Genomic DNA, 72089 nt, shown 5'->3' with positions numbered 1-72089 from the left:
ATATATAGAAAGAATCATACTTTTGAAGTGGACATCTTGTAATATATAGAAAGAACCACTTAGCCTGTCTCATACTACATCAATGTCTCATACTAGGTCAATGATATAACATAAAAATGACAATAAAACTCATCACCACATAAAAAAATAAAAAATAAAAATGCTATATTAATATTTTAACATTTTAATTATTACCTTTTTTTAATTATAAAATTTAGTCAAATCTATATATTTTAATTTAAATCAATCTCCCTTTTACATTATTGAGATTCCATAAAAATAACAATAAACCTCATCACCAAATAAAAATAAATAAATAAATACTAACATAATTATTGATATATATTAGTATTTTAAAATTTTAATTATTACTTTTTTTTAATTATAGATTATATTCAAATCTATATATTTTAATTTAAATCAATCCGCCTTTTACAGTTTCTATTCATTTTTATTATTTTATTTATTTTTTATTTGTACTAAGTTATTTATTCTCTTTTCTATATTAAGTTTTATACAATTCAATAATAAACATTTAAAAATAGTATTGCAATGGCCTCCCATACCTCTTTGCAACCATTGTGCCTCCCTCAAAGCTAAGCTTGATTAAGTCAAGGAGCTACAAAAGAAGTGGAACAAAGAGTGGTCAAACTAAGATAGGTTATTTGCATGCAGATGAGAGAGACAATTAATAAAACAAATCAACGTTGTCTTCACATTAAAAAGGCGTTACTCGATCTGCATGAAGTCATTGATGAGCATCACAATTCTGGAGCAACGCATATCTATTCAGGAAAGGAAGCATCTAAAAACTCGAGTTCAGATAATGGAAACTACAATCAACCCTTGACAGAAGAGCGCTCCATCAACCAGGCTTAGCAAGGTTGAGCAAAGTGCCATTTTCAAAATGCGCCAACAAGTCACTAGTTTTGAAGTATTGACCAATGAAGTGCATATATAGTATTCTCTGTGGATAGGAAATATGCACAAGGAGCTCTTGCAATAGAGTTTCTCCTCTATGTAACTCTATATCAAGGCATTCAAGCCATTGCTATTTTTAATAAATATTTCTACAAATGTATATAATTGTTATTATTTTAATAGAATTTTTAACACAAAATTTTGGTTTCTGGAATCAATTTGCATAGTTCTACTAGTGTTGTTTCTCTCTCTCTTATATATATATATATATATATATCTATATATATATATATATATATATATATCTATATATATATATATATATATATATATATATATACCAAAAAATGTATATATATTTATATGCAAATGGACAAGCAAAAGATAAAAAATAATTAATTTAGGGTGTAGTCGAATGTATAGACGAAATGGTTTTCTCTCAAAGTATTTTTCCTAGTTAATTTTAATCGAAATCCAGTACAACTTTTTAAAAACTTGAATTTAAGTTGTTTATCTGTAGAATTGGAGTTTCCTAGGGGTTTTTCAGGGTGTTGAATCCATAGATGTATTCAAAAATGTATTTTAAATAACAAATAATCACAATCTTGTTGAGAGTGTATCACTAGATTTTGATGAAAAAACCATTTCATATTAAACTATACCTTAATTACATCGTAAAACGTTCTCCTTTGAAAACAACTCTCTTAGCTGCCACGGTGTACATGTCTGTACCGTTAAATTGAATGTTAGACGATTGAAATGTTTTAAGCCATTCGATTCACAAACTCTTTAATTTAAACTAACTTTCTCTAACCCCGGCTCTTCCACCTCACTATGATATACAGCCGGATTCATCCTTGAGTTTTTGCAGGTCTCTGTTGCGACCCAGAGACTAAGATTGAGCCAGAGCAAAAGGCCGTGTGATCCTCCTTGTGATTGATTTGATCTACATCTTGAAACAACTTACGAGAAAATGGTTGCCCTTGGACCGTCTAGATGGCTTGTCCGCCGCTCAACCTAGTTATTTGCACCAAGCAATAACATTTTTCGAGTCTATTCTTGAAGAGTTTTTCCAGTCTATTCTTGAATATTTTTTCTAATCTATTCTTAAAGATTTGCCAATAATTTTCCATTAACTACCACTTTCTCAAATCTTCTTGCAAGTTGGTTGAGGAGCATTGGATTAACCCCACGAGTCTAAAGTGCTTCCATGTCAGCATACATTTTCCTGGTTTAAATGGGTATTTTATGTGAGTTTTGATTTATTAATAATAATCCCTAATTGCTTTCCTTTTAAGGTTGGGGTTTTTCTGCAACTACCCTAATTGTCCTTTGCTTCGTCAATTCATCTCCAACCGAGATGACAATCATATTGAATGTAAGAAGGAAAGTCATCATGCCATAGCTTCCTATTTCTTTATATATGTTTACATGTTCACTACTGCTTTACGACGTTTCCTTTACAACATTTGGTGCAATTGCTAGTTTAATATATTTTTTCCATAGCCAATTTGTACACCAGTGTTATTACACCATCCTATTTGTAGAATGTAAAGTGCAACAAATTCTCCATTTATGGCAACTTTCCTTGTTATTACTCCATCCTATTTTGTAGGATGTAAAGTGCAACAAATCCTCCATTTATGTCAACTTTCCTAGGTGAGATATTAACTATAAAAAGGTAAAAATGGGAAGATATTTTTATCTACAAATGATAAATGAGTATTATATATTTTAAAAATTATAAAACTATAAATTGTTTACAATTTATCATTAAATAGTTTACATATTATTTTGATAGTTTATGTGTTTCTTATGTTTATACCAGTCTAGATCCATCATAATATTGGATCTATCAAGCATATAGAAGAATAAAATCTCCAGAGGTGAAAATATTTCTTTAAATTTTACACTAAAAGAGATTTGAACCTCAAGAAATTTGAGTCCTCTTAGGGCTTGAAATGAATCTATACTCATTTAATTATTAATTATAATTAATTATAATAATAATAATAAAAAAATTGAGTATAAAAAAAATTCAAAAAATCACATGTAAAATCATCATATATATATATTGTGAATTCAGCATTGGTGAAGTTACATCATGGTCATGTCCAAGAATAACACTTAAATAAGGCAGGGAGTTGAACTGGTGACTTAACATCTAAGAGTGCCTTAACAGTGCAACCACTCGCCATCTATCCAAGACCCGGTTGACATCACATTAAAGTATTTAAAACTATAATAAAAAATTATAAATTAAAATTTATAAAAATTATTTGAAATAAAAATTTCGATCTTAATAAAAAATAAATAAATCAAAACTCTATTCTTCTCCATGTTGTTTCTTCCAATATGCAATGTACTTTGTAAATATTATAAAATAATTTGTTATTATTTTGTCACATTTCTAGACAAAAGTATTTGAGACATTAATGTTTTGCTTTGTTTCTTTCTTTTTTCTTCTTTTTAAGGTGAAATATATTATTATCAAATCAAAGTATTACATCATATACAGAACAATCTGGCCAAGGAAATCTAGACCACAACAGAAATAAACCCTTCAACCCTTCTTGCCAACCTTTCCTAGGAAAGGCATACCAAACCTAGAAATAAACAAACGAAGGTGAACCAAACCCATAAATAAACCCTTTTGTAGAATTAAAACGGACAAGGAGTAACTTCTATATCCTATCTAGTATCATGTCCATCAAAATATCAAAACTATTTCCTTAGCCTATCAACATTTTGAAAATCGTTCATTCTGATAAGACCAAGCATCAAAGCTTCATGGAGTTGGAACAAAATCTGATACATCCACATGGATGGGATCCAAAAGTGTAGCTAGGGTTTTAGTGTTACCAACAGAATCCCAAGGTGTTTATCGATCTGTGCCAACCTTCTATCTATAACATTCGACCTTCGCTCCATCACATCCATTTTGCAATCCTAATGCCTGAGGTGACCATTATTTCATACATTAATGTTATTCATACATACATTTATTTTTCACTTTGATAATGAAACTACAATCCATCGCATCCATTCTGCAATCATAATGCTTGAGGTGACCATTTTAGACATTAATGTTATTCCTACATACATTTGGTTTTCACTTTGATAATGAAGCTAATTGCAGTTTGTTTACTTGATGCAATTTTTGTGGAAAAAAATCTTACATACACAGCCTAGTATTGGACATGTTTTTGTTTCTTTGAAGGGCGGAATATTTTTAATCTATCATCTAATCTAGCCTAAGGATCCATCTTAAGGGTTAAGATGGGATCTAAGGTGACAATGTAACCCATCCTTAATTTGTAACCATAGATCTAGGATGGATGGATCTAGGTAATTGCCAAAGTGAATTCGTACTTTTGCGAACCATGATTTATCGTAGATGGATCATCAGGAAAGTCAGAGAAGTATATTACTATAACCCTAAATTGAGTTAAATTCTACTTGCATGAAAATTTATTACTATACACCCTAAACTCTACTCTACCCGCAGGAAGATTTATTACTATACACCCTAAACCCTACTCGCAGAAAAGTTCATGACTGCATGGAATCAGTGGTTCCACATATGTTCATGATTGCATAGAATTAGTGGTTCTACATTTTTATCTGGGGTAGATGGTGAGGGAATCACACAGGCTGCAATTAGAGAGCTCAATATGCAGACTAAAGGATGTTACATCTTGAAATAATAATAACAAAATATTGGTCTTTTCTTTTCATTGATTTCCTTTGTTCCAAAAAGTTCAATCTCACCTTCTATTGCACAATGTAGAGATCTTTACCATCAATTCCTCCTTACGCTTGTTTAAACCCTAGCCACCCAACAATAGATATGAGAGATCCATTATTACCCATCCATCAGAGATAGATTACCATCCAACCGCAGAGATTTGTAAACCCAATGAATTCAACGGTAAAGATGGGGGATCTACTACCACTACACTACATATAAGAGATCCATTCTCTAGCATTAATGCTCCTCTCATCTTATCAAACCCAAGAAAGGATCATATCTATTCAAACAAACAACGGTATAGATTACGATCTCCATGAGTGAGTGAGTGATTGTGTGATTGATCGATAGATTGCATGTTGTATATTTATTTATATATTTATTTTTTATTTGTTGAAGCCGAGGTTTAACTGCGTTTAGCTATTTTCTTTTATTTTTGTTTTTATCTCTACCATATGTAATGTGCAATAGAGCTGACATTTAAAAATTGTTGACAGACTTATATTACGTCTAATGCCTACACATCTCCCCTATAATGGGCTGTAGAGTGCTTCTCGGCCCAATAAATTTTTAATAATATGAATTTTGATGTTTTTATTTAAGAAAATGAGAAGTTTAGTGTTCATGTTCATATTGCATTAATAGATCAAATTAAATATAACACTATTTTATAACTTTTCATAGTATGAATGTGATCTTTTTACTTAGAAAAAGAGAGAGACAAAACAAAGAAGTTAAGCATTCATGTTTATGTTGCATTACATTAGTGGATCTGATCCGGATTTAAACAGGAACGCAACAAATTACAAAGATAACCATAAACACAGAGATGCAGCAAAAATAATACTTCATTTCATTAATGTCAAATACTGAAATATGCTTACAAACAGAAATGGAAATAAACCAGCTAGGGCGATGGTAGCTTATCTCTCAAAAGAGATGTGGCGGCTACATGCCTCTGAACTGCCTTACAATGAGGCTCAAGGGCCTTTTTTATTATTGAACAATAAGAGAAAACCCTAAACAACCAAAACCCTAACCCGAGGAGATGTAACACCAAGAGTTTATTGGCCCCGTTGGGGTGAGTTGGACAACCAACTTCCCGGGGTCGTGACTTAGTCATATTATCTCTGTTAACCGTGCATGATAACCCGTTGGAAAGATCTCTCCGAGGACTACGACGAAAAAGATGATTTTTGATGGCGGTAGATTTCCAAAAAAACGTCGTTTAGGGCCTCAAAACGGCTCTGGAAGTTTAGGACCCAAAAATCTGCTAAAAATAGTAAACCATGCTACAATTAAGGAAACTGAAAAACTGAAAGAAGCAATGCTGGGGGTCCAAGCGGAATTGGCGAGTGGCCACCAATATCCACCTGATCATTTCTCCCCCCTTTAGAAGCAATGGTCCCCATTGCGTTGAGTTCCTCCATGAGATGAGGAAACTTCTGCTGAACTTGGTCCCTCATGAGCCACTTGCCCTGGTGAAGGAGTTGGCCTGCTTTGACAACTCGATAGAGTTGGATATTCTGCTGGCGAGTGTGCTTGATCTGTGTGTCCATGATCCGATCAGTTGCAGCTTGTTCCATGCAATATAGATTTAACTCTAAGGGTGTGAGCTGTTCTGCAATGTCGGATGTCTCTACTATTGGTGGAAAGTATGGCCAAAGGCGGTCCACATTGAACACTGGGTGCAGGCCAAGGAATGGGGGAATGCTAAGCTCAAATGTATTGTCTCCCATAGCCTTGATAATGGTGTAAGGACCATATCGGAGTGGTCTGAGTTTCCGATAGGCTTCGATAACGCGTTCCTTTTGCAAATGCAACCAAACTTTGTCGCCCACCTGAAACTTGTGTGGCACCCGATGTTGATCATGTCGCTGCTTGTACTTGGCATTTGATTTCTCCAGAATGTCATGGACATGCTGGCGAATATGTTGGATGTGCTCAATGAAGCTATTTGCGTGATCTGTTTCGGACTGGACATGAGCCGAATCTGCGTGAGTAGCTGCAAATGGCATGGCCACATCAATGGGACATAGTGGCTGGAATCCCAAGCCCACCTGAAAAGGGTTGTGGCCAGTCGAGTTGTGGAGAGCCCGGTTGTAGTTGTGTTGAACATAGGGGAGGCTCTCGTCCCATGCGTGTGGATGCTTTGAGTTGTACATGCGCAGAATGTGTATGATCATCCTGTTGATAACCTTTGTCTTGCCATCAGTTTGAGGATGGAAGGCTGTGGACTTAGTGAGTTTTGTGTCCAACATCAACTAGAGACTGGACCAAAATGTACTAAGGAACTTGCTGTCCCGATCTGAGATGATAGACTGTGGGATCCCAAAGTGTACCCACACTCGTTCAAAGAAGAGTTTAGCAGTGACTTCGGCTGTGATATTCTTCTTGCAGGCTGCCATAATGGCCATCTTTGAGAACCTATCGACGACCACAAAAACACAGTCGTTTCCATTCTTAGTGGAAGAAAGGCCTAACATGTAATCCATGGAGATGGATTCCCAAGGTCAACTAGGCATAGGCAGTGGGGTATAGAGGCCTTGCTTCTTGATGGTCAATTTGGGAATGGCACAGGCAGTGCACGATCTGAAGTACTTCCCGACATCCTGTCGAAGATTCGGCCAATAGAAATACTTTTGCAGTACCGCCGCCGTTTTCACGACCCCAAAATGCCCAGTAGCCCGACTATAGTGTGCTTCCCAAATCATCTTGGCACACTCGCTTGAAGGAACACAAAGATGACCCAGGTGGCATAACAAGGCATCCTGGAGGTGAAAATCGGGAACATGCCGACCCTCCAAGAGTATCTGGTATATGTGGCCGAATTTTGGGTCACTTTTGTAGAGAAGTGGCCAATCAGAAGTTTCGTGCCCACAAGAGTTGAGCACGGTGGTTAACGTCATGATCGGTGGTCGACTGAGGCAATCTGCAACATTATTCGTGCTGCCCTTCTTATACTTGATATTCAAATGGAACTGTTGCAAGTATGTGGACCACTTCTGATGGTGATCATTCTGCAATTTCCCTTGGGTCTGTATGAACTGTAGGGGTCGGTGGTCTGTGTGGATGAACATTTCCTTCCCTAAAATGTAATGCTTCCATTGTCAGCAGGCCTGCACATTGGAATACATCTCTTTGTCATAAGTGGGATACTTCCGGACTCTGTCTGAAAGTGTCTCACTGTGATATGCCACTGGATGCCCATGTTGAGTAAGGACTGCCCCAATAGGATAGTCAGAGGCATCTGTCTCAACCTCAAATGGTTGTTGCAAGTCTGGTAATGTGAGCATTGGTGCTGAGCAGAGGTGATCTTTCAACTTTGTGAATGCCTTCTGTTGAGATTCAGACCAAAAGAATTTTTCTTTCGCTCCTCCCTTGGTGACTTGACTCAAGGGCCAAGTGATATGAGAAAGTCCAACACGAGCATACGGTAGAAGTTGGCAAGACCTAGAAAGCTGTGGAGCTCTGTTAGAGTGGTTGGAGATGGCTAATCCCGAACGACTTAGATCTTGGCTGGATCCACATGCACCCCCTGTTCATCAATAATGTATCCCAGATACTGAACCTGGGTCATGCCAAAAGTGCATTTCCCCAAATTGGCACATAACTTGTGTTGCTGCAGTGTTTGTAGAACCTGTCAGATGTGTTGGAGATGCTCTTCCCAACTTTAGCTGAAGATCAGGATGTCATCCAAGTATACCACTACAAATGAGTTGGTGAGTGGCCGCAAGATGTCATCCATTAGCCTCATGAAGGTTGCAGGAGCATTCGTCAATCCGAAAGGCATAACCAACCATTCGAAAAGGCCCTTCTTGGCTTTGAAGGCAGTCTTCCACACATCGGAGGGTTTGATTGGTACCTGGTGATATCCTGACTTCAAATCAATCTTGCTGAAATATTTCCCCCCCTTCAGTTGGTCCAGGATGTCATTAATCCGTGGGATCGGGTACCTATTACGGACAGTGATCTTGTTTAGTGCCTGATAGTCAATACAGAGTCTCCAAGTCCCATCCTTCTTCTGTACCAACACGATCAGGCTCCCATAGGGCGATGAACTCGAATGGATGTGACCTTTCTGCAACAACTCTTGAATCTGCCTCTTGATGTCATCGTTCTCCAGAATGGAGCGACGATAGATTGGTCCATTAGGTAGTGGCGCACCTCGGGTCATATCAACGGAGTGCTTGACCTGACAGTGCAGAGGAACCCCTGCGGGGGAGGTGAAGATGTCCTCATACTCCTCCATGACCTTGTCCATCTGTAGTTGTCGTGCAGAGGGGCCCTGTCTGGAGGTCGTGGCCACCATCTTCTTCTTTCCTTGAGGGCGTATCATCATGAAAACAAATTTCCCGGTTTTGGAAATGAGCTTACTGCATTGTTTTGTAGTAACCAAAGAGATGGCGGTAGGTGGTGCTACCTCCAGTATCTTGTACAACTAATTTCCCAAAGTAACAATAACAACACGGGGGCTTGATTCATACACAGCATGGCGGTTCCACAAGTATGGTTGTCCTAATAATACATCACAAACTTCAAGGGGAGCAATGTCACATAATACCTCATCCGTGAAGGGCTTGATGTTGTATGGAAGGCGACACTGCCGCCTCACGCGAAGATCCCATCCTTGGTGAAGCCACTCAATGGTGTACGGTTGTGGATGTGCTGTGGTCGGTAAGCCCAACCGCTTCACGATCTTTGCCGAAATGAGGTTCTTTTGGCTCCTGCTGTCGATAATGAACTGTAGCAGGGAGCCCTTTACCCACATCTAGGAGTGGAAGAGACACTCCTCCTTCTCTGGATCTTCGGGTTCCTCCTTCTGGATCTTCGTGGTGGCAACGGTGGTGTTGGGCTTCACATCGATATTCTACTTCCCTTTGTCATTCCCCTTGTTGGGTCTTGACTCAGAGTAGGAACATGCATCTGATTCTGAAACCTTTAGCTTGGCCACCAGTGACTGCTTGGCCCGACACTCACTTGTGTTGTGAGTGGAGCTCTTATGGAACTCACACCACTTTCTCGTGTCCTTTTTTAGCTTCGCGACGCTGTTATTTGCTTGGAGCTTTGGCAGGTTGTCTTGGATCGCCCTGCCTTGGCTTTGTCCTTTGTTTTGTGGTTTGGGGGCACCTTTCCCTTACTTCAGATTCGTAGATCCAAAGTCTTGATTCTTATGTTTAAACTTTTTCTTGACCTTGACGGCATATCGGTATGCCGTCTCGATCGAGGAGATGTTCAGGAATTCTATTTCTTCCTGGATGTACTTGTGCAGACAGCCGCGATATTTGAGTACCAAATGCTGCTCCAAATCCTTGATACCCAACTTTGTGCGAAGGGTATGGAAAATATTGGTAAACTCTGGCACATCTTGGTCCATTCCCTGCCGCAGCGTGGTCCACTTTATGTATTGATCCTCATAGCTACCGACATGGTAGTACTACTCCTTGATGGCATCCCGAAATGAATTCCAAGTGGGTGCGACTGAAAATAGTGAGCCTGTACTTTCATCCTTCTGCTCGCAATAGGTTTCCCACCAGTCCTTGATGTGGGGGGCTGCTTTGAGAAGAGCGAAAATAATCTTTTCCCGACTGGAAAAATCACAAACAGAAAAATAACCCTCTAGCAGATTTAACCATTTATTGACGGCATCTGCGTCTATCTGACCCTCGAATATGAGTATTTCAAAATTAACTTGTACCTTAAACGGTGTGGCATTTCCAGAGTAGCTGCTGAAAGCCGATGCGTTGCCCCTCGGGAGCCGCTGAAGGATCTGGGAAAAGTTGTCCATCATCGAGTTCCTCTGTCGCTCGAGGGCTTCTTAAGCAAGATTTTGATAGGATCTCCTACCCCCTCGTCTTTCTTTTCATCCGCCATGGGAGGGTGTTGGGATTTGCGAGGCTGGTCTTGCAAAGGTTCGATCAGTTCAAGCCCCAACTCCTTAGATCTTGACCTCATTGGGGACATGCAAAGAAAAACAGAGAAAAAAAGCAGACTGCTCTGATACCACTGATTCGGATTTAGACAAGAACGCAACAAATTACAGAGATAAACATAAACACAGAGATGTAGTGGAAATAATACTTCATTTCGTTAATATCAAATGCTGAAATATGCTTACAAACAGAAATGGAAATAAACCAGCTAGGGCGATGGTAGCTTATCTCTCAGAAGAGATGTGGCTGCTACATGCCTCTTAACCGCCTTACAATGAGGCTTAAGGGCCTTTTTATTATTGAATAATAAGAGAAAACTCTAAACAACCAAAACCCTAACTCGAGAAGATGTAACACCAAAAGTTTATGGGCCCTGTTGGGGTGAGTTGGACAGCCAACTTCCCAGGGTCGTATTTTGGTCATATTATCTCGGTTTAACGCGCTTGATAACCCATTGGAAATATCTCTCTGAGGACTACGACGGAAAAGATGATTTTAGAGAGCAAACCATTGGCGGTAGATTTCCAAAAAAATGTCGTTTAGGGCCTCAAAACGGCTCCGGAAGTTTAGGACCCATAAAACTGCTAAAAATAGTAAACTATGCTACAAATAAGGAAATTGAAAAACTGAAAGAAGCAATGGTGGGGGTCCAAGTGGAATTGGTGGGTGGCCACCAATGTCCACCTGGATCAGGATCAAATTAAAAATAATACTCTTCTATGAATTAGTGAAATCATTTCTCTTGCATAGTAAAGAAGCAAAGTTGAAATTTATCCCATCATATCAAAGTGGGTTTGTATTGGATTGATGTGGAGTTGGATGACATTCTTATTATCACCATTGCTTAATTATTACTATGGTTTATTCATTGCAACACCCAATCCATGGCAGTACTGGTTACTAAAAATCTTCATCACAGAGTTAGCAGGTTGTGTCTTTCACTTATTAACTTTGTGTTCATCATCTTTATAAATTTCATTACTTAGTAGCAGTGGAGATGGTTGAATATTTATGTGCCATTGAATTTTTTCACTGATCTAGGTAGTCTTCCTCTTGCCATGTCAATTGCAAAGTAGTGTATATTATTTAGAGGTTAAATGGATTAAGTGCACTCTATAACACGAGGGAAAAGACGTGTTGTAATAATATTAATGTTTACAATGCTTAAAATTAAAATGTAAACGTATTGGCATTCAAATCTAATGTGGAAAAAAGGCCAAAAAAAAAATGAACTATGACATAAATCCATTTCCCTAGTTCTTTTAAGAAATTATAGGCTTGGTTGAGTGAGTGAATCTACTTTGGCCTTACTTCAAGAAACAAGAAGAGAAGGCTTGTTATTATTGAAAAGCAATTCAAAACCACCAACATTGATGTAACCAATACGTTTGTACAAACACGTGTCCCTGCAAAGTTATGCCACACAAAGCTACATAATCGAAGGAGTTAACTTTGAAATATCATTGGTTTAATGTAACAAGGTTTGTTAGTTGAACTAATTGACTAACTATGACTATAAGATTTCCCTATGGACAAAATAGGTGGTATTTAAAAGTGAGTTAGAAATTGTGTGTAAAGGGGATAACATTTCTCTAGTATAGTATGGTCGGTTTGGATTTGTTAACAAGGGTTGCTTTGTCCAATGGCAGACAAACATGGAATGGACACTAACAAACTTCATCCATGTCAATTATGCATAGAAAATATGTTATGAACACCAAATTCTTCACATGGAATCTCTAATTTAGTAGAACAAATTCCTCACATGAGATAATATAAATGCCACCCAATCAATGATTATGAAATAAAAAACATGTTATTTCATTACGCCAACGTAAGTGAGGTGCATTCGATAATCATTATTTCATTACGTGAACAGAAGTGAGGTGCATTCTATAATCGTGATATAGGACATGCAATGTCCATGCTTAACATTGATGTGAAATGAAACATAAGTTGCTTAGTATAAACACGAGGAGATTTGGGAATCATAGCTGCTTGAAACCCTAGACACCCATTGCTTGTTCTTCAATTCTTCCAGCCATGGATTTGACTTCAGGAGGAGGATGTCCCCCACTCCTGATCACCCATTGCTTGTTCTTCAATTCTTCCAGCCATGGATTTGACTTCAGGAGGAGGATGTCCCCCACTCCTGATCCTGATGCAATTTTCTTTCGAGTTTTGATAGCAACATTGGGGAAAGCTACTCCTATCTAAAACTTTTAAGGAAATTGATCTAATTCCTAAAGTTAAGCTCCCAATTGCTACTTCTAGGCATAAGGCTTTGGCTCTGGCTAACCAGTGTCCCATTGGCCAATTTACTAAGATTTGGACAATCTTATAAATAGTTCAATTGATATCAGTGATTGCAAATACTCCCTTTTAACTAGTATGGGAATTTTCCAAAACCAAAAATTGGAAGCTATGAGGCTTTGTGGCATTGCTAACCTCCCATCACTTTCTTGGACCATCTGCTAAAAAAGCCATCTGATTAGATCACCCATTACCGTTGGATATTTCAAGCGCCCACTTTTAGTCATCCCATGAGCATCTTTAATTCCGAAGTGAATCTGAGTCATTGATTACAACTCATGTTGATCGTTGGATCTTTCATGTGCAAATTATCTACTATCGAGCGAGCAACTTTAGATCCAAATCCCTATCTCTACCTTTTATCTGAAACTCAAGAACGTCCTCAGCTACCTAATTTCCAATCTACAGATTGAATTCTGGCAGCTTTCTCCTCAAAACATGTTTCATTAGCACAACAACTTCTCATGTAAGAATAACCCATCGACCATTCAGTAGTAAGGTAGTTTGGGTTTGCAATTGCTGTAGCAGCAAGTGTCCCTACAGTTTCTCTTGGAGATGAATGATCCAAGTTACTCCCAGACTCCCTCTAGTTAGACGAATTACATGTTACTAAAGAGTTTTCTGTTCCCATACTCAAACTGAACCAAAAATTTGCCACAAGCATTTCTGACTGTCCATCATAACAAATTGTCGGGTCACATAGAAAGGTTATTAGATTCTTAACAAATTGTTCTCGGTTCTTTCCTTCCCATCTTTTAACAGAAAAGTCCTTCTCTAGATGACACAAAATGAATAAATGCCTCACAGGGATTTAATCCAAAGACAAAGGATGATTTGACAAATCCACAGCTTCAGCTGAATCACCTTTCTTGTGTGGATCAAAAGAAAGAGACCCATTGAATGGAAGCTGTGAAGGAAACTTTTTAAGCCAATCTTTGGAAAAATCTTCCTCCTTTAAGACATTTGAAGCCCGAAGAAACGAAGCTGTTGAACCACTTTCTTAGCAGATCTTGCAATTTCATTGTCAACCATCAAAGAGGAACTTGAAGAAGAAACAACCATGGTAACATTTCCTGCAGTCAAGTAGATGCTTCTCCACTTGGAAGCCGATGGCATTCTCATATCCTCCTCCCCCCATATGCTTCATAAGCCTCGAATTTTCAGTAACCTCATTTCCTGGCTCTTCCATAAATATTTTTCTGTAAGAAACACAGTGAGAGATAACCAAATCATCCAAACCTGCACTAAAGCCATTGAAAGATAAAAATTCAATCAGAAATGTTCAACTGGATTCAAGCACTTCACTGCTACTCTTTGGATCTTTGCACTTAACAACTGCATTGAAAATTTCAGTCAAAGAACTTAGCAATTTCATATTACCATTGAATAATAGTATTTCGCTATTGCTTATGAAAAGCCCATTCGTCTCACAACCCAAGTCCAGAGGTGGAGTCAAATGTAAAAGCTAGCTAGCCGTCTAAAATTGCTCTCCATCAACATCAACATGACAACGTATTCAAGGGATTAAAACCCAACGTTGAGCATTAAAAGTGCTTTGATTTAACCATCTATTATTGTTATGAAAGTCTACAATCAAATATAAAAGTAAGGAATGCTCCCTTGCAAGTGTAGAAAATGCAGCTCCAACTGAACCACTCATCAACTATAAATTCCTTTGAGGCGGGTTCTCATGGAGTGAAGATGAAGAGGTAATATTGCCATATTTTCTTCCCTGCTTCACCATAAAGGCTTTCATAGTTTCATACAAAAACATTTTGCCATGACTGCGACTAGATTGGTCCTCAGATATTGTTATGATTAATTTATGCCTTAATTGTAGTTGAAGATACGTCTCTAATTCCAAAATTCCCTCCTTGCTTAAAAGCCAGCATTCTCTTAGATCCTGTACTTGCAGCAGTGGGGGTGGTACAAATGAACATAGACCAGTTGTCACAACAGCACCTTGGACGCTAAGATATTTTAGCGTTGGAAGGGAAGACACTGTGTGAAGAGTAATGTCTGAGAGAAAGTCATTCTGAGAGGAAGATGATTCAATCCCTTTGAGAAAGTAAGGGGATGGCAGGCCAGATCAGAAATGCGAGTATTTACTAAGTCTAAGATTCCCAAGTGTTCAAGTCGTTGAATAGAAGACAGTGAAAATTGTGGATTTGATTCACTTTTTCCTACAGGAATGAAACCTTTGATATTAATGAAGCTCAAGCTGATGCTACGTAATGCAGGAATGAGTCCCAAATATGCAAAAGCGTTATCATCCATCATGGTGTGAGATAATGCAATGAATTCAAGTTTGGGTACATTTCCATATAAAATAGATAAAGCATCAGAAGTGACTCTTGTATTACTTAGGTTAAGATGTTTTAAATTTGCTCCAATTTCAACCACTGAGTTCATGGATGAGTCTGTCACTCTAGTGCAGCTGAGATCTAGGCACTCAAGCCTATTCATACCATCAAGGAAGGACACATTGTCCATGGATGATCGAGACATATCCAGAAAAGTCAAATTTTGAGCATGAAGGCAAGAAAGCACACGGTAGGCATCTATGAAACTTGCCCCAGAGAAATGTAGCGTCACTAATGATGTTTCAGGTTCTTCCAATCCATCAAGAATAGATTCAATGGTACAATTGCTCATGTTTAAAGATGTAAGAGAAACCAATGCTGGAAATTGACTGACATTTTTCCATGCGAATTCAATTTAGGGAAAAAATTTGAGAAAAATAGCCCCTTCATTAGGAGTCTTGCTACCGAACATATCTGATTGATGTAACTGTGTCAAATTTGCAATGAAGAATCCACCAAGTCTATGATCAGTAAGCCACCTAGGTCTGAGGTGAGAGATGTGAGAACAGAAAGTTGAGCTACTCCATCTGCCTTTATTCCAGTCTCTGAAATGTTAGGAAATTTGGGTAGCTATGGTCGGAAATTTTCATTGGCAAGTGATGGAGAAATTTCATATTTTTGGGTTTGACGAAGTCAGCCTCATGATCATCAAGTGGGCCCCACATGTGTGAAAATGTACCTCCTAAAACTCATATAAATATAGATTCGTTGAACCTCATTTGGACACACATCACATCTTATCTGAAATAGCAAGAGAGCAAGTTCACACATGCAAAAGAATCTGAAGGAGAATCTTATCTGTGTTGACGAACATTTCTTCTCTATTTCAATTTCGTTGACTTGGACTATTGTGGATCTGTTTGACTGAGATTTGTCCCTATTCTGGGTTGTTGATTGGAGTTGACCACGTGCTTTGACTGAGGCTTTGACCGCAGGTTTGACTGGTTCGTTGAATATCATTTTTGAGACATTTAAGGACCGAATATCAGCTCTTCTGATCAGCTACCTTAGGCTGAAATTCAGCCCTTTGTTGCAGATTGTAATCCTTGACCAGCGTTGATTTTCTCTCTCATTCACTAGTTTTGACTTGGATATTGTTGAGGTCAGATTTGAAATTTTTATTGGAATATTCTGATGTATTATGGATGAACAAAATTTCTCTCATAAGAAAAGATTGGTTGGGTTTTCCCCTTGTTGTGAGTCTAATTTTGGTGTCTCTTCTTCTGTGGTTTACAGTGATCTCTATACTACTTTATTGATGAAATGAATGGTTGAAGTGTTTCATGTATAGCTACTTAATGATTGGAATGCAAAAAGAACACTGAATATATCATTGAAAGTTGTTATAAATTTTGAAAAACTATACTAGTCTTGAATGCACTAGAAAATCAACATGGGATCAGAGCTTTAGTGAAGAGAAAGAGTTGTGAGATCACCTTGAAGAAGAATTGAGAGCACCTTGAAGAGTTTGGAAGTTTTCATCTTTTGATTTTTTGATTGGTCATCTTCATGTTCATCGTGAATTCCTTCACGAAGACAGAGAACAACTTTGAAGGAGACACTAATTATAGGGCATGGAAGGCCAGGATTGATCTAGTTCCTGCAAGACAGAGTTCTGGGCATTGTTGTAAGTATAGTCACTGAACCAACTAATCAAGCAAGGAAAGAAAATTTTCAAGAAGATGACATCTTGACAATAAGCATCCTTATAGAATCTATTAGGGATAATCTAATTCCCTATATTGAGTAATTTTCCTTACTTTTCATGGACACTTTTGGGCGTGGATTGATGTGGGGATTCAATGGAAAGAGTGGGCTAGGTATATACTCTTGTCTTCTCCAATTGTATCCTAGTCCCGTGGGATCTCCTTTACTGGCTATCAGCTTTAGTATTGGCACTACATGGGAAATCCCAATTTTGGTTGCGTGGTCCCGCTTCCTAACACCATATACATCACTCCCTTCCATTCATTTTAGCCCCATTCATCTCTTTTCCCATCCAAGTCCACATGTGTTCACTAGGTCCACATAGGGTTAGCCTCCCCCTCCTCGTGTGTTGAAGAATGTAACCAGGTTCAATCATCATAAATTGTATTTGAGTCATAATGAAATGTATTTATCAAAAGAAAGAAAAATATTTTTTTATTATTTTTGTTATAACTTATTAAAGCATAGGATTCATGCATGGTTCATCATGTTTTAGGTCAAAGTCCCCATTGAGGATTTCTAGGTTTTGCCTTGAGTCATTAGAGTCATTATCCATTTAATGAGACCCTTCTTCAACTTTTGAATCATGTAAAGAGAATTATTATTGAGTAAAATAAGTCATTTGTCACCTCCACACCAAGACGACCCTTACTTATTGAAGTCAGCCTACATGAGGACAATTCGAACTCCAGAAAAGGGTATATATGTAGTGAAGTTCGATTCATTTGGGAGACGCACTCACACAAGTTCGATATCCAAGAAGAGGTAGTAGAAAAGTGCGAAGTTGCAAAAGAAGGAGGAGATTTGTTGTAGAAGGAAAATCAAAATTTTTGGGTTGTCTCTCTCTCACACGTGTGGATTCACTGGGCTATTTTCTAGAAGATTGAAATTATTGTCGGGTCGAAGTTACTGTCGGGTCGAAGTTACTATTGGATTGAAGTTTTGTTGTTGGGGAAGTCAAAAGTATGTTGCTGCTAGATCGAAGTGACTAGGTCAAAATTGTTGTTGGAAGGTTATCATTTGCAGAAGAAAGGAAGGGATGACTTAGTGATTGGAGGAAGTATGTGTCTAGGTCAAGGAGTCTTGGATCATCTCATGAAACTATTAAAGGAAGAGTTATTGACTGAGTTTTCCCCTAGATAGGGGTTTTTCCCTGGTTGTTTGCCTACATATGGTGTCTTTGATCTTTGTGTTATGGTTTTGGTAATTGCTTGATGAACTAAGATAAAAGAACATAAGAAAGTTAATAAGAACATAAGAATATCACAAGTAATTATCAACATAAAGAAAATCTTTCTACTTTTCTGATTTTCCAACATGGTATTAGAGCTAAGGTGAAGAAGAAGGAAAAAGGCAGCCTGAAGATCTATTGAAAGAAGAATAAGGAGCTTTAAGAAGTTTGAATAAGGGTCATCAAGGGAAAGGATTATATAAGAATTCAAGGCTATTATCTTCAAGAACAATGTCTAACTCAATGAAGGGAGAAAACAAATTAGAAGGAGCATCCAATTACAGGGCATGGAAAAAGAGGATAGATCTCATCTTCGAGAAGAATAAAGTCTTGGATTTAGTCAAAGGAAAAGTAAAGAAGCCTACAAATGAATTAAGTGATGCAGAAAAAGCAAAGTTCAAAGAAACAAAGATATTGGCCATGACCCTAATGTTGGATGGAATTAAGGGTAACCTCATCCCATATATATCCAACATAAATTCTCCTCAAGAGATGTATGAGGCCTTATCCAAATTATTCACAGTCAAGAATCTTGGTCAAATTGTAAGTCTTAATAATGAACTAAAAACTATAAAGATGACAAAGGAAGACATTATGTCATCCTTCTTTGTAAGGATATCTAGAATCATAGATGAACTCCAGGCAATAGATGAGATAGTACCTAAAAATGAGCTTGTAATCAATGCACTTGTAGGATTACCAACATCTTGGAGTGCCTTTTCATCAGGTCTCAATAGTTTGAAGGAAACTCCTATGTTCCAACCATTATGGAATGCATGTAGTCAAGAAGAAGTATAAATCTCATTAGTAAGAAACAAAGAGAGTGAAGAGGAGAAATTTTCAAATGCCTATTCTGATCATCACAAGAACAAAGGGACCTTCAAGAAGTCTAAATGGCCTAGAAGAAAGGTAGACCTATCCAAGATTGAATGCTACAATTGTCACAAGATGGGTCACTATAGAAGCGATTGTCCCGAGAATTCGAGAAATAGAAAGATAAATAGGTATCAAGAAAATGTTGCTGAAGAAGGATCTCCAAAGAAGAAAAAAACTGAATAATTGGAAATAAAGGACTTATACTACTAAGTTCCTCTACTCTAAGTTTTTGAATTATTTTCCTTTTCGCTTTGATTTCTAGTACTTGTAGGTTTAACATGCTTTGGAAAAACATTTTTGAATTGTTTTGTTAAAGATATAGGTATCCCTCGAAATTGGATTAAGAGGGAGCCCTCACCATTTTTCCAAAGGGAAGTATCTTACTCCTTGTATTATCCTTTTTATATTTGGTTTCCTTCTCTTATCTAAATGTGGTTGTACTAGATGCTAAGAACATTTATTTTCATATTTTCCTTGTTTAGGAAAAGCTCGTTGATATGCTCAAGGGATATGGAGAAGATATATTGGAATTGATGTCCTGTAAGGCTTGTCTAGAAAGCAACTCAAAGGTATGTCTTAGACCATAAGTTGTGATTCTCTTCAAGATAAAGGTACTTTCATTCAAATCTGCTTTACATTACTAACAAGTATTATGTCTAGGACCTTTGAATCATAGAGATTCTTGTTTGGGTGATTAATCATTAGATTGAATCTACCCTCATTAAAACCATCATGTTTTTGGAACCCTAAAAGGCTCCCTACAAAACCATAACCTAAGGGTATTTCAATGATAATGTGAAAACCCTAGTCTACTTAGGGTTACTGATGAAATCTAGAAAATATTATTCTTTTGATGTTTGGGGTTTTCATGGTAATGTCATATTTGGAATCTTAATATTGTTATGGAAAACCTAGTCCTTTAGGGTTGTGTATTCCTAAAACTCGAGGTTTTGGTAAATTAGGTTTTATGAGCAAAACCCTTATAATATCTAGAGAGGGCTCCTAGGAATGAAACCCTAGGTGTATGTTTGTTTGTCTGATCAGAACCCTAGCCTAATCAAGATAGTTATATGTCTCACTTTAAATGTATTGTTATTTGTCTTGGTCTTACCTAATGAATATTGATATGCTTGTGCATGATTATGAAATCCTAGATATGTATATGTGCTAAACTAATTGTTGATAGTGTGCAAATTCTAGGGTTTGTAACTAAGCCCTAGTAGAAGTTTGATATTCTAGGGTATGGTGATATCGTTTCCATTATGATGATAAAATCTAGGGTTTACAACAAACCCTAGTAGAAGTTGGTCATTTAGTTGATGTTGAAAATGGCAACAAGAAATGCTAAAAATAGCATTGCTATAAATAGCAGTTCAGGTACCAATGTTGGACATAGAAAAAGTGAATGAAAAAATGGAAGTGCTAAAAATAGCATTTCTATAAATAGCATTTCGGGATGGATTCCTATTTTAGTTAGTCCCTGAACTAAAATGGAGAAGTAAAATTCGAATGTGATCTTATCAGCTATTTGTAAAATAATTAATTAATTCATCTTGAGTTAATTAGTTGTAGAAAATCAAACATAAAGTCTATGTGGGGACATGCAACAGTTATCCCATTAATTGAGGAATTTATCCCTTAGTTAAAGAGATAAGGATGAGTTGTAATTAGTTAGCTCAGTTAACTGAGTTAAGTCCAGTTAGATTAGTTCAAATAGTTTGTTGAATTAATTGTGAGTTCAGTTAGTTAATGCTTGCATGCATGTAGTTGTTGCTCTCCAGATAATTGAATGTTCTCTCATAAATAACTCATGCATGTCAGTTCAGTCAGAGACCTAGTTGAGATCAGAGGAAGGGACAGTGTACTATCAGTTGGAGGATTTTTCCTTTAAAGGAAACTAATCCATGCAGAAGGAATCATCTCCTTCAGGTTTGTGTAGTTATTTCTGAGCCAAGTGAGCAGTGTGAGGTGGGAATTCACACAAGTGGAAGCACTGGACCCCAAGAAAAACTGCGCAAGGAAATAGGAGGCTTGGAGGGCAGAGGAGAAGGTTTGTGAGAAGCCTTTAATTGTCTATGAGCAACAGTTGGACTGTAGAGAGAGCATGATAGCTTGTGAGCTGATTCTTTTTGTAAATCTGAACATATTTCCACTTGTATGATAATATAGAGATTGGGGTTTTAGGCTGAGGCTTTCCCCGGGTTATTCTTCTGTGTTCATGTGTGATTGATTTCTCATTCTCAGTTATGTGTGTTCTATTTGATCTTGCTCAATTTGATTAAGCTTCTGCAAAGTTTGTTGTAGAAGTAGATCTTGTATTTTGCTTTAGTATATTGCATAGTTTGTTGATCTACAGTGGGAATTTCTACATGGTATTAGAGCAAAGGTGATTAAAGGAGAGAACTGTATACAAGAAGGGAGAAGTTCGAAGGTTGAGGTTCCTGAATATAGAAATCGAGTTCTTATCACATCTCAATTTCACCAATGGAGTTCAGTGGTTTAAGACTCGAGTATGCCCTTGGTGGCAGCTCAAATTATATAGCTTGGAAGGATCGCATGGAAGCAGTATTAGAGGATAACGGTCTAAAGGATTTCATTGATCAAGAAGTCCCCAAGCCGACTGATGCTACTCAATTGGCGGAATGGAAGAAATGTGTGGCTAGAGCAAGGAGAATCCTTCTAGAAGGAGTTCGAGACAACATAGTCTCGAGTCTCCATGGGAAGGAGACACTGTTTTCAATGTGGAAAACATTGAAGGATCTGTATTAGAACAACAGCGATCAAAGCAAGTTGGCGCTGAAAGACAAGCTTTGGAAAATCAAGTGTGAAAAGGGCGACACGATATCTACATATCTGAACAAGCTCACCACCTACAAGGATGAGCTTGGAAGTGTAGGGATCATGACAGCCGATAATGACATGGTGAGTCTTGCACTCCTCGGTCTTCCTAAGAGTTGGCATAGCTACCAAGGCTCGGTAAATGGAAGAGAGAAACTGCCAGATTGGGAACAACTTTGGTCGGATCTGATGCAGGAGGAGATAAGAAGAAGCACCAGAGATGGTTCTTCATCCAAGGAGGATGAAGAAAACTGCGCATTAGCGAGTAAGGCAAAGAAAGGGAAGGAGAAGGATTCTCATCCCAAATTGATTTCTTCCCATGGTGGGAAGAAGTTTGACAAATCAAAAGTGCGATGCTTTCATTGTCATGAGGTGGGCCATTTTGCTACAAATTGTCCACTGAAGAAATTAAAGATGGGATCCAAGGAAGGATCTGAAGGTGACGCATTGGCCTCACAGTTTGAGTTGGATTTCACCCTCTTCGCATGCATGGTTCATCTATGGTGGGATGTGGTTGGTTTCTTGACAGTGGAGCTTTTTTTCACATGACCAGCGACAAGAGTTTGTTCAGTACCTTGGAGGAGAAAGATCTCCAGATACTCATAGCGATGGGTAATGATGAAAAGTATAGTGTCTTAGGTGTAGGCACTGTTATTTTTTAGAGGGAGAATGGAGCGCACAGTACCTTGACCGATGTCAAGTATGTACCAAGACTGAGGAAAAATTTGGTGTTGATCATGAAGCTGGAAGACAAAGGCTATGATGTAGTCTTTAGTAAGGGAAAGGTTTTCCTTAGACACATCACCACGAGACAGGTGAAGCAGATCAGTTCACGAGTCAAGAACATGTATGCTCTTGAGGTTCAAGATGCATGCAAAGCCTTGAGGAGCAAGGCAACTGTTGGAGACCTGGTGGTTGAGAGGGAGAATACATTACCTCTCAACATGTAGTGCCAGGAGAAGTCTCAGACAATTTTGGAGGAGCCACAATTGGTGAAGCAACTTCAGGAGGTTGTGGGGCAGCCACAACTAGAGAAGCCGAGAGGAGATCGAGTGGAGACATCTACTCATGTAGAGATCTCCAGTAGGGGGAAATTTCAAGCTAAGTGGGCAAAGGGATCACATGCATCCACACCTCCAGGTAGGAGGTGGGGTGATGTGGAGTGACAGTCCTAAGAAGGCTGGAATAGGGGCAGGATCATTGAGGTACCCAACTTCTTTGATTAGACCTTGCTACAGGAGCCCCGACGAGGAGTAGCAGGACTGGCTGAGTGGGTAGTGACAGATGCGGATGGAGCGGCAGAGAGAGCTATAGTGCAGGAATCCCAAGGCAGTGTAGAGCTATAAGGTTGTAGCAATGCGAGAGGCACAGGAGTGTTGCACCAATGCAGGATGGTACAGAGAGGTGTGCAACGGTGCGAGATGCATGGAGTGTTGCAGCAGCTCAGAGGTCAGAGAGGGAGCACTTGTCAGCGACAGATGGAGCTTCAACATCAGAGGATGTTTCTAGCTCAACATGGAGGTCAGTTGGGAGATTTTTTTTGTTTCTAGAGTTGTTGGAGTAACAACACTTGGGAGAAGTGTTGCATGCAAAAAATTCCAAAGGTTCAGGATTGGATTCGAGTTGAATGCCTTTCTTGTTGAGAGGGAGTGTTGAAAATGGCAACAAGAAATGCTAAAAATATCATTGCTACAAATAGCAGTTCGGGTACCAATGTTGGACATAGCAACAAGGAATGAAAAATGGAAGTGCTAAAAATAGCATTGCTATAAATAGACTTTTGGGATGGATTCCTATTTTAGTTAGTCCTTGAACTAAAATAGAGAAGTAAAATTCGAATTTGATCTTAGCAGCTGTTTGTAAAATAATTAATTAATTCATCTTGAGTTAATTAGCTGTAGAAAATCAAACAGGAAGTCTATGTGGGGACATGCAACAGTTATCCCATTAATTGAGGAATTTGTCCCTTAGTTAAAGAGATAAGGATGAGTTATAATTTGAGTTGTAATTAGTTAGCTCAGTTAACTGAGTTAGGTCCAGTTAGATTAGTTCAAATAATTTGTTGAATTAATTGTGAGTTCAGTTAGTTAATACTTGCATGCATGTTTGCTGCTTTCCAGATAACTGAATATTCTCTCATAAATAACTCATGCATGTCAGTTCAGTCAGAGGCCCAGTTGAGATCAAAGGAAGGGATAGTGTACTATCAATTGGTGGATTTTTCCTATAAAGGAAACTCATCCATGCAGAAGGAATCATCTCCTTCAGGTTTGTGCAATTATTTTTGAGCCAAGTGAGCAGTGTGACGTGGGAATTCACACAAGTGGAAGCACTCGACCCCAAGAAAAACTGCGCAAGGAAATAGGAGGCTTGGAGGGCAGAGGAGAAGGTTTGTGAGAAGCCTTTGACTGTCTATGAGTAGCAGTTGGATTGCTGAGAGAGTAGGATAGCTTGTGAGCTGATTCTTTTTGTAAATATGAACATATTTCCACTTGTATGATAATACAGAGATTAGGGTTTTAGGCTGAGGCTTTCCCTGGGTTATTCTTCTGTGTTCATGTGTGATTGGTTTCTCATTCTCAGTTATATGTGTTCTATTTGGTCTTGCTCAATTTGATTAAGCTTCTGCAAAGTTTGTTGTAGAAGTAGATCTTGTATTTTGCTTTAGTATATTGCATAATCTGTTGATCTACGGTGGGAACTTCTACAGTTGAAACGTTAGATTATGTTGTGATTGGTTTTGATTGTTGACATATAAGGCTTAGTATATCAAAATTGAAATCTAAGGTTTGCATTAAATCTTGGTAGAAGTCTAACATATGAAAGTTGGATGCACTATAGAACTATAATTTTTGAATTGCTTCTAGGGTTTGAAATATATTATACTAGAGTATGTCATATCTCTGGAAGAAATATTGAGGCCCTATATATAATGAGACTAATATCTTAATTGAGTTATCAATTTGATCTAGGGGTTATAACCTAACCTGAGCAAGAAGTTGAAGTTTAAAAGTATGTGTCTCTTGCTGATTATGAGCCTAACTAAGTTTAGGTATTTAATGTCTAAATTCTAATGCTTCCATTATTGTATGATTCTGATATAGTTAACTTCATGCTTCTATATATATATATATTTGGTTGTACTTGCCATCTAAGTTGTGAATGTACATAATCTTCAAGAGGTTGAATATATTCTCAAGTTAAGTTGATTTGATTGATAAGCATGATGAATGAAGTTATATGAATGATGATGATCAAGATAAGAAGGATGGAAGCCATGAAAGATTCTCTGATGTCATAAAAAGAATTTAATCTCCTTAAGAGGGAGCCTGAATAACAGAAATAGTATATCTCCCAAGTTGAGAGGGAGGGCATATTATAGTCATGATGGATACCTTGAAGAAGAAATTGGAGAATGTATATTGAGGTGTTGCTAAAAGAAGGAAAGAAGGATCTAGTTGTAGAATATGTTGCTACATGTGAAGTAGGAAGGAAGTTATATGATTGAGGAAACTTCTGTCAAGATTTGTTTGGAAGCCTCTAAGTCCTACTGTGATAAATTGTGAAGCAACATCAAGATGATTGAAAACCCTGGAGGTCTGTGTTTACTTATGTATATTTGAAAGTTTTTTACTAATTAGGGTTGTGATTGTTCAGGTAAATCTCTTGAAGTTTTGGAAGCATGCTTAATGCTACTGATCTGTTTGATCCGAAGAGATTTGATGTGTTGAGGCATTGTGTGTGTAAAATTTCTAGGAGGACATCTGGTCAACTTGTGTGTTGATGTCTAGTTCCCGAAGTAGGGAGGGTGGTGTTGGTCATAGAGATCTGACCTTGCATTATACACCTAGTTACCTAGGTTGATGTTTAGCAAGTAAACCTAATGGTACCTAGAGAGGTTGAAATCTTTAGTCCATCTTGGTCCCACCTGGATAGATTGCCCTGATCAGGAACCTAGTCTGTGGCATTGTGGGTGCCTAAACTTTTAGTGGTTCATGTGTTTTGAGATCTTCCATGTACTTGTATATATATGAATACCTCCATAGCTAAGAGGGAGTGTTGAAGAATGTAACTAGGTTTGGTCTTCATAAATTGTATTTGAGTCATAATGAAATGTATTTATCAAAAGAAAGAAAAATATTTTTATTATTATTATTGTTATGACTTATTAAAGCATGGGTTTCATGCTTGGGTCATCATGTTTTAGGTCAAAGTTCACATTGAGTACTTCTTAGTTTTGTCTTGAGTCATTAGAGTCCTTGTCCATTTAATGAGACCCTTGGGCTTTTGAATCATGTAAACATAATTGTTATTAATTAAAATAAATCATTTGTCACCTCCACACCAAGTCAACGCTTACTTGTTCAAGTCAGCCTACATGAGGACAATTCGAACTCCAAAAAATGGTATATATACAATGCAATTCAATTCATTTGGAAAACACACTCACACAAGTTCGATATTCAAGAAGAGGCAGTAGAAAAGTGCAATGTTGCAGAGGAAGGAGGAGATTTGTTGAAGAAGGAAAATCAAATTTTCTAGGTTCTCTCTCTCTCACATGTGTGGATTTACTAGGCTATTTGATGGAAGATCAAAGTTACTTTTGGATCAAAGTTATGTTGTTGGGGAAGTTGAAAGTCTATTGCTACTAGATCGAAGTGACTAGGTCGAAGTTGTTGTTGGAAGGTTATCGTCTACAGAAGAAAGGAGGGCCTAACTTGGTGATTGGAGGAATTTTCTGTCTAAGTCAAGGACTCTTGGATCATCTCGTGAAACTATTAAAGGAAGAGTTGTTGACTGGGTTTTCCCCTAAATAAGGGTTTTTCCCTGGCTATCTGCCTAATGGTGTCTTTGATCTTCGTGTTATGGTTTTGGTAATTTCCTGATGAACTAAGATAAAATAAGAACATAAGAAAGTTAATAAGAACATAAGAATATCACAAGTAATTGTCAACATAAAGAAAATCTTTCTACCTATCTGATTTTCCAACATGTGTCCGTCTCTTTTCCCATTCGGGTCCACATGTGCCCATTGGGTCCACATAGGGTTAGCCTCCCCCTCCCCATGTCCACACCTTGGGTCGGGCCTAAAACAATGCCCTGGAGGTTGATGTAGCTAAAAAGAAAAGAAAAATCATAATTTGGCCACTCTCAATAGGAAATGTAACACAAAATGCAAAAGATGGCTAGGACATACAAATTTAGCACGTGGGCAAAAGCTAAACATGAACTCTACCTCTTATCTATGGACATCACCCTAGTTCCTATGGGCCATAGATGAGTCCCATCCACATTAAGGAACCCATGATTGTCCCAACCCCTGGTGGGCAATGAAATGCCCCATCTTAAAAGGGGGTATTCACTTCTATATCCTGCACATCATGCTCTCATCCCCTGGAGCCTCGGGTAGTTATGGAGAAGAATCAATCAAAGGAAAAAGGTATATGAAGAAGGGTAGAAAAACAAAGGCTGAGGTAACTCATGTACCACAATTTCCTCCATCCTACACTCATATAACCACGTGTGGGCTTCCCTTATTGTAGCTACCCTTGTACCATGACATGTGGCTTGGAGCATTCCCTTGATCGCCACTAGGTTCCATCACTATATCATTTGCCACCTACCACCTAATGGATGTACCATGGACATGTCACCCCCTTTAAAGGTTGAAACCACCTAATAGGGTCCTTGATTAATCCCCCTTATTGAGCTTGGAGACACTTGTACATGCCAAAACCCACTATGGAAGGGCATGCCACCAAGAAGTGCCCCATTGATTCCATGAATTGTAAGCTCTTTTACTTGATTATTCTAATGATTTGTTGTGTTGGAGGTAAAGGGGACATATTGGATCTTATACAAGATTGTAGGTGGGTCTCCATTTGGGTCTTAGTCTCCCTATATAAGGTCCTAACCCTCGAGAGGGCCACATTGGCGCTTATAGGGTGAGTGTTGAGAGCCATGGACCTCCACCATAACAGAGAGTACTTTATGGATCCCCAGCACCACTTAATGATTCCTCATGTTCCATCTTTTGGATGAGGATGATGCACCCAGTTCACCATGACCAACCGGATCCACGCTTGCACCATACACTTGGTAGATGTTCCAGGGTCTAGATGAGGATGTGTCTCACTGCATGAGACAAAGGAGGGCTTATGTCATCATCCTAGCCCTTACAAATGGTTTATAGGCATTGCCGATCCACTTGGAGACCCATGAGGATGTCATATCGTCCCCACACCCACTTTGGAGCACCATAGGGATTTTCTTGGAAAACAAGGGGCTAACCCCTTGTCCACTATGTTTGAGGCCCATTTTCACATCATGGCACACTCTGAATTATTGCATATTGAAGTATAAAGACCTTAAGTAGCCGCTCTCATACCCTAATGCCATGCAAAATTACTTGAAGGCTTCCTTGATTGGGTAAATATTTTCCAAACACAAAATTCTCTTTGACTCCATCTCTCCCAAAGGATAAGGCATTAATCCTTCCATAGGTAATCACTTTCAAATAATATTTCTCTCACCTCTTATTCTCTTTCCAGGCCTAGCCTTGATCTAAAAATGGGGCACTAAAGGCTTCTTGTCAGCTTACAAGAACCTCTCCCACTTCCAGAGCTTAAATATTCCCAAGATATTATGATTAACCAATTACGGAATTAATAATGCTTGAAATAGGTGTGTGCTTGTGTTTATTTTTAACTATTAAGTGCTGTAAGTTCTTTTGCTTATGCTGATATGTCAATACGTGTAACAATAAATAATGCAGCAATATAACAAACACACAGAACAACAATATAATATGAAGTTCACCCAAAACTCTTGGGCTATATCTCCTTGAGCTCTAATAAACTTGACTAGGCTCTCTGGGATTATGGAAAAGTCCTTTTACAAGCTCCATGCTCAACTCCACTGGTTTACACAAAACACAATGGGCTTAGAACACCATCTTATCCCCAGCTCTGAAGCTCTCCGGCTTTCTGGCTCTGGCTCTGGCTCTTTAGCTCTAGCTTCTTTGAGCTCTCTCTCAGCCTCTGCGTGCCTCTGTAATTCTCTTGACCTCCAAGCGATTCTTCAGCAACCTTCCAGTGACCTCTTTCAGCAACTTTTAGCTCTCTGGTTTTTCCACTTGACCTCCAAGTGACTCCAAGGCTCCCTCAGCTACTTTGCGTGTTAGCTTTTCGCTAGCTTCTCTGCGCTCTACCTCCAATCGTGCTCTTTGGCTTCTTTGAGGCATTTTTCTGGCTCTGTGGCTTCCCCAACTGTTTCTCTGCATGTAATCATCCCTCTGCAGCTTTGCGGCTTCTCTACTCCTTGTCTATTCGACTGGCCATCTAGCTCTGTGACTCTATGGCTCTGCGCATTCCCAAATGCATCATTTTCTACAAAATGCCTGCTTGTAGCGTGGAAAAATGATCAGGAGCTGTTACAAAGGGATCAGGGCCTTTTTCCCAGTAAAAATTTGAAAATGGACAAAATTCCAATACACAGAGATTTCCCGAAAAATACACTATTGGGCATGAATTTCGGACTTCAAATTCCATGAAATCACCCCTATAAACCTTATCGGGTCTGCCTTTCATCGGCATATCACATCTCTTAGGTGGGAGGTCTAAAAACCTCAATACATGGGAATGCACAAAAAATCTGAATTCCCGAATCTCAAAATTTATGCAATCGGGCTTATAATTCCCATCAGGTCCGCGCTTTATCGCTTATTGCAATTGCTATTGCGTCAGCCCTGACATCGAAGATCGCTGATCACCAATCACCGATCAAATCCTAACCATTTCTCTGCTCCTTGATTAGACAACTGAGATCGCATCGCATGTTGCTATCGCATCGGCCCTTTGTATCGGGGATCACCGATTATCGATCACTGGTCATCGATCGCCAATCACCGATATCGGTGTATCACTATCAGTCCCATCGGCATCTTGCATATCGTTGTTGCAACGGCCCAGGGGCATGGTCCTCAACCTTCTCCGATCACCGATCCACTGACCGCCGATATCTCTGATCATCGATATCGGCTCCAATCGCAAATCACAATTAGCATACCGCATTCGCTATGGCCCATGGGTTCCAATATCGGGAGAAGGCCTACCTCCAATGCGATAAGTCGGAGGTCATAATCAGGGGTTCCTTCCACCCAGACTTAAGTCCTTCCCTTTATCCTTTTGCGATGCGATTTCCTTTATAAGGCCTTTTAAACCATTTTTAGAAGAAATGCCTCCTTTTCCAAAGGACAAATGCAATCTTCTTTCTGCAATAACTTCTGCATCCAAAGTCCGTTTTAGCCCATTCAAGTTGCAGTAGATTCATAATGAAAAGATCTATGCAATGGAGCTATTTCCAAGAGCATCCTTGGACTTTCATTTTCCTCTATGAGGAACACTTTAGACTTAGAAGTCTATCTTAGATCCATTTTGGATCACACCTTCCCACTAAAAGAACTTTTGGTCTCCAAAAGACTGACATACTGATCTGAACAGTAAATGAGAGTAACAACACCCTCTTCTTTCAGCCTCCATACTTCTGCCTTGCATAGTGCCTCTAAACCAAAGCCTTTGACCACTCTCCTTCCTGGATGTGCTGGTCCTCCTGGGAAGAACTGTCTTCCTTCTTGACTTCATGCAGAACTCCTGCTAAGATGGTCACAGAAGGTAGTTTGAACTTCTCTGCCTTGATCATTGATCCAAGGTGGCTCAAACCAATGTGAAGTCACATTTTCTCCACAAAATTTTCATTTGTACCTGTTTGAAAAGCTGTCAACAACAACTGTTAACAAAAATAGAAATACAGACAACAATTGGATGGACTAAACTCCTGCTTCAACAAAAGAAATAGATTTCACATCTTGTGAACACCTCCATGTCTTACATCTGCATACAAATGATGGACTAGATACCAAGCCCACAAAACATGCCTTTAAAACAAATGACCCTTCAAGTCAAGCATGTAGAAAAGATCTCAAGGATTCTTTTCAAAAGATGAAACACTCCATCATTATCTCCATTCTGGAGACCAAGTTAACTTTTCTCAAGTCAATATCAACATGCATGTTACAACAAAGCAATCAACCCTTCAAGTTAATTACACATACATGTTCAACTACAAGAACAACATCAACATCCCTGTGTCAATGCACATCATTCTCATGCATGCATTTCATCCTTCAACTTTCGCTTAAGCACACTGTACTTTCAAAGCTGAAATGAATATAATGTTGCAGCAATAAAGTGAGTCTCCTACTCAACTTTTCCATTCACCTTCTTGGTAAAATCTTGCAACTTGCATTCTCATTAACAAAGAAATGCAAATAGATGCAACAATGGACATGCAATCTTAATTGGATAAGAACTCTAACAATTTCTTACCAACCCACTTCAAAGGTGCTACGTTTGTCTGCACATCAACATCAACATGTGAATCATCCTGAAACACATCATCCATGGAAACTTCCTTTCCATTTTTGTCATTTTCTCTTTCCACCTTCTTCAAGTTTCATGGAAGCATTGTTGGATTCAGATTCCAACATTTTGCAGCAAGATGTCCAGTAAGTGCACTGCATGTGCATCCTCTTGACAACATCACTTGCCTTGTCCAATGGACCCTTGGCTTCTTGCTTCCTTTCCTTCAAAATTTTCCTGTATGTGGCCATTCTCTTCCAACATCTAGAAACATGATGGTTATCCAAACCATAAAAGGAGCATGCAATTCTTTTCCCATATCTATGTGGGAATTTACCATGCTAAACATAATCAAAAGGAATATGGTTAGAACCAGATTTATACCTTTCCCTTTCACCCTTATTGCCTTCATGAGGAGGTGAAGCAAATGAAGAAGTGGCTCCCTTTGGAACACCATCAATCTCTTCAAGGCTTTCAGAGTTTCCACAACTCTCTGGTTCAAGTGTGTGATTCTGAACACCTGCATCCTGCAAATGATGTTTCAAGCTATTGCATTCCTCCTGAATACAATCTTCACACTTCTGAGGTAGAGGACCTAAAATGAAACTCCTTCTTGGAACTGTTTCAATGGCCTTCATGGCAACTTTGGAACTCTTTCCATAAGACTGTCCATAGCCAAGACCCAAATACTTAGGCCTTTCCTCAACCATTATTGGCTCAACAATACCCTGTGCATGTTTACCCAAGACCTTTCCTTCATAGCCCATCTTGGACATTAACTTGGAACCTATGCCTCTGGTATGTTTTTCAAAAGAACCCATATAAGCATTCTTAGAAGAATTTGAAGACAAACAGGAACTATTTACCTCTTCTTAAAGCTGATACTTGACTAAGGCTTCTTTGGCAACAAAGAGATATGACTCCAACTCATGCATCCTTTTCATGTTCATATTTGCAATATGAAGTTGCCTCTCCACTTCCTGCAATTTGTCAGAAAGCAACTGCTTCTCTTCCTCCACGGAATTCAACTTGTCTCTAAGTATGCTGCTCTTCCTTCCATCCCCATACATTTCTCTCACCATATCCATAATGATGAACAAGTCTTGCTTCATGTCTTCATCAAAGAATCTTGTGATGAAGGAGGGATTTGAAGACTCACTTGTAGAAGTAGTCATTATGCCAATGAACAAAAGAACTTCAACAAGATTAACAAAGAGCTTATTCAAGCAACCTTTTGCAACAAACCTCTTGTGCTTCAAGGATTGCTTTGAGGTCCTTTGGGATAAGAAGAATGCCTTCAGCCCTTCTTCCTTCTTGTCCTTCCTAGACTAAGTTATCAATAGCTTTCCCTTCACCTCTACAAACTCAAACAATAGTCAGTCTGCAAACAAGCATATAATCAACCTCTGACTGTTTAAACACCTTTCAGACAAGCAATCTTTGCTCTGTCAATCAAGCATTCTGATCTAATACCACCTTCTCTGGTATAATCATCTTTGATATCACCTTCCTGAAGGTGGGGTTAATCAATCTCAAGCTATGATACCACCTGATCTGAAAATGGGGCACTAAAGGCTTCTTGTCAGCTTACAAGAACCTCTCCCACTTCCAGAGCTTAAATATTCCCAAGATATTATGATTAACCAATTGTGGAATTAATAATGCTTGAAATAGGTGTGTGCTTGTGTTTATTTTTAACTATTAAGTGCTGTAAGTTCTGTTTCTTATGCTGATATGTCAATACATGTAATAGTAAATAGTGGAGCATGATTATTTAGAGGTCTTTGTTTCAGCGAGATGTATACCCCAGGAAGTTTGTACACCCCTCCACGCGGGGGGGTGCGGGGGAGACTTGTCCTCCCCGCGGGGGTTCAGGGGGGCTGATCCCCCCTGGTTGGGGGGTCCAGGGGCTAGTGGTCCCCTGACGGGGGTTTCGGGGGTAGCACCCCCGAAGCTAAAAACAGATGTAAAATTGCCTTGTAAAAGTATAGTAATTTCTAGTCAATCTGGGCCATTCATTAGGCGGATGATCTGACGGTAGAACTTATGTTTAGTTTAGGGTTTTTTTCCCTAGAAAGCAACCCCTCTCTTTGTATGAGGGCATTGTATTGAGGCTGTGTATTCTCCGAGCGAGAAACAGAGAGGTGAGATTGTGAGAGAAAATAGAGGATATTACAGCGGATCTGCTGTAGGTTGTGTCTCTTCATTTTGTTGGATAATAGAAAGGAAGGACTGGCTGTTCGAGGTGGACGTAGCCCAAACTGGGTGAACCACGCATATTTGTGTCTCTCTGGTTTTATGTGTTTGTGTTTTTCCGCATATTATATGTCTTGCATTTCTCTGTCATATATAATATTTTTCTAACACATAATAGCAATATAATATGGAGTTCACCCAAAACTCTTGGGCTACATCTCCTTGAGCTCTAATCAACTCGACTAGGCTCTATGGGATTATGGAAAATTCCTTTTACAAGTTCCACGCTCAAATCCACTGGTTTACATAGAACACAATGGGCTTAGAACACCATCTTATCCCCGACTCTGAAGCTCTCCGACTTTCTGGCTCTGGCTCTTGGCTCTGGTTCGTGGCTCTGGCTTTGGTTCTAGCTCTAGCTCTGGCTCTGGCTCTTCAGCTCTGGCTTCTCTGAGCTCTCTCTCGGCCTCTGCGTGCCTCTGTAATTCGCTTGACCTCCAAGCGATTCTTCAACAACCTTCCAGTGACCTTTTTCAGCAACTTTCAACTCTCTGGTTTTTCCACTTGACCTCCAAGCAACTCCAAGGCTCCCTCAGCTGCTCTATGTGTTAGCTTTTCTCTAGCTGCTCTACACTCTACCTCCAATCGTGCTCTCTGGCTTCTTTGAGGAATTTTTTCGGCTCTGCGGCTTCCCTAGTCGTTTCTCTGCGTGTAATCATCCCTCTGCGGCTTCTCTACTCCTTGTCTGTTTGACTGGCCATCTGGCTCTATGACTCTGTGGCTCTGTGCATTCCCAAATGCATCATTGTCTACAAAATGCCTGCTTGCAGCATGGCACAATGATCAGGAGCTGCTAGAAAGGGATCAGGGCCTTTTTCCAGGCAAAAACCTGAAAATGGACAAAATTCCAATACACAGAGATTTCTCGAAAAATACACTATCAGGCATGAATTCCGGACTTCAAATTCCATGAAATCACCCCTATAAACTCTATCGGGTCTGCCTTTCATCGGCATATTTCATTGCTTAGGCGGGAGGTCTAAAAACCTCAATACATGGGAATACATAGAAAATCTGAATTCTCGGATCTCAAAATTTATGCAATCGGGCTTATAATTCCTATCGGGTCCGCTCTTTATCGCTTATCACAATTCCTATTGCATCGGCCCTAGCATCGGGGATCGTCGATCGCCTATAAAATCATGACCGTTGATCTGCTCCTTGATCGGATGACTGATATCGCATCGCATGTCACTATCGCATCGGCCCTTTGTATCGAGGATCACCGGTCGCCAATATCGGCATATCGCTATCGGCCCCATCATCATATCGCATATCATTGTCGCAACTGCCCGGGGGCATGGTCCTCAACCTTCTCCGATGGCCGATCCGCCGACCGCTGATATCTCCGATCATCGCTATCGGCTCCAATCGCAAATCGCAATCGGCATATCGCATTCGCTACGGCCCAGGGGTTCCGATATCAGGCGAGACCTACCTCCGATGCGATAAGTTGGAGGCCACAGTCTAGGGTTCATTCCACCTGGCCTTAAGTCCTTCCCTTTAGCCTTTTGCGATGCGATTTCCTTTATAAGGCCTTTTAAGCCATTTTTAGAAGAAATGCCTCCTTTTCCAAAGGACAGAGGCAATCTTATTTCTGGGATAACTTCTACATCTGAAGTCTGTTTTATCCCATTCAATTTGTAGTAGATTCAGAATGAAAAGATCTACGTAATGGGGCTATTTCCAAGAGCATCCTTGGACTTTCATTTTACTCTGTGAGGAACACTTTAGACTTAGAAGTCTATCTTAGATCCATTTTGGATCAAGCCTCCATAGGTCACCTAGGGCATCATTTTTCTCCCATTGTAGCCATAAAAAAACTTCAATCTCTTGCCCATTAATGTGCTATGATTTTCTCTAGAGGCCCTCCAAACTTCAAGAAATTCTGACATTGGGATCTTGAGATATAAGAAGTCCTAGCTCAGGGACCATTTCTTGCCATAGGTTTCCCTTGGCTAGTGTCCTCACTTGGATCATTGCATTTAATTCCCAAAGAAAACTTGTCCTTTGATCCTCTTACTCTCCCTAATTAGGTCAAGCTCTTCCTTTGTTGATCAACTCCATATCCTTGATCTAATTCTGGGTCCACTTGGTCCTTTGTGGTCCCGCAACTTTACAACTCTAATTTCACAAAGATCACATAGAGGCCAATTCTCCACAAGGATTTTCGGGTCTAGGAAACCCCTTAAAAAGATATATCCCAAAAGGCTAGTCTCAAGAATCCTCCTAACTTTTCCTAGAGAGCCTATTTTGTTGGTTTTTTGAAATTCCGACGGTGGGATCTTGAGATATAGCAAGTCCTAGCTCAAGGACCATTGCTTGCCATAGATTTCCCTTGGTTAGTGTCCTCACTTAGATCATTGCATTCAATTCCCAAAGAAAACTTGTCGTTTGATCCTCTTCCCCTCCATAATTAGGTCGAGCTCCTCCTTTGTTGATCAACTCCATATCCTTGACCTAATTCTGGGTCCACTTGGTCCTTTGTGGTCCCACAAAATTACAACTCTAATTTCATAAAGATCACATAGAAACCAATTCTCCACAAGGATTTTCAGGTCTAGAAAACCCCTTGACAAGATATATCCCAGAACCCTAGTCTCGAGAATCCTCCTAGCTTTTCCTAGAGAGCCTATTTTGTTGGTTTTTGAAATAACATTCAAGAAAGAAATGTGTAAAGAATAGAAATGAATCACACAAACTAACATAGGAATTTACGTGGTAAAATCCTGACAGTGTTTCAAGGAAATCTCCATGGGGCAAGGGATTTGTTGGCTTGATGGGGCTTGAATCAGGTTCAATGTTAGCTGCACCAACCAACAAAACCCTAACTGTTGGCCCTTTTGACAACAACCCGCATAGCGTAGGCTACAGTCTCACCCAAAGCAGTATTGGGGGATGACAAAACCAGGTTTCTGCATCCAGAGGTTAATGTGATAGGTTCCTATAGCTCCTAGGGCTTAGTTCTATCTTCGCACACCCTAACCCTTCCGGAACAAATTATTACATTAAATTCACTTTAACAACTTCCAGATCTTCGCGAAGGCCTTTAATCATTCATTACATGTATAAACAATACAACTCTACCACTTTCACACACAAGATAAGAATCAATTCATATAAATTGCATTACAGAGCGAACATACAGAAACTTATAGAAGTAAGAAATATTACATAGATATGCAATAATTAGCTCATATTTGTCTTTATTAGATATAATCATTCAAGTACATACTTATTTTCCCTACGCACTTAGCTGCAGGAGCCTTCCGCTTCGCATAAGTACATGAAATAGACATTTCCCGCCTTATCTTACTTGCCCTTACAAAGATTCTTAACAATTCAATGCTTCCTTAGACTCGCTATGACTCTTCTATTTATAGCCTTACTTTTACAATACCATGGTTCGCGGACCATGGGGTCTCAAAACATTCCTATCACCTACCCATCTAAGGGACTAAAGCCCCTTTGACTCTGACTAGCTTTGTGCTTCGCTTCCACATTTCATGGAGACTTTACATCTTTACAAAAATAAATTACAAAATTTATCAAAATTTACCCCAGGGACCCCTTCCCAACAGGCCCCCAACAAAATTTGGTGACTTGTCCTCGAGTCACTCAGCTAGTGTTGCAATCATGTCCTGGAGTTCGCGGAACTCCATCTTCAGAACTTGCAAATTAGTTGTGCCCTGCATAGCTGCTGTTGTACTTCCTCGACGAGCTTCTCTATAGTAGGATCTTCCACCATGAGACCCATTGTCATTTGTGTTTGCTGGATGCCCTTCAACTTGTTCTGAGCTGACAAATTGAGCTGGCTAACTTCCTTCGTCAAAGGCTATGTTCTAGCCCTCAAGATGGCCTCTTTCTAGTGTAGCTCTTTAATTTCCATCTGTAGCTGCTTGCCTTCCTATAGCCATGAGAACCACCATACTGGCGCCAAAGTGCACACAGTCAACCTTGTCTCATCAAATTGTTGCTGCTTTTCCTGAATGTCAGTGTCAATCTTCTGTAGAGTGGGATCCTCCTGCAGAGATGTCCAGAGTTCCATGGCCTTCTTGAATAAGTTTGTGTAGTCCTTGACTATTGTGTCCAATGTGGCCATGCCTTCTTTGATCGCTACTCTACGCTGTTCTTGAACTTTTGGCAAAGTTGTTGGCTGCAACTTCAATTGCAACTCTGAAATTTGTAGTTGGAGTTCAAATCGGACTTGGCTGATTTCATCCTTTGATTCCTTGACTGCCACAGTCAACTTTTGTATCTTCTCTGTTAATTCTACTTCTGTGGAAATATTGAGTTCAGGTAGCGCATTACAGGCCTGTGTAATCATTGCTTCCAACTGTTAGCTATGTGTAGCAAGTTCCTCCTTTTCCTTCAGTGCCTGTGCCTTTTCTGAAAATATCTGCTGGTTTTTGATTTTGACTTCATTGATCACCAGTAGTGTGTGCTACTCCCTTACCCTCAGTTCATCAAATACACCATGGTGCAATTCATGTAGGGTCTGGATAGGGAGTTCTGTGAGATTGACACCCAAATCCTTGATCTGTGACATTTGCGTGTTTGCTTCCTCTGACTGGGCGCGCAGGGTCCTGTCCGACAATTGAATGACTCTGAGATCCAGAGTTTGATCTGTATCTAGGATTATCACACTAGCTTGCTGTAGGGTCACCTGGCCAATGCTCGCTTGCAATTGCCCCGTCTAGATCTGTAGGTCATGTAGATCCTTCTCTACATTTCTCAGGGCCTCCTAGTACTGTTGCTCGAACTGTGTCTAGAGTTTTGTTGTCATGTCACGGACCTTATCACCAATCTTGTCTAAGTCCCCCTTAGTGAGGACTAGCAGATCCACCTGGGAGAATCTGGTGGACTTTTGCTTCTTTCGCGGTCCTGATGTTGTCTGCTTCAGCCTCTTCTTGCGCTCAAAGGGGGTTTTTGGCTCCTCGCCCCTGCCTCCTTCGACATCTGACTCCTCTTGGTCTAGAGTATGCTGGGAGTCAGACCCCTCAACTTCTATGGTGACTTCCTTGTCCGCCTGCTCTTTGTCGACATTTGCCTTAGCAACAGCTTCCTTGGCAGCAACTTCCTTTTGTAACCCAACTTTCTCTCGAGTTGCAACCTGCTCTATCTCCTTTTGCTTTTGCGCTGCTTTGTTTTGCACAGAGGTACTTTCCTCGACCTTGCTTTTTCCTCCACCTGGATCTGATGGAACCAGCCAGTCCCCTGGCCATTTACCAATGATCTCCAGTACATCTGCCTCATTTACTAGGTAAGGTAACTTGTACCATGCCTTCTTGGATCCCGCCACACGTGGATAGAAACATTGTGAAAATCCGCCTTGAATTCTACATAAGGCTCCAATTGTTCATATAGAGTAGGTGACAACCTTAGCCTCTGGTTGATCACCATGCGGAGATCCATCTCTACGAGCACCCAAAAAATTTTGGTCTCTGTGACCCACGTTGCATCTTTGGACGCCCAGAGCGAAGTGAACTTCGCTGCCTCCGAAAGGTCAGGATCTTGCAGAGGAAACTAATTATCCTTCAACATTCTCCATGCTACCACTACTATCAACAACAATAACTAGGCATACTGAAATGCCTTGCCCTCATCCTGGGCTTCACGACAGTTTGCCAAAAACTCTTTACAGAGTTACTGAGCCCATTTGTACTAGACTCCTTTAGCACATTGTGTAGCTAATGAAATCACCGGCACCGGAACCTCGTCCACGTGACAATTCTGCATAATCATGTAGGCCAAGATCTGTGCGGCGAACTGCATTGCTTTGTCGGTAATGGAGTGGATAGAATATTTGTGTGACTTCTTCACCAATCCAAACTTGCTCCTCATTTGGTCGATGAGCTGCTTTTCTTTTGATTTTCCTCCAAATGCCTCTGTTGGATCCACACCTTAATAGGGAAGCATGGTAATCTGGTGGATCAACATGTCAGTAATAGGGATGGGTTCTCCCAGCCAAAGACACACACAATGTTAATGATCATTCGACTGAAATGTGGCACCCAGAGCATGTTCAGCAGGCCCTCTTTCTCAATTCTCGCGACCCACTTCATCGGCTCCACTCACATTACTCTAGTTTCCTCATAGTAAATTTTTGCCAAATATTTATTCAACACATGCTGCGGGAACTTCTCATGATCTTCCAAGTCCCAATCCTCCAGTTTGAGTGATGGAATGCGCCCCAATAGCGCACCCTCAAACACCACCTTCTTGAGCAGTAGTGGTGTAGAAACCATGAATTTGACGGTATCCAGATCTATAGGCACCTTATCTTTGCCTTTCCATAGTGGGATATACTTCGGGAGCCGAGTTAGGGGCTCACCCTCTTCGGCATCCATCTCCTTAATGCCTCCGCGAAGCTCTTCTTCATCGAGATCAAGGGGCTCATGTGACTATTGTGACTTGTCCATTTTCCCCTTTTGGCAAACCTCTATAGGGTTTTTCTACGATGATTGCCTCACCGAAACTTGCTGTAGCTTCTTCTGCTTCTTATCAGCGGCAGAAGGCTTAAGTCTAGGAGACCTAGGCACCGAAACTCTCGTAGGCACAGGGGGTGGTACTTCAAATGATGTGGCTTTTGTTTAAGGGGGAGGGGCAATCATGTTTGCTAGAAAGGCCTTACGGAAATCCTTGGGGATGTTAACCAATATTGGTCTTGAGAAGATCTCATCCCAATTCAGGTTGGAGATACAGTTAAGCTCTTAGTGCAACACAAGGCAGAAAAAGTTAAACTCAATTCAGAGGATGAAAAGTTTTCTAATGCTAGCCAACCTGCCACACTTATAGGTGAATTCGAATTCAAATCCAACCATTCCCTCCAATTTTCTATGATAAATGCAGCTTTGGCAGTAGATTTCTAAAGATTTTCCCCTTAAATGTGCCGTCCCTACTCCTCCTAACAAAATTTTTTCCATCCAATCAGCTGCAGTGCACCCAATGACTACTTTTTGACCCAACTGCGTGGCACCAACCTCCATGGCGCAGCGCCCCTTGGCGCCCTACTTTCTTCCATTGTGCAACCCCCTTACTTCATTGTTTCAATGTCCGGGAAATGTAGTTTATATTCGCATACGTCCTTACAGCTTCCTGGAGTACTAAGACTATCCCACCATCATATAGTCATTACGTAGGGGCAGGATCATCCTTGTACAACTTCAATCGACTATCATTGACTCTGCCTGGGAACAATTCTCCATTCAGCTTCGTGAGCTGAACTGCACCACCATCTATAATTTCCTTGACCACATATGGTCCCAGCCAATGCATTTGAAATTTTCCAGGGAATTTCATAAAATTACTGTCATATAATAATACCAAATCATTAACCTGGAAGGTGTGTTGCTTTATATGTTGATCGTGCCATGCGTTTTCGCACTCCTTTTGCACCTGTTGGTGAAAGCCTGCCAAAAACCAATCCTCTTCCAACTCCATCATCTCCATGAGGTGCTCCTCCATAGTCTCACGATCAACCATATCATTCAGCGCTACAATCTGCAGACTCGACACAATATATTCCATGGGCATCACAACTTCTTGCCCATAGACCAACCTGAAAGGGGTTTGGCCTGTTATCCTTTTACAAGTAGTTCTATATGCCCACAGGACTATTGCTATGCGTACATCCTAGTCATTTTTATTTGCATTGCAAACCTTCATTAGAGCACTCTCGAGAGTTTTGTGGAAGGCTTCAACCGAACCATTAGCTTGAGGATGATAAGGCATACTCTTCTGATGATAGGACTGGAATTATTTAAGCATCACAACAATCATTTCGTTTAAGAAATGTGTACCCCTATCACTCATTAATATCTTAGGACAACCAAATCGGGACAGGATAAACTCAAAAATAAACTTCATAGCAGTAGTTGTTGTACAATCCTTTACCAGTTTTTCTTCCACCCATCATGTCAAGTATTCAGTTACTGTAATAATATATCGCGCTCTAGTCTTCCTCCCTGGTGGCTGGATCGGACCCACAAAATCAATCGCCCATTTATCAAACACCTACAAAGTGATTTGTAGATTCAAAGGCAATTCATCCCTCTGTGAGGGCCTCCCCATCCTTTGGCAAGCATCGCACGCCCTACAATATACCTTTGCATCCTTATGCACTGTTGGTCAGCAAAGTCCTGCACGGTCACTCTTCATGCATAGTGGCCTCCTTCCACTCCTCCATGCGCTTCTGTGAGGATGATCGACCGTTCAAACCCTGGGACATATCGACATAGTATCTCATCGCAACCCATCTTATATAGGTGTCTAGCGGTCACAGAAAAGTTAATCGCACGAACCACCAATTCCTTCTTTTGCTACGTAGAATACCCCTCTGGGGCTATTCCAGTTGTTAAAAACTAGATTATGTTAGCAAAGTGATCATCTGCGACATGAACAACAAAGAGTTGTGCATCAGGCAACCCTTCTTCCAAACTAGTAGGCTCTTCACCTGTCTCAATCTGAGAGAGATGATCAGGACCAACATTCAATCACACGTGCTTCAAAATTACCTCAAAATCATACTCCTGAAAGAGCAACAACCATCTATAGATATCCCCCCCCCAACACAGGCTTATTGACCAAGTATTTTAGAGCAGAATGGTCTGTATACATCTTGAAGTGTGCACCTAACAGATAGTGCCAGAATTTCTGTAGTGCATACACCATAGCCAGTCCTTCATGCTCTGTAGTCAAGAATTTCTTCTCTGCTTTGGACAACTTCCTACTCGCGAACACTATAGGATGATCGATATCGCCTTCACCTAGTTGGGTTAGCACCACACTGAACGCTATACAAGAAGCATCCACATGCACATGAAACTCCTTTTTCTAATCAGGTGTAGAGCTATAAAAATGGTCTCTTTGACCTCTAATTACCTCACATTAATATGTCAATCCGGGAGCGTTTGGTTATTTCAAAGAGTGACTCAATCCGAGGCTATTTGTCAGAGTAATGCTAGTAGTATAGTGTTCTGCAAAAATACAAGAGTAAACAGATGCTTGTCTATAACTAAGTTACTTCAAATGATTAAATCACACACTCTTAAAGCTAGGCAACTTTATCAGTCAAGGGTTCGACAGCAATAGTCCCTCCCTTTGGAAACTGATGGAAAGGAAATTAGAGCATGGACCACGGGTCTGGGAGTGAGGCAGTAAATGCCGAGGCTCACTACAGCCACAGATCGTCTCTCACACCAAAATAACAAATGCGAGTAAATGAAACAGCAGGTAAAAATGGAACGGCAAATAAGAAATCGAACAACAAATCTAGAATGGAACAGCAATGCTTAAAATGGAACAACAATTCTGAAATGGAACAGCAATCGAATAACTAAACCTCGCGAGCAGTAATCAAGCTTTATCCTATCAACTCAAATGCACTCATTGTAATCAAACATCAATCTTTCATTCTCCAAGCAAATCAAGCAGCACGCGCTAATGGAACAACACTAATTACTAATAAGTTATGGAACAACATTTGGAAATCATACACACACAACACCCTTGAAAAGTAATCTGATTTAGCACCAATCGTCATCAACAGGAATTACAACTGCGTTTCAAAATGGAACAACATTATAAAGAACACATCTTTCAGATAAATTCCACAACACGAATATACAGCATAAGAGCTCCGTAACAAAATAATAACAATGTTCAATTAAGTCTAATAATATTCAATCAACTCTGAAGGTATTGGTGATATAATGCAGAGTCAATATAACAGTTATTGTCTGTAAAAACCTTAATGAACGAATCTTAACAGAGCATATGATGTAACTTATAAAGCATATCAGATTACCAACTAATGATGATAAGAAAACCACGCAGAAATCAAATCGTAGTGATACAGAAGCAAGTGTCCTCCGGGGCCGGGCCCTTAGCCTCAAGGGTACACCGCTTTAAGTTAATCTAGACGCAGAGATAAGATAATCACCAAGTTTATATTAATGCATAAAACAGAAAGTACAATGAGCCAAGTTCAACGAGACTCGATGATCAAAGTTCAATCTTTAACAGAAAGTTACATAAAAGCATGATCCCCCCAAAGCTAACAGTGTCGTCCCTTTATATAAGGGTGACGACGGAGATGTCTAAGTAATAAGATAAATAAAGCAGTGATCCCTCAGGATCAAAGATCCTGAGGGATTCGCCAAACTGTTAATCCTTAATCACTTCTTTTCTCCTCCGCCGAGCTGGTGCCTTCTCCTCCTTTTTCGGACCGGTTTGCTTCAACCTGCTTAGCCTCGTTTGCACTCGGTCCTTCGTTAAAGGGACAACAGTTACCCTGTTCTTGTCTTTTTCTTTGGAACAACAACTCCTCGTTTTTACCCTTTCCTGCACAGGAGAATGACAACTATCAGCGGTTAAGTCTTGCATACTAATTCCACATGTTTTGTCATAATTCTTTATTGTTTTCCACATTCATGATGTAAAAAGATTCACAAGTCCTACTGAAAAGCCATTGAAATGATCATCAAAAACATACCTTTTTAGTACTCCACACACCCCCCTACTTACCCTGTTTCATGCCCTCATGAAAACGTTGTAGTTGACATGCAAAGCAGTGAGAGAATAGGCTGGAGAAGGAATCTCATGTGGAGGCCTACAGCCATGGTGAGTGACTAGGTAGTCAAAGAACTGGCCTGTTTGACCCTCAGGCATCTCATATAGGGCTTGATATCTAGGTGCAGGGTGCCAGATAATTGGACTGCGGAATCTATATCCTAACCAGGATGGCCCTGCCCTCAAAATGCTTTTGCCATAGAGGTTCAAACGGTTGGCAGCTAATTGAAAATTCTCATACTTAAATGGCTCCCTGAGTTGGATGTTTGGATTAGAGATTCGGTACCGAAATTTGGCTGCATCAATGGCGAGGTCTTTGATAGAAAGAAAATATTCTAAACTTTGTCGAATGAGTGCCTCGTGCATGGGTCCTAACGTTTCGATGACACTCGGAGTTCTCATGAGGTTTCTATGTGCTTTCCACAACTGTACTGGGTCCCTAGGCTCAACCCTTACCCACAAGTCTAGGCCATTTTCCTGCCTCTGGAAAGTGTTATAGGCTTTGAGCCATTTAATCTGATTAACCCCGAATGAGATGAATGCTTGCAATTGGATGTCTCCAACAAAAGGGCAAGGGTTTCGCTCAGTCTCCTGATCTAGCACGAGGTTATGCAAATAAAATTCACATAGCAACCTCTCGACCTTCACCCCATAATGTTTACAACAGTCTATAAAGTCATGGATAGTGTTAATTTGTATCGGGGTGCCTGCTTTAACAGCTTTTATTTTTAATTGTAAGTACCGTTCCAGTAAAAATAGAGCATAGTTTTTGGCAGGGGCCCTACATGCTAAAACGTCATTGTATAAAGAACACAAGGTATCCATCTGCTTGATAACAGTATCTAGCCTACGAGTTACCTTTGCAACTTTCTCTTGTTCCTTTCGCCACCCTTCAAAGGCCTGGCTTTCGGATTGGTTGATGTTCCTTAGTTGCTGTTGGAGTTCTTCATACTTCTCACGAGGGACCGTTTGTTCTTTAAGCCTTTCCATTTCTTGCTGAGCCTGTTTCAATCCCTTGTGGAAGGTCCTTGTCTTTGGATCTCTTTTCCATGCAGCAGTGGAGGCCGGGAGTTTTACCTGAACTTTCTTATTGCGTTGTTTCGAGTTCAGAACCCTTATCACCCCTGAGGGTTGTGCCTCCGTCTGGATTTTCTTGTTGTCCATTTCTTTTTTAACACGAATATCAGCTTGCTGCTATTCCTTTTCAAATGGAATAGCAGTCTGTCCCTCAGCATTATTTGGAATAGCAGCTGGATCTTCAGCATCATTTGGAACAACAGCTGGATCTTCAACAGGGTTTTGATAAGCAGCGCGATTTTTAGTCCTCCGCCTTTTTATCTTGCGGATTTTTACTGCAGTGGTCATCTTTTTCTTCCTTGCGGTCTTCCTTACCCTCTGCCTCGCTTTCAGGATCCTGATCTGCTGGTGGAGCTGGGCTATTATGCTCAATAACCTCCGCTGTTCCTTTCGTAATTCCCTAATTTCCAATGTTTTATTAGAAGGAACAACAGGCTTTCTGCTGCGTTCTGGGCCGTGACTAGTCCCTGGATCTTTCTCTTGGGGTGCTTCTTCACTATTTTGTGCTGGCTGTTCTAGGGTAGGAACCCTAACTGGTTCCGTGACTTCTTTTTCTATCCCTACTTCCTCCGGAATTTCCTCAGGTGCTTTGGGAACAGATTGTTCCCATTCCATGTCTCCTATCTCCTTTTCATCATGAACAGGCAGATTTCCTTCTTCTGCCTCTTCTGCATGTGGTTTTTTGTGTGTATCTTCTTCCTGGGGTTTGCCGTGGAGGTATGATGGAGTGGAAGGTTGGCCATACTCACCCATATTGGCCAAGATTGCGGCCAATTCATCTTCTCCCACTGGGTCCTGTGGTGGGCTACCTTCCTACTGTCCCATTTCCTCCTCCTGCTTGGATTGTCCAGCTTTTGCCTCGAATCCAACTTCCTTCTCCACAACCTTGCGTACCCATCCTTCAGTTTCATCTGCTTCCCCTTATCTTCTCTTGTGGCAATACCACTGCGCGTTACTATGTTAATGCTAGGATCTTCTTCGCGAGGCTCCACCCTCATCATTTGAATGTTCTGCGTAGGTGTTTACGTCTTCTTCTCCTGCATCTTGGCTATTAGTATCGGGCAATCTTCTATAACATGATCAAACTGTCGGTAATACTGGAAGGAGGGATGCGTTGGGTTTTGATAGTCGCACACAAAATGGCTTGCTTCTCCACAATTATAACAAATGATTTGGCCACGACCCCTTCCATCCCTTCCTCCTCCTCCTCTTCCTTGGCCCTAGAATCCTCTGCACACTGCACCCGTGCCCTGATCCTGAGGCCAATTTTCCTTTTGCATTCTATACGTAGGGGTTCACTCCATCATGAGTTCGTAGCTCTGGCAATTGCGTTCATCATGCCCAACTAATTTACAAAAAGTACAAAATAATTGTTGTGGTGTTTGCACAATTTTTTTCAAGAGATGACAATTATCAGTCACGTGCTTTCCAACTACTTGACAGATAATGCACCATAAGGGTACTCCCGCACTCATTCCAACAATGCTTTCCAGTTTTATAGGGACAGGACCTCCCCCAATGAGGTGTCTCTGATAAACAAGACAGTGGTCCTTGTCATGACCTTGACCTTTACACTTCAGGCACCAAACTTCTACGTACACCTCGGGCTGTGCTTCCTTTCCCTTTTTCAGGCTCTACAATTCCATGTGCAGGCTCACCAGCTGCGATTGAATTTGTTGTAACCCTATATTCGTATCCTGCACTAGCGAAGCTTCTAATCTCATAGCGATCTCCACTTCTTTTTCTTACGTACCTATTTTCTGCTATGACAATGGGATCCTCAAATGTGGTAGGAGTGAAGCAATATACCAGTCTCTGTGTTGAGCATATGTAATTGTTGTATTAGCCTACTGAATTAGACATTTTAATCTTTGATCAAAGTCCCAAGCAGAGTCATTTATCTTCTGTTAAATCTCCTTAAACTCAGTTATAGACTGAATATGAGATTTTGGCTTCTTGAATTCACTATTCAGCACTTGCTAGGTCTCTTGCATAGTTGCAGTGGGCTTATCTATGTGGAACTTGATGTACCAACTTAGCGCTCTGTCCTGCAGCACTATGACTAGCTGCGCTTTCTTCATATTGTCATAAATTATTTGTTGTGCCATCCATACAACATCTGTGACAAACCAGAATTGTTCGGGGTCTTCAGTTCCCACACCCTTAAACACAACCAACTTCATTGTATTCGCCATATTAAATGATGGAGGCGGGGGTGGAGGTGGAGATGGAGGTGTAGGTGTAGGTGTGTGAGGTGGAGGTGGAGGCAGAGGTGGGGTGGATGGATGAGGTATTCCTGTGATACCCTGACTTACAAGTTGTAGCACACTTCGCGGTGTTCTCAGAATATTACCTTCTTCGTCGCTATCAGGAGATCCTAATAGCGGACTGTATTCAGAGCCTGATTCTTCATTTCTTCTGAATTCTCTTCCAATTCACATAGTCCCAAACATAATTTTAAAGTCATAACCTGCTTTTCGCATAATAGCATCTTAATCCAAGTCTTCAAGGATTTCAGGTACTTACCTTTTGGTCCTTTGAAGAACCTACGCTCTGCTTTGATGTAGCTAACGGATGTATCGATCACGAATTCAGTGATGAATCCTCCGAAAATACAATCAATCCAGTGGTCGACGTACTGCTCGATTCTATTTTCTTAAGCCTCCAAGTGCTTCACCAGTTCTGGGGTCCATACAATAGGGCCTTCAAGCTTCCACGTACCCTGACTATATGCTAATTTGGACAACCACTCATGCAATTCACAGGGGAAAGAGTAGAAGAATATTTCGTGTTCACCGTATATAGGTATCTATTTAGCCACTCTTCCTTCGATAAGCGTAGAATTATGTTCTCTTGAGCTGCAAACACATGCAATTTCCGATTGATCCACTTCTCAATTTTTTTCTTAGTGGGGAACCACTTATCACACATCCCTTTAGCAAGATCCCGTTCCTGGCAACGAAAACATTTGTTGGTTTGATGGGGCCTGATCCAGGTTCAACGTTAGTTGTGCCAACCAACAAAACCATAACTGCTGGCACTTTTGGCAACAACTCGCGTAGCGCAGGCTGTAGTCTCACCTGAAGCAGTATTGGGGGATGACAGAACCAAGTTTCTGCATCCAAAGGTCAATGTGATAGGTTCCTATGGCTCCTAGGGATTAGTTCTATCTTCATGCACCCTAACCCTTCCAGAACATATTATTACAATAAATTCACTTTAACAACTTCCAGATCTTCACGAAGGCCTTTAATCATTCATTACATGTATAAACAATATAGATCTACCACTTTCATGAACAAGATAAGCATCAATTCATATAAATTTCATTACAGAGCGAACATACAGAAACTTGCAGAAGTAAGAAATATTACACAGATACAAAAGAATTGGTTCAAAATTGTCTTTATTAGATATAATCATTCAAGTACAAACTTCTTTTCCCTATGTACTTAGTTGCAGGTTCTCGCGCACTCAACTTGCGGACTTACCAAGGTCTCCGTGCACTTAGCTGCAGGATCCTTCACCTTTGCCTAAGTACAAGAAACAAACATTTCCTACCTTAACTTGATTTCCATTACAAATATTCTTAACAATTCATTGCTTCCTTAGACTCACTATAATTCTTCTATTTATAGCATTTCTTTTACAATAGCGTGGTTCGCGGACGATAGGAGGGTCTGAAAACCTTCCTATCACCTACCCATCTAAGGGACTAAAGCCCCTTTGACTCTAACGAGCTTCACACTTTGCTTCCACATTTCTCGAAGACTTTACATCTTTACGAAAAGAAATTACAAAATTTATCAAAATTTACCCTAGGGATCCCTTCCCAACAGGATTGGAATTCTTATTGCTCTAGATCAAAAAATGACTCTCCAAACATTAAATCAAGCCTCTCGAACAATCACTATTTTAATAAAAAGACTTCATTACATAACTCCCCATAATTACACAATTGCCTGAATGGTAAAATAAAATTTACTTAGGTAATTACATTGTTAACAATTAATTGATCATTCTTTAACAATCTCCACATTGACAATAATTTTCCTAAACCCTTGCCCATGTCCATTCACCATCTCTTCTGCAAGCCAAGAGAAGTCAATCACCATCGCAACTTCTCTACTAAAATTGGCTTTGTGAACATGTCTGTACCATTCTCCTGTGTATGAACCTTCTTGAGAGCTACTTTCCCGCCATCGATCACATGTCTTACAAAATGGTACCTTACATCAATGTGCTTAGTCTTGTTGTGATAAGTTGGATTTGTAGCCAAATGAATAACACTCTAACTGTCACAGAATACATTCACTTTCTCCTGTGTCCTTCCAATCTCATCAAGTAGACCTTTCAACCAGATTGCCTCTTTACAGGCATTTGAAGTAGCTATATACTCTGCTTCAGTAGTTGATATCCTCTTGTCCAAATCACCTGAATAATCAACATCCACATATCTGCAGACAGAACCTTCACTACAATTAAATATGATACAATGGTCACTTGTGCCTCTCAAGTACCGAAGCACCCATTTCACTGCTTGCCAATGTTCTTCTCTTGGATTTTTCATGAACCTGCTGACAACTCCAACTGCATTTGAAATGTCAGGTCTTGTAGATACCATCACATACATTAAGTTACCTACTGCATTTGCATATGGTACACAAGACATATACTTATTTTCTTCATTGGTTCTAGGACTCAAACCCAAAGAAAGCTTAAAATGGGAAGCTAATGGAACATTAACAGGTTTCATATTGTTCATACCTAACTTTTCAAGTATTTTCTCCACCTACTTTTGCTATGATAACCAGGGCTTTCCATTTTTCCTTTCTCTATGTATCTCCATGCCCAATATATGTTTTGCAGCTCCAATATCGTTCATATCAAACGTCCTAGAAAGATAAGCCCTTAACCTGTTGATCTCTTCCATGCTTTTGCTTGCAATAAGCATATCGTCAACATATAAGATGAAGACAATACATATGCCATTGAAACTTTTAAAGTATACACAATGATCATACTCACTTCTAGTAAAGTTTCGTATCACCATGGAGTTAAACTTCTTGTACCATTGCTTGGGAGGTTGCCCCAGGCCATACAATTTTTTCTCGAGCTCGCAAACTAATCTTTTGTTGTGACCTTGTACAAAACATTCGGGTTGTTCCGTATAAATCTCTTCATCCAAATCTCCATGAAGAAAAATTGTTTTAACATTTAATTGTTCTAACTCAAGGTCAAGTAATGCAATTAGTGCTAACATTGTTCGAATAGAAACAAGTTTTACGACTGGTGAAAAGATCTCATGAAAGTCAATACCTTCAATCTGAGAATACCCTTTTGTTACCAGCCTTTCCTTATACCTTTTGATACTTCCAACATCATTTTGCTTTAGTTCGAAGACCCATTTTCATCTAACAATACTTCTCCTTTCAGGAATTTCTACAAGATCCCATGTTTTGTTCTTGGCTAAGGAATACATTTCTTCGTCCATAGCCTTTTTCCCCTTTTCACTATTTGCATCACCCACTGCTTCCTGATAACAAGAAGGTTCCCCATCTTCAGTAATCAATGCAATAAATGAATCATAATCTTCATACCTTTTGGGTGTTCTTCTTTCCCTTGTAGAACTCCTTAGAGTGATTGGTTGCTGAACTGGTTCCGGAACTTCTATAGTTTCCTTTGCACCTTCTTCACATTTTTCTTTAGAGGTCTCTTCTTCTTTATGACTTTCCAGAAAAGGCCGAGTCTCCAATTGAATTTTCTGATTTGGTTATCCCTGTTCCTATTCAACTTTTCCAACATCGATTTTTAGAAGAGAAGATTCATCAAATGTTACATCTCTACTTATTACTATCTTACGTGAAGAAGGATCCCATAACCTATATCCTTTCACCATATTGTCATACCCAACAAAGACATCACATTTTGCATTTGGGTCTAACTTTGAACACTGGTTCTTTGGAATAAGGGCATAGGCATCACAGCCAAAAATTCATGTGAATAATCACAAGGCTGACCCAACCAAACTTCTTCGTGAATTTTACAATAAATGGCAACTGAAGGTAATATTTTTACCAAATAATAAGCAATTGATATTGCTTCTGCCCACAACTCCTTCTGCAGGTTAGCATTGTTGATCATGCTTCTGGCTCTCTCCATAAGAGTCTGATTCATACGTTCAACAACGTCATTTTGCTAAGGAGAATAGATAACAGTTTTATGTCTAAAAATCTCTTCATCCTTACAATATTGTTCAAATTCTAAGGAAGCAAATTCACCTCCATTGTTAGTTCTTAAACATTTAAGTGATTTTCCTGTTTTATTTTCCACCATAGCTTTAAATTGTTTAAAAAATTAAATACATCAACTTTTGTTTTTAACATATAGACCTAGACTTTCCTCTATTAACCATCAATAAATGTTAAGAAGTATAATGCACCTCCATAAGATACAGTAGGAGATGGTCCCCAAAGATCAGAATGAATATAGTCCAAAATTCCTTTACTATTATGACTTCTAGTTTTAAATTTATGTTTACATTGTTTTCCATATACACAATGTTTGCAAAATCCCAAACTCAAGGATTTCAAATTAGGAAGTAATTTGCAATTCATCAGTACTTGAAGGCCCTTATCACTCATGTGACCCAGCCGCTGATGCCATAGGCGAGTATCTTCTTCTTCTTTCAAAGATACAGTTGCTGCCTCACTGACCTGAGTACTTCCTTTGAGTCTGTAAATATTTCTAATCTTCTCTACCTTCATAACAACCAGAGTGCCCTTTGAAACTTTCAACACTCCATTTTGACCTGTAAACTTGTAACTCTCTGATTCCAATACTCCCAAAGAAATCAAATTATTTCTCAACTCAGGAACATGTATATCATCAGTTAAGGTTCTAATTGTATCATCATACATTTTAATTCGGACATTTCCTACCCCAATAGTTTGACAAGATACATTATTACCCATAAACACAGAACTACCATACACAACTTGATATGAAGTGAACCAATTTCTATGTGGACTCATGTGATGAAAAGCACCAGAATCTAACAACCAATTTTCATAATTCTGAGAGACATTACAAATCGGTAAAACTTGAACAGATAAAACTTCATCAATCATACCTGAATCAACTTGATTTACTTCCTTTGGGTTTTCAACAGACTCCTTTATTTTCCAACAATATTTCTTGAGATGTTCTATTTTGTTGCAGTACCAGCATTTGGCTTTACACTTCTTGCCTTTTGACTTTGATATGGAAGAACTTCTTGTTTTCTCTCCTCTATCCTTGGACCGGCCTCTAGCTACTATAGCTTATGGTGCATAAATTTCAATGTTGGATTTCCTCCGTACTTCTTCAGATAACGTAGCTCCCACAACAGAATCAAATTCTAAAGATTTGATTGTGCTCAAACTGATAGAAGTCACAAAGTGATCCCAAGACTCGGGCAAGGAACACAACAAGGTAATAGATTTATCTTCTTCTTCAAATTTCACATCCATATCTAACAACTGGAAAATAAGTGTATTAAATATATTTAAATGTTCTACAATTTTAGTACCCTCCTTCATCTGAAGGCTATACAGTTGCCTCTTCAAATAAATTATGTTGGTTAAAGATTTGGTCATATACATTGTTTCCAATTTTACCCACAAACCCATCACTGTGGTTTCTTCAACAATGTTGAAGGGAACTTCATTTTCCAGGCAAAACCTAATAGTACTGAGAGCTCGGGCATCCAAGTCCTCCCAATCCAAATCTATCATGCGAGTAGGTTTCTTCCTAACTCCATCTAATGCTTTGTGCAAACCTTGTTGCACTAGCAAATCCTGTGCTTTCAATTTCCACAATGAAAAATTGTTCTTACCGGTGAACTTCTCCACCTCGAACTTAACATTAGTCATTTTGGCCATTTCTTCCTACACAACCTCTTTTTATAAAACAAATTCTTTATTACTGGTTGTGTTCCTTCAAAAACTTCTGTTAGATTTTTCTTTCCACTTTCAGTTAGGGTTTTCAACTAGGGTCTTAAAATCTTCTTCTTGTTAAAAAAATAATCTTCAATTTTTTTTTTCAAATATCCAAAATAAAATGAAAAAACCAAACTTTTCCCTTTATAAATGACTCGAGTATTCAAAATCCATATTTAAAAAAAAATCCAACAACCAATGTGAATCCAACAACAATTCTCCAAGCAATTGCACCAATTTTTTTTAACCAAACAAAATACAATACCTGGTAACTGTCCTATTGTTGCCCGAATTGTATAGGCACCGCGACAATGCTTAGGATGGGGGTTGTCACTCTGATTCCCGCCCACTCTATTCTAGTTGTCTCCCACTAATAGGCCATGGGGGGTGGTCCCTATGGAATGAGATGAAAGAAAACAATTTGGAAACCAACTTGTTTGGGAGACACGGATGAGTGGCCTAGCCAATTGGTTAAATTTGAGCAAGATGATTGATTAGATTAGATTTTAAAATATGAGACCAGTGCCTTAATGGAGTCACAACGTCTTGCTTATAATAAAATGGAACCAAATGACCGGATGGACACCCGCTGCTTAAGATGATTGACTAACCTGAATGATATGCAAACCTATGACCTATGTGTGATGCAGAGATCTTGTTTCTTTTTAGTTAAATGCCTAATCTAGATGTGATCTTCCTTTAACTATTTTGAAGTTGGGATCCAAGGTAAGTTGTGGGAAGGAGGCCAATAGGAAGAAGGCTAGGGCCCGATTAACGATACCTTCTATTGTGCTCCTATCACCCGATGCCTCCAACACTGTAGAGACTTTGGCTCTCATGATTGCAAGGTCACTGTGTTAACCACCAAAGAGTTGTCAAGGCCCATCAAGCTAAGTGAGAAGGGTTTCCCTATATCCCTATCAACCTAGCTTATGCTAGGAGGTAAATGATTAATGAAATTTAAATCTAACATGCTTATGCAAGAGATTATGGGTGAGATTATCTTGAGTTAAGATTGTTTAAGTTATTTAAGTACTTATGTAAAAATTTGTCTTAATTCAAAAGTACTTATCAATGTTGTGATACAATCTTAAACAAGATGAGTGCTAGGAGATACAAGTGTAAATTTCAAGTAACCAACTTATACACTAATGATTATTAACATGAGATATTATGCCAATCAGCAAGATCAATATTGGATTTTGAGTGAAAAGATGAGATTAACCAATTTCATATCTATGGCAATTTATATCTGTAGTAAAAAATCAAAATATTCAGACTTTATCAATGTTATAACAACAGTGAGGAAACCACTTCAAATCATGAAATTTGCCTTAGACATAAAACAAAAATATTCTCAGTGACTAGCAAATGTAAATTAACTTATTTAGTTCATTTGTGATGATGTATTCAATGATATTTTAGATTTGATTGTTAGTTTCCAACAGTTTTGAAAAATATATGGTTAATATGCCCAAAAATAGTAAAAATTCAATAGAGCTCAAAAAATTCATTTTTTGGGGCTTTTAGGAAGTGTGATTCAGAAATTTTAGAACTGATAAATTTATTACAACAATAAATTAGTAACAGATCAACAAGCCAAAAATACTAGAGATGATGCCCAAAATGTCTAAAAATAGTAAGTTTTTGCCCAAAACTGAAAATTCAATTTTTTTTATCCTTATCATTATATTGTTCAAAAATACTTCAGGCCTTAATTTTATAGTTATGCAGTAAATTCCAGCAAGCTAAAAAATTAGATCTAGGTCAAATTAGAGATGCCCAAGTGGCCAAATCTTGTGAAAATTTAGATTTTGCAATTTTAATTGATTTTGACCATTTAAAATGTGATTTTAGGGTTTAGATATTAATGATTTGACTGTTGTAAGGTTAAACCCTAGGCCCAAGGCCTTGAAGATACCATGGTTGAAATTCGTTGAAATTTTGGGATTATGTTGTCAACTGAAAAATATGAATTTTGAGACCTTGAGCTTGCAAAACCAACAAGTATTTAGCCTTAAAACTTCAAATTGGGGTTTCAGGTCAAGTTAGGGCAAAAGAGGCAAAGAAAATGGAGAACAAGGCTAAGGGAGCCGAATTTACAGGGATTAAAGGGCTAGGATGGTAGATTGGGGCCCAAAGATGAAGAATAAGGTCTCAAAGAGGTAACACTATGCCTAATGAGGCTAGTATTGGGGGTGAGGAGGGTTTAGAGGCTTAGGAAAAGGGTTAAGGTCTATGATCGAGGGCCTAAAGGCCAAGGAAAGGGAGTTGCAAACCATTGGAGGGTTGCAGCATAGGGAGAGAGGGGGATGAGGTCGAGGAGGAAGGTCGAGGGAGGAAAGAGGAGGGAAGAACGCCGAGGGACAAGGGTCAAGAAGGAAGGAGAACTGGAGAGAGGAGGTCGAGAGGAGGAGAGGAGTGAAGGCCTGTGACAGACCTAGGAGGGAAGAAGAGGAGGTTGCAAGAACTTTTAGGCCTGTGGCTAGGGTAAGGAAGGGAAGTCACATCCCCTAAGGGTCACGACTAGCCCTGGGAGGGCTAGAAACCAAGGCGCTAGAGGAAGAAAGGTTGACGATGAGGGCTTGGAGGAGAAAACCGTGGCTTGGAGCCTTGAAAACCTTGAAACACTTGCTCAATTTTTTTTTATGCTTCAACTCTTTGATTTTTTGAAAATTCTTCCATGGAAACCCTACCAAAGTTTCCAAGAAACTAGATCTTACCCTCAACGGCCTAGATCTAGCTCTTTTTCCACTTGACTCCTTAATCTATCCTGCAAAAATAAAATTTACAACACCCAAACCCAAAACCCCAAATATATACAAAATGATTCTAAAAAACCACAACCCAAGCTAGAAAAATAATTTACAATTTAAATTACAAAATATACATGGTTTTTTTTTTAAATAGATTTTGAGAAAATAATTTTATGATATTTTTTCCTTCAAAGAATAGCTAAAACACTTCAGAAAAATTAATGCTTACTATAGCCCAAGTGAAGATTCAATCCACCATATAAAAGCTAGAGATCCAAGCAAAATAACCCTTGCCTCTATGAACGTGGAGACCAAGGATTGAGTACCCACACACACTATGTATTATCTCAAAATATTTAATATAAAGCACCACATAGGAAGCCCGTAGTCAATACATACCACAAATCAATGACAAGAACACCTCGAGTTTCACCCCAAAGTCTTTTATTATAGTAGAAAAAATAGTTCCCAATGGGACAATAGTTTACAAAATGCTTCAACAACAATTCTAGCGAGAGATTAAGATGACTAGAGACTCAACTGACTCTCTAATTTATAGATAAATCCTCTAAATGGAAAAATAACGGCTAGTTTCTTTTATCCTTGTCAAAATAATCTTGGTCGTTGATAAAAACTTCAAGATCTTTTAATCTTGGCCCTTGATTTTTTATTTTTGAGGAATTTTCAAATTTATCATTTAATTCCATTTTAATTAGCTCAAAATTAATTATTTTGAGCTAATTTTCTCAAAAAATTGACTTTGACTTAACCACCAAGGTCCAAGAGTCCAAATTTTCTTGAAATATACAATATTCTCTTGGTGGAGGACCTTTAAAAATTGATTCTTTCAAGACCCACGAATTTTTCTATTTGGAGAATTTATTTTCCTAGGACAATTTAATTTGACTATCATTAATTAATTAATTTTTTGGCTTAGGATTTAATTTTATTTTGCCAGAAAAAACAATTAATTGTCACATGAGAGGATTTAATTATTTTTCCAACTGTCTAATTCATTTGATTTTTCATTTACAAGACTCAAAGAGGGAATACATATTCGTCTTAGACCCTCAAGACACATAATCCATCTGCGATGCAATATGATCTAGTAAACAAGTGATTTGTAATAAAATAATTAAGCAAATTAGCTTAAATTATTCCCAAACTACTTTTACATCAGACTCGACTAAGGCACTAAGAGTCACCTAATAATTCGACAATAAATTTCACCCTAGCTTTAGGGTTTAAGCTAGACGGAAAAAACTCCTCTAATTAGTCGTGTCGAAAAACACAGGTAATCAACAAGGTTAAAAACCTCCTAGGATGGAATTTGTCATCAAATTATAGGCTTATCTAGGTTGTTACATAGACTCAAGGTTTTACTAAGATCATTTACAATATATAACTTGCAGAATGGGATGACCATGACACATGGACTGTTGATATGTGATTCGATCCTTGTGTGGAAGGCTCGAAAATCAGGTCTACAACAAGGGGGATAACCACCCGGTCCAGACCTTAATGCAGCTCCTTTTCCGTTTGGAATAATGGCTTCGACTGGGGATGATGGGACCAGTTTCCCAATCTATTTATGATGTGTGTGCTATCGTGATGATGTTTTTCTTTTTTTGGGTTTTATGGGGTGAATGCTTGTTCTAAATCTAATATATCTTTTAACTATCATATGCAATCTATTGTAATAAAAGAAAACATCTAACTTTAAACTATCCCGGGAGTAACGTTTACTTATGCGATTTAAAATAATTTCTAAAAGTGATTGATAATGAAAATCATTCAATCACAATGAGAATAGAATCCTTTTAAAAACGATTGTTTCGTATAAAAAGTTAGCCGAAACAATTATGAGAAATATATCGCATAAGAGTCATTCACATATTTAGCATAAAGAGTAAGTCATCACCATACAGAAGTGAAATAATGATAACAAAACATTTCAAACTTTCATATATAAATAACTAAAAATGATTTATCGCTTGACACATAAGTAAAAAGTATTAGGAGATAAAAATACCATTTGTAATATGTTCTACTCATGAGCTGCAGCAATATAGATTTATCTTCAAATCACTTAACATCCACTAAGAGTACAAAAGTGCATTTCAGGAGCAGATATCAAACTCATATAGAAAATAAATCCCGTTCCATTCATTTGATCAAAACCTCCTTAGTGGGGGGCAAAATGCATGTTCTAAAGAATTGTTTTGGATAAAACTCTGGACCCCTCTCTAAATGCATGAGGGGTTTAAATATTACTCTATGAAATCTAAAAATAAATATTACAAAAATAGCCGAGGAGGTTTAAACGACCTGCCCCATTTTAAGCAAAAATAAACTAAAACAAAAATAAATTGTATCTATGATAAATCCTGTATTTGATCTTTCAGATCGCAAATCTCCAGCATTGGTTTCAAGAGTGTCGGTTGGCCGACTTTAACTTTTAACTGCCCTGCAAATATGACGTTGGCAAGAGCTGGCACTATCTTCTCGGTAGAAGTTATGAGGCACTTCAGGGTCATCCATTGGCTATGTGGTTTTACCAGGTACTGCTAGTATGTCTCCCAGTTTAACTTGTTTACCTGTTTAATTGCCTCTGCCCTTTCCTCTGTTGTTTGTTTCCACACTGTTTGAAGTTGTTGTGCCTTTGGAAGGAAGCCCAGAGTGGTCTCTGCTACCAAATTGGCCTTGTGCAAATTTTCATTTATGCATTCAATGACACTATTCGCTGCTGTCACTGCCTCTTCCATTGCCTGTTTCACTTCTTTTAACCGAGAATCCCATTTCGTGAATAAAATCTCTTTGTGCGATTCATCAATTCTGGGCATGTATGCTCTTTTCCCTTCTTCAAATCTCTGCCAGTTCAAGAAGTCTGAGACCTTCTTAAAAATTGAATTGTATTCAAGTCGCAATTCTACGACTTGATTAGTAATATTATCGCTCGTTTCGCAATGGGAATTCCACTATGAAATCTTCTAGCATAGTAATTATTTTTGTTGCAAAAGCTGAGAATTGAGAGCAAGTGCTTTTGTGATGAACTCCGCAATTTTGGGACCATCTTTATGCAGTTCTATCATATCCTGTAACTATTTTTCTTTACTGACCAAACTGATTTGATGTGCCAATTGAATTTGCTGGAAGTCTTGCTAGTGTTTTGCTAGCTGTGTTTCTGCTTCTTGATTGATGTTGACTTGTTGTAACTGCTGTTCCAAAAACAAAATCTTATCCTCTTTCTCTTTAAGTAACAATTGAACTTCTGTTGCTTTATCAATAGTTGCTGAAGCGTATGCTCCTGCGGTCTGTGAGAGCTTAGTTAGATTTTCTGATGAGTCTATAGTGGGGTCTTTCTAAAAGACATCCAGAGGTTCATCCTCAGGAGCGAGCACAACATCCAATTTTCGTTTCTTTCTTTGCCTTTTGACGACAACTTTATGTTGAGGGCTATAAAACACATCTAGAGGAGGAATTTCCTCTATCCTTAGTACAATCTCAGACAAGGGGGCTACAAGAATGTGCTTCGTGTCCTAAGTATTGACATCCCTTTCTATTACCATCTCCATAGTCTTCTATTTTGGATTTGTTGGAGGCTCTGGAGTTTGTTCCTCTGTGCTCAGAATCTTATTAAAAATTTCCCATTCCCCTTCTAGATCAATTATAAGTGGCTTTGTTGGCTTTGTAAGAGGAGTGGGAACATTAGCTTGTTTTGGGGACAAAGCCTGCTGATCAGGCTTTGCTATAGATTGAGCTGTGTCTTTTATTGATTCTTTGCTTCTGTTGTGTTCACTCTTTGACTGATCATCGGAATTTTCAACTAATTCTTTTTCAGAACTTGTTTTGGACTTCTCTTTTGAACCTTCACTTATGATAACACTAGGAGTAGGCTCCCTTATTGGTTCGATGAGCAATTGGTCCAATGGGACCTTTGACAACCTCTGCTTTCTGTAATTGTCAAACTTTTGGAGATTTTCTTGGTCAAAAACAATTCGTGTTGTATGCTGGACCTCTCTGAAGGTGTTTTTCTGCAGAAAAACATCGTCGAAGGGATCTTCTTCATGAGAAAATACTTTTATTTTAACCAATGTGGTAAAATTACTTACAACACCAAGGGGATCATATTGCCTCCTCAGGAACTTTGGTAGTTGTAAACATAGTACATTATCCACTTCTTTGAAAGCATGACCTAAGTCATGCAATGCAAATGCTTCGCATACTACAGGAAATTGGGGCCAAATGGCCTTCTTGGAATCTTTCAGAACCTTGCTCATTCCCCCCATGCCGCAGGTCTGATAGGCTATCTCCCTAGCCATCAGTTTGTTGGGGACGTAAAAAGGTAGCACATGGGGTGAAGCAATGCTGCCAAACACTCTGATATACGTGAACAATTCTTCCCCAAACCACCTTGCCACTGAGAGAATATCCACTTCAGCTTCTGGGGAAAACCTTGGGGCATCTCAGTTGTAGAGCATTTTAAAAATTGGGAGCATAACTCTGTGACAAATTTTGAAGAAATGTGGGATGAAATTGGATTCCCACAATACTTTGTGATAAACCTGAATGGGAAGTGGATTTTGTACCGTCCACCTCCAACCCATAATAGGAAAATCGGAAACAAAACATATAGCGTCCATAATATAGGCGCTAAAAAAGAATGGAGGGTAAACCCTCATGGTAAAGCTTCTTTTAGTTCTATATCCTAAAATTGCAGTGGCTAAATTGTCCAACAGGATTTGGGCCCAATTCATTATTGTGGCATTTGTAGCCGCATCCACTAGAGGTAACCATTCTGATGAAAACTTGTTGATGTCTGGTTTCCCAAACAATCTACATAACATTGCAGTGGCAAAACAGTAAGGAGAACAAAGAGAGCCAGTGGTGTACATACCATTTTTATCCTTTTTAAGTCTTTCCTCATTGTTTGACCAGTGCTTTGTGCATTTTGCCAAGTATTCATTCTCCTTGGCGAACTTCTCGACGAATTGCTTGTTATAGCTGGCCTGGGATTCTGGTAAGTGGTACATACGCCTCAAATTGCTTGGAGTAAATGACCCCATGACTTCTTGGCTGGCCATCTTGAACTCTCTATTGGATATGTCTGCGTCATCTATAATCCATTTCACCATGTCAGTGTAGGGGAATATCTTCGGCCTTGCAACAATGCGATGTAGAAACGAGCATGCAAGTTCAGTTAGAGATGCTTCAGAGGATCCGCGTCCATTCATTGTAACTGTAACTTCCATAATTCTTGACTTTTCGTCCTCCAACAACTGATACATAGCTTCCCACATAGATATCCCTACGTCCCGACTACAGGTAGTGTCTGTGAATAATGGGGCCATTTTTGTCTTCTCAGACGCATGAGCCTTGCCTTTCTTCCCCATTTCTTCGTGTATTACGCTCTGTGTGCTCTTCCTGAAAGTTGCAAGCAGAGAGCAAAAATATGATAAGATGATAGTGAATACAGGAATAATCAATAGAAAGACAAAAATAAGGTGACGGGAGATCTTTAATTCTAAATCATATCAAAAGATATCAACTTGCGTCAAATGGTCCTTTACACTGATTCGAATCATTTTTAATAAATGACCACTAATGGACCATTATGCTAAACTTTAATGTTCATAACTTTGCATCGAACGCCGGAAAGTACTGTCCTAGAACTCTGAGCCCTTTGAATTGCGATAAAAGTGATTTTGCGATTTGCTTCGCAATATCGCAGATCGCTATATCACAAAACCTGCTTTTGTTAAAAACCATCATTACGTTGAGCCGTTACGATATGCGATTTGCAAGACGCTATCGCATTTTGCAATATTTGGTTATGTTACATAAAGTAGCGCCATGGTATTGGAATTTGCGATGTGATGAGGTTGTAAGCTTCATGATCTCGCATTCTCGTGGATCGCATTTTCGAGGAGTTACTTTTATAAAGGATGTCTATTGTAACCTTTTGCGATGCGAGAATAATCTTTCCTAAAGTGGGTTCTTTAAGGTTTTTCCTTAATGTTCATGATCTTATGTTATAAAGTTTTTCCTTAGGTCCTATGGTCACGTAGCGCCTTTTATAAGGAAACTCATAGTTTGTGATGTTTTATGCATTTGGAGTATGAAAAGGTAAATTTCCATGTTTTAGCAAATTCTACTTTGACATCTTGTTTTATTCTAAAAATAAAAAGGCAACATTAAATACTAAGATTTGATTTTTTGGAAGGGTCCCCATTTATTAATGTTATTACTAACACTAATAAAAGGGGGGTTGTTGATGGTCACAACAATTGGCGATTCACTTGAAAGAACCAATTATCTCTGATGGTTTTTTGAATTTTCTAAAACTTCCAAAATAGAAATGGTTTTGAAAATGAAACTTCATTGTAGAAATATAAGGTAAATAGTGTTATTTATTAATAACAACATTTTGTTCTAACTATCTTTATTCTGATTATCTTCTTCCCAGAGTTAGTCATTTTACTCACATCAGCCATAATTTGGTTGTAAAAATTAAAACAAAGACATCTATTTAGATCAGTTTAGGTGTACTCATTTGTCGTAGGTAGAGCCTCTGTTGTCGCAGGCGTTCATAGCCTCGACAGGGTTACCTATTACCCAGCAATGGTCCAGTGTCCCACTCAAGAAGCATGCAATTTTCAAAGATAAATCCTCATATACACTTATTGCTTTTTCTTTTCTTATTTCTCTTTTAATTCTTAAAGAACAATGTCTTGGTTTGGTGGCCAAAATTGATAGTGCCATTCACTTGATTTATAACTTAACTGAACAAGCTGGCTCGTGATGAGACCCCTTATCTTTTGATTGAAACAATCTCGAGCCATTACCCTGTTTTGATATGTAGTATGGCAATGTCAGTTAGTTATAATCTTTATGATCATGATAAGTCGACTCTTGATGAGACCTCTTATTCTTTAAGTTTAAAGTGCATAGTTGGATTACCCTTTGAATCTCGCAATTTCCTAAAGTGGGGGGGAAGTCATTGGTTCCTTAAGAATTCTTCTGGATGACAATTGTAGAGTTTAAAGATAGCTTTTCCGTAGAGAATCTTTGTTTTGTTATTGATACCTTTTATGACTGATATAAGGAAAACTTCTTCCTAAGGTGGATTCTAACCAAAATTTGTATAGTTGAAACAAAAGAACAGGCAAAATTTTCAGAATGATAGCACTTGACCCTATGTTTCAAAAATGGAGATTAATTTTCCTAATCACTCCCACTTATACAAGTGAAAAAACAAAATTGATATGAGACACTATTCTTTTCATGGAAACCAAAAGTGAACATTCTCAACCTGTTTTATTACCAAAAGAAAACTAAACTAGACTATAATCTACAGAAAATAGAAGAGATCATCTTCTATGGGAAATATTTTTTTAGGATCTGTCCATTAACAGGTAAAGACTCTCTTTTCCCTGCTAAATCTTGTAACATGAAAGTTGATGGACCAATGAGTTCGAAAATCTGGAATGGTCCAAGCCACATCCGTTGGAATTTAGTATGTTTTCCTTTCTCTTCATGGGCTTTATCCCATTTTGATACTAAGTCTCAAAGCTGAAAATCTTTTCTAGATACCAAGTTTGAATCAAAAGAAGCTTTTACTAATTGTTGATGATGCATGTGGGTAATTCTGGCCTTTTCTCATTCCTCTTCAAGCTTAAGGATCTGCAATTGTCTTAATTGCAAGGATGAGGAAGGGGTTTCTTCAATGAATTGAACTAAGGCTAAAGAAGGAATAACTAGATTTGTTGGTAGGATCACTTCGATCCCGTAAACTAAATTAAAAGGAGAAGTTCCAATAGAAGTTTTCTGAGTTATTCGATCTACCAAAAGAGCATACATTAAATACTTATGCCAGTTTCTATGATTTTGATCAATAGTCCGTTTAATGATTCTAATAAGGTTTTTGTTTGTTGATTCAGCCAACCCATTTCCTTGCGGATAATAATTAGTAGAATATTTAAGTTTAAAACCTCTTTTGAGCGCAAATTCAGTCATAACATTACCTGAAAAATATGATGCATTATCAAACATTAAAGCAGAAGGTAAGCCAAACTTGGTAATTATGAATTGATCTATAAATTCGATGATACTCTCAGAGTTGGCTGTCTTGAGTGGAACTGCTTCTACCCATTTGGTAAAGTAATCGGTAGCTGTAAGGATGTATTTATGCTGTTTAGAAGAGTGAGGAACTATCTCACCTATTATATCTATTCCCCATTGTTCAAATGGTTGATCGATGTTAACCGGCTGTAATGGAAATGATGGCTTCCTCTGTCTTCCAACAACAGTTTGACAAATTTGACATTTCCTTACATAGCTATGTGCATCCTTAAATAAAGTTGGCCAGTAGTAGCCTGCACGCAGGATTTTATGTGCTGTCGCATCTCCTGCGTAGTGTCCACCCGCTGGTCCGTCATGAAGTTCCTGCAATACTTTTTCTGCTTCAGATTTCTCAAGGCATCTAAGGAGAACATAATCATAATTCATCCTAAAGAGTACATCATTTACAATTTGATATTGTTTAGCTTTTAGCCTTAGGGCTCTTTTCTTTGTATGATTCAAATGTGGAGGAGCATATCCATTTTTTAAGTAGAACATGATATCAGCATACCTTGATTCAGAGTCATTTAGGCTTACCTCATACACTTGTACTTCACTGTCTGGAGATTGCGTTTCTGATATGTGTGATGCTCCAACCAACATCCTGCAAAAACCTTGACCTTTTACAATATTTGCTGGTTTAATTTCAGCATCATATTCTTGCAGGGCTGTGACCCAATTTGCCCTCTTTTCACCCACATCTTTCTGTACCAAAAGATTTCTTACCACTGGAAATGGTACTATTATTCTGGTATGAGTCTTGAGAAGGAAGGGTCTGAAGTGTTTGATTGCTTTGAAAACAGCATAAGCTTGTTTCTCAACATCGGAGTAATTTAATTCAGCTCCTTGCAAGTTTGAACTGAAGAAGGCAATTGGGGCTTCGGCTTTATCTTGATTCGCTTGTGTAAGTATGGCAGCATATGATTTCTCAGAGGCGAATGTATATAAAGTGAAAGGATCGGAAAAGTTTGGAGTCGCTAGAGATGGGGCATTTATAATCGCTTGTTTTATCAAGCCAAACGCTTCATGTTCTGCATGACCCCATTTGAAGAGAGAGTTTTTCTTTATCATGGCTTGGAGAGGTGACACGATTCTTGAGAAGTCAGGGACAAATCTTTTAACAAAATTGATCTGACCAAGGAAAGACTGCATTTCTTTTTTGTTATGGGGTAAAGATATCTCAGAAATTTCCTTAATCCTATCTGGGTCAATATGGATTCCAGATTTAGACACTATGAATCCGAGAAGCTTTCCTTCACTTAATGCAAAAAAAGATTTTTTTGGATTAAGTGAGATTCCATATTTTTGACATTGTTGGAAGATCTGTTTTAAGTCTCTGAGGTGATTACTGCGTTTTTTAGAATACATTGTTATGTCATCTAAGTAAATCACCATTGACCTATTCACTAATCCTTTAAACGCAATGTCCATGGCCCTTTGAAACGTGGTACCAGCGTTAATCAGCCCAAATGGCATCTTTTGATAAGCGTAAGAGCCCCATTTCGTTCTAAATGTAGTTTTCAATTGATCATCTGGGTGGACCAAGATTTGATTATACCCCGAGAAGCCATCTAAAAAGGACATCAATTCAGACCCTGCAACCGATTGTAATATTTGTTCCATAGGGGGCAGTGGAAAATTATCCTTTTGGCAAGCTTTATTGAGGTTTCGAAAGTCAATACAAATCTGGATATCACCATTTTTCTTTCTGACTGGGACCAAGTTGGAGACCCATCTAGAATGCCTAACAGGAAAAATAATCTTGGCTTTTAGTAATTTGTTCAACTCAGATTTAATCTGGTTTTCCAAATTAGGATGGATTTTCCTCAATTTCTACTGAACAGGCTTTTCGTCAGAGATCATCAGAATTGTATGTTGTATAATCGAAGTGTCATAAGTTTTAAGATCATCGTAATTCTAGGCAAAGACACTCTTGTATTGTTTCAATAGTCAAATGAAAGTTGATTTTTCCTCGGGTGTTAGACCAAGACCTAGGTTGATGTTTTGTGGCTTTATATCAATCCCCAGATTCACTAATTCATATCTCAGAGTTGAACTCTGAAGTTTTGAATTGGTGGACCGTTTGAATCTGTCCTTTAGGTCATATAGGTCCTCTAACTTGACTACGGATTTTGGTATAGCATTATTGATGTTTCCTTGTTCCAACTGCTTGTCATGTTGGTCTTCATCAATTATCTGATTATTGTAAGAGCCTTCTGATGTCAGAAAACTCACAATATCAGGGTCATTGTTGAAAACTATCCAATTGGTAATGTTATTAGGAATGGAGGGTCTAAAGATTAATTCAATTGAGAATCTGTTTGGGCTATAATCTTTTGATGGAATAAGCTTGGAAGCTACATTAGCAAGGAGATCAGCACTAGCGTTTTGGAGTCTTGGAATGGATGAAATATTAAATGCTATAAAGTGTGAAGTCAGGTCTTGTACTAACGATTGATAGTGCTTCAAGTGCCCTGACAGACAATGTATAGTATTTCTTACCTGTTTAATAACAATCTCAGAGTCTCCAAATACTTGCAGGTATTTGATATTAAGCCCGATTGCCTTGTATAACCCTTGAACTAACGCTTCATATTCAGCAGTATTGTTCGTGCAATCGAACTCGAGTCTACATGTTAGCATGGTTTTCTCTCCTTTTGGACTGACTAATATACAACCTGCTCCTGCTCCATCATTAGACTTAGAACCATCAAAAAATAATTTCCAAAACAAAGTTTTATTTACAGGTCTATCTACAAAATCAATGCATCTAGAAGTGTTCATTTGAGAGAAATTTTCTATCTGAGATAAAACAGAATTTTCTAAAAAAGGTGAAGTATGAGCGTTGAAATTCCCTAAGAATGAATCAACAGAATAGTTTCCAATTATATTGTTGTTGTACACTACAGGCTCGTTTTCTCCTTCTAACTCTGTCACTATATACTTTTGGTGTCTTTCTCGTTCAACCTTGATCTTATTTGGTTTACCGTTGTAAGGGAGCCACATATGAGGCTAGTCGGTTGCGAAGTAACCGTGAAGCTTTTCTGACCAATCCCTGCTAAGGATTAATCCGTAAAATTCACGGATGTCTACGACAAGTATATCAATAACTTGACATACCTTTGGGTTTGATGAAAGCCTTATGGTCACTTGATTAAGTTCTCAATAACCTCTACTTGAGACTGATCTAGCTGTACTATTCATACTACAGATTTTTGAGGTTGGACATTTAACTTTGCACAAACTGTCTTAGGCAAAATATTAGATGAGGCACCAAAATCTACCAGACAGTTATGCAAATTTTTATTGAAAACTTCAAAGATAAGGAGAAATGGCGGAGTATGGGATTTTTACGTTCCTCCAATCAAAGCAATGTCATTTGGATCGACTTTATTTGAAATGCTAGTTAGAGGTCTTCCCATTTCATGAGTAGCTTGTGAAATTACAGCGGCAGGTAGAGGCGTAATAGGTACTGCATTCAGCTCTTTCAAGAGCAATTTCTGTTGATGCTTTAATTTGCTGAGCTCATGAAAAGTAATATTAGCCCTAGTTTTCTTCATGTCTTCAACAATGTTATACTCCATTTCATCAGAGATGATAAGCGTTTTAGATGGAGTTGTTGAATCAGATTGGACTGGGTTTGTCTGAGTAGCCTTTGGTGAGGATTTCTTACCTGCGATTTTATCCTTAGGAGTCGGGCTTGGGTTTTTCTGTTTAGAACTGGATTGTGGAGGATCAAGTTGATTTCTACTTCTTGTAGCAACAGGTAATACATCTTGATCTTCTTCATCTGGAAGAATGAAGTCCCACATTCCTTGTAGTTCCATGACTTCATCATCATCGGTTTGTTCCTCATTCGAAACTTCTTCTTCTTCCCCTTCCGATTCTGCATTTGTTATAGCATTTGGTGGTTTAGGATCAGTTGAAGGATTTCTCCTAAAGGGTTTAAAAGGTTTCTTGGAAGAGGTTTCTGCTACTTGTTTCTTAATATCAACCATTTTGTTGGACATGGTTTTCAAAACTTTCTGTAACCCTTCCAGGTCGAATGGGTCCTTTAATTTTTTTTTCTTAGGATCATCTCTAAAAGACACTTTTTTAGATTTTCTTTTATCTACAACATTTTTCTTTTCTACGACTAGGATACGTTTCTCTACAACTATCGCCTCTTTCATGTTTTCAGCTAACATTGGCTTGGCAGCTCTATCTACAAAGATGGTTGAATTTGAAGGCAAAGTGGAAATATACCATTCATTTTGGACTTCGTTGTTAGGCTTCGACGCTGCTAGTATTTTGTTTAGTAATTTATTGAAGTGAGAATTGAAATCCTTAATAATTTGGTTCTCTTGGTTCGGATTTTAAATTGCAGAGGTCATTTATTAACGTCGATGTAGATCGATCATCTCCAAATTTTGTTAAAAACTAATCTTGAAATGTATCCCAGTTATTAATGGAGCCTGATGGTAACGAAAAATACCATGATCCTACTGCTCCTTGTAAAGTATAGGGGAATAATCGTACAACTGCATCCTCTTCTGTTACTCCATTTAAATTAATAGACAACATGAAATTATTTATGTGCTCTTCGGCTGATAGACCATTGTCAGGATTGAATTCGGGGAGCCATTTCTCTGGATGAGATGGTAATTGCGATAAAGGTGCAGGCATCTTACAGCTCCTAGATTGGCCCATGGCCTTGGTGGTGGATTTCCTGCCATTGTTGGAGTATGAGTGTTTCCGGGAAAACTAGTGTCCATTCAGAGCTGTTAGTCCCACTAAGACAGGTAGCTATCTTAGAAACAAATAATTCAAAGTAACTTGTGTTTCCCTTTATGAGAGATAGATGAGAGAGAAGAAGAGAGTACCAACCTCAGTCTTTCGCTTGGCTCCTTGCTTGTTTCTTCTCTCATTTGATAGAGCTTCGCCACTCCTTTCTCACTCGTCCCGCTTCAAAGAACACCTGTAGAGTCAAAGCAGAAAATACCATCAAAGCATAGAGATCTATAACCATAAACAACGTAGAATTAGATGTACATTAACCATACAAATGCATACACAAATACAAGATTCAGAAATATACAAGTATATGGAGGAAAACTCAAATAGCTTTATTGATAGAAGTAGTAGAAGAGAAGATTACAACCCAGCTGTCTGATCCAACATCATCCTGCCAGCATGAAAGCCCTCTTCACCTCATGAAAAACTAGATCACCCAACAATACAATGTCTCAAAGAGAAACCAATAGCACTTCCTTACAAATTACAAAATTCCAGCCTCCAGATCTCTAGGATGAGGGATCCATATATAGATGTTTGCAGGGGAGTGACTTAGCTTCTAGGATTTTGATTAGTGCCATTTCACTGATAGTTCTTGGTTCCATTTGGAGATTTTATGATCTCTTACTCATCCCTGGGAAAATTCAGAGAGGTAAGTGTCATATGAGCAGTTTCTAGAAGATTCTTTGAGTTTCCACCTAGCAAACTGCCTCTGCCATTTGTCTACTCTCGCTCATCGCACCCTATAGAAGGGATTTTCAGTATGCATCACACCCTTTGTGTGCTGCAGGTGAGATGCATTGCACCCTCAGCATGGAGCAGCCTGTATGGTCCAGTTTTGACCAGTTTTTCGGGGAGAACTTCTAGGAAATGATGTAATCAGTTGACAGTATGAAACAACACTTTTAGGGGTTTGAGAGCCCTTGGTTTATCAACATATGTGATTGGGGTTGCAGTGCCCAAATATGTCTATAACAGTTTCCCCCTAAAGCATGAGGTCGTAAATCTTCTGATGTCAGGTGAAATGCTTTATCATGAGGATCCGAGGTTTTTCGAACTAGAAGGTGACCTGTAATAAGATACAATACAATACATTATCTTCACAATATTTTCATGATCTAGCTGAGGTGGGCATTCCCATGCTCAGCTCTATAAATTAATTTTCATGTACATAGGACAGACAACCATCTGTGTGGCAGACTGATGATTCTGGTAGAGCCACCATCCTTTAGCTTGGATGATTATCTGTGCAGCTATGATGTACATTTGATGTCTTTATTTCCATGAATATATCGCAGCTTGGATGGATGAAACTAGATCTGGGGTCTTCAAAATCATTCAATCTTTGCCCGAAGTACAAGTCGATCCATGTGAAAAGATGTTCTGATGTCGAACATGGAAAGACATCACCTGATTACCAGCCAATGATGTAAGCTGTTAACAGGCGCGAGAGGAATCACCGATAATGATAATGACCTCAAGGTACTGTAGTACAATTCGCATGGTGTGAATACATGATTCAATTTCAAACAGCACGCAAAATCTTTCGATCGAAGGCCATTGATGTAAACCTGTCGCCGGAAGTGAGAAACTTGCCATTGAGGCATGCAAGCTTCAAAGTACTGAAAGGGTTGTTCCTAAGTCGACTTCTTGGATAATGAGCTGATGTCAACAAGAAGTGACCCGTCGTAGGAGGGCCTTAATGAATCCCACATCTATGACCCGGAACAGATCAAATGATTTTTTGGAGGTGAAAATGATCTGATGATACAAGGTTTAGGGTGGCGGTCATGAAAGAATGGAGCGTGAAGGTATTGTAGCGGATGAGGCGTTAGTTGGGTTGGTGAATTCTCTGAGCAAATTCTCTTGAACATATTGGTGAAACTAAAATGGATTGGTAGCGTTAACCCCAAAAATGGATGGTACGGAGGACCAATGGTAATATGATTGGTGAACAGAATAACCCAACCCGACTCAATCCTGGTGATGGAGTGAAAGTGTCATGTTCAAGAGCGACCTGCTACCAATGAAGTTCTTCAAGTTTTATTCCCTTTTTCCCCAGTCATTGCTGACCAATACCTCTTTATTTTTGTCAAGCTTGAGGAGGATAACATATTCTTGTTCTATAATTTTCCCTTCGGGCGAACCTGTCGCTATGTTTTAGCGAGCCTAGCGACAGTGAAACTCGCTCTTGTCCGTGTGGAAAAGCTTGTCGCTATTGTTTTAACGAATTTAATGACAAAAATAACTCAGTCCTTTTCATGTTTAGAGAGTTTGAAAATGGACGAAAAGGAGACTCCAACAGTCCTTTTTCGTGGCATAATCCCTTAAGTCTGAAAAAGTGTAAAATAATATGAAAGGGATGACTTTTCGATAGTTTTAACGAGCCGACAAAGACAAGCACTCGATATTTTTGTTTAATAATACCTCAAGTCCAAAAAGATTAAAATATGTGAGAGGGATAGCGTTCCCCTTACTTTAATGAGTTGGGAAGGCCAATAGCTCGATAATCTTTTTATATTTAATGAGTCTAAAAAGAGTTTAAAAGAGGCTCGTTTTTTAGGAACGAGTGATATTTCTGGGTAGCAACTGGTTCCAGGTAAGTTTGGAACTTCTCAAAACATGGCAGTGTGAAGAGGGTGGCAATCAGAATCACTCATCGCAGATGTTCCTCAAAAGGGTAAACAATCAAGTGGAAGCGTATGGTCGGCCAAATGAAATGGAGGTGATGAAAGGAACACAACCAAAGTTCACAAAGGGCAGATAGAAAAGCGATCACAAAGGTTATTTACCAAAGGTGGGTTTATTTTTTAATGAGCTTGAACCTTGTGCCAACATGTGCTCAGTGTAGGTTGATTTTTTAACGAGATTGAACCTTGCGGGAACATTGCTCTTTTTCCTTTTTACGTAAGCTAAGAATGACCAAACTATAAAGCTAAAAAAGCTAAAAAATGAAATTAGTCGTTTTTTCTTGTATAAAAAGGTTTGCATGCCTCCAGCATAAAAAGTCTTCAGTAACCATATGGAAACTTACTGTGGTTAAGCATGATGATTTTCTATCAATACTTAGACAAAACACTTCCCGCACTTTGTCCGCCAAATAGACAAAGGTGAAAGGTCACTCAGACCGATCACATAAATTACAGGGAAACTTATCTCTACAGCTGGGTTTGTCCACAAAACAGACAAGGGTGCATGTCCCC

General features: G+C 39.0%; 1 pseudogene; it reads right to left on the bottom strand.

Annotated features, from left to right (window-relative positions):
* Positions 1–14581: 14581 nt before the first annotated feature.
* On the bottom strand, positions 14582–39958 carry LOC149163162 (uncharacterized; annotated as a pseudogene).
* Between the last annotated feature and the right edge of the window lie 32131 nt (positions 39959–72089).

This window comes from Pinus tabuliformis, chromosome 5_2 (genome assembly GCF_031772625.1).
Source record: "Pinus tabuliformis cultivar Carrire ecotype Pingquan chromosome 5_2, CPIR1, whole genome shotgun sequence".
Classification (NCBI taxonomy): Eukaryota; Viridiplantae; Streptophyta; class Pinopsida; order Pinales; family Pinaceae; genus Pinus; species Pinus tabuliformis.
Note: the sequence above shows the minus strand (reverse complement) of the source record. Positions and strands in the feature narration are given on the sequence as shown.